Raw genomic sequence first — 69586 nt, 5'->3', positions numbered from 1 at the left:
CAATTGTTATTATATTCTTAGGGGGCATGAATACAGGTAACCAGACATCACAGGAAGGGGCTGTACAATAGGCATACAAGCAATAGGAGGGAGACAAACAATGGGTACAGGCGTAACAGGAAGGAGATGAGCTAGGGATGTACACATGATAGGAAGGGGAGGGACTAGAGGTATACATGTGACAAGAAGGGCGGACCCTAGATTCATGATGGCGGCCTAACCTTGGCCACCCTTGGTCGGGCTTGACCTCTCTGGAGTCTCCTACAAGGAAACAGAGAACTACTATCCTTATCAGAAGGGAGTGGGCCCTACTTGTTGTTGGATAAACAGTGGTGACTGCTTGCTCTGGATGGCTGATAGCTCTTAGGGAGAATGCCCCTGACCTACTTCTGTTGACCTCCAAGTATATAGTCATTTGTCATGTGTAGTCAGCAGCTAAGTTTGGGATACATTTGGAGGAAACAACCTGGGAGAAATCTTTCTGTTTCCCACAAATTTAAATATGCAAATTAATGGTATGTTACCAATAAACTTTTTATATACTTTTAAAAATGTACTCAAGATTTTATATATGTCATCATCCATCTCAGGAATATAACTTAAAGACATTTTATTGTATTTTTCTTTTCCAGAATTCAATTAGAGCAAGCATAATTGTACAATTGCTACCACAATCAGTTTCAAAACATTTTCTTTCTTCTTGAGCTCTTTGATATCAGCTCCCCTTTATCCCCTACCCCCCCACCCTACCCCCTAGGAACCCTTTTTATTCTTATTATATAGTATTATTATTGGTTTGTGGGTTGTTTTTCTGCCCCATCCAATATATCCACTCACCTACAATTCTGTGATTCGCTCCCATTGAGTGGGGTTACACAGTCATCCTTGCTATCAGCTCCCCGCTTTTCCCCCTTCCCACCCCCCTCTCTTCCTGTATCCTCAGGGAATCATTACTCCTGTTACTGTTCTGAAGGGTTATCTATCTTGGTTTCGTGCATTGAACAATCTTAATTATATAAACAAACATACACAGGTCTAACAAGATTAATGAGGTAAACCAAAGACCATACCGTGAGGGGAGGAAATACTAAGGAACTGGAGGATAGTTATGTATTTCATCAGTGCTATGTCACACCCTGGATTTATCATCCCTTCCGTGTGGCCCTTCTGAGAGGGACTGCCCAATTATTTTACAGGTGGGTTTTGGGTCTCCACTTTGTCTATGCTCCTTCTCATCAATTTGATTGCTTGTTTTTGAACTTCTGATACCTGTTCCTTTGACATCTCATGATCACACAGGTTGATGTGCTTCTTCCAGGTGGGCTTTGTTGCATCCCTGTTAGATGGCTGCTTGTTTAACCCTATTGCTTGCATTCTTTTTATTGCTTGATCAGCATATTGCACTTCTCTGCAACAATATAAACACAAGTTTAAATTTCCTGTGACCATAAAGTTCTAAGATTGAACGTTTTTCTTTTGTTTGCTTTATGGCTGTACTTAGGGGTAGAGCACAATAGATCAAAACAGTATAGATTAATCCATTTTTGTAGATTATTATTAACCATACATGTAAAATAACATTGGCAATAATTCTATTCTTAATATAGATGAGGCTTTTTCTTCTATTAGTTTGATGCATAAATAATATTTATCTCTAGAATGAGATAGAGTTTAGTATCTATTTTATTTTGAATTTTCCTTTATATATGTAACCTTTTGGAAACTTTATGCACATAGATAAAGTGGAAGGGCAGATAGAGTTTTGTTGTAGCAATTTAACTTAATTATTTGAGTGTCTCTTAATAATATTTCCCAAATCACATAGAAATTATTTAACTCATAAAAATTATTTAAATGAACCTCATAAAATTATTTAAATGTTGCAATAACTGACAACTTGATTAGGTCGTCTTTCTACTTAACTGGATGTGAAAAACTGGAAATGATTTGATTTTTTACAGAGGGTTTGTTCCTCTGTGGGGGAAGGACCAGCCCCTCACCACTAATCATGGGTTCGATTGGCACAATTGTACAGTTGAGATATTATAAATATTATATTAAAGTCATAGAGAGCATGAGGGATAAAATATATTGAAGTAATGGAGTCAGACACAGTCCATGGTAGCAGTGCTCACCTCAGCCCTGCTTGGTGGTCCACGTGGAGATAGGGGGAGGGTAAGGAGGACAAGGGAACAGGGGAGGAGAATGGGGAAGGAGAGGGGGAACCGATGAGAGGCCAAGAGGGGAAGCCGAGAGAGAGTTCTTTATTGCTAACCCAGGCCTATATACCTTTGGGGGGAGCGCAAGCCCACTAACTAATTCCAGCTAAAGACATAAGTCACAGGAAGGAGGTGCACTATAGGTTATACAACAAGGAGAGGGAGACAATCCAGGGACATACACACAATAGGAAGAGGAGGGATTGAGGGTATACATGTGACAAGGGCAGATCCTAGATTCAGGATGGCAGCCTAACTTTGGATGTCACTGAGCAGGTTTGACCTGTTCTTTGGATCTCCATAGAAACCATTATCAGTAGGGTGCAAACCCTACCCACAGGGACCAAGCTAATGGTCCCAAGCCTTTAGGGAGAAGTAGCCCATTGTCCTTAACAGCAGGGAGCAGGGCCTACCATAGTCTGGCAGCTGACTGCCCTCAGGGAGGATGTCTCTAAGCATCTGACCTCCCCCCATATGTTGGCAAAAAGCCCTTAATGTTTGGCATGTCTTTGGGAGAGACAATGCTGGGGAAAAGTGTCTTTATCACCCCACATTCCTCTACCATTAGACTCATTCATTGTTTCAATTTCTGGGAAGCAGAATATAAACATATGTACTAAATGTAATTGGCTTATCATAGGCTATGATTTCCTTTTGGAAACTATTAGCTGTTGTGATTTTTAGATAATACTGCAAATCATTTGACGTACTCTTTGTACTTTTTGTAAAATATTTAACATTTTATTTCTTTGAAAACCTTCTAATATCAGTAGCGATTATGTTGCTCTATACAGTGTCAAGCTAAATTATTTTCTGAGTTGACACTAGTATTGAGTGAGTTAACAAATGATGCTTGATTGCCTGCAAGATTGCAAAAGAAATAGCAATAATTCATGGAAACAAATAGGAAAAACTGTTCACCAATCATAGTTCTTTCTTGTATAAACTTTTGTTCTTAATTTTTGCAAAACTTAAATTAAGGTGGTAACTTTCATTAGCCTATTATGTTAAGAAGATTAAAACTAAAGTTGAAAGCTTTAACTAGTAATAATGACTATATGTATTTGAATCACACACAACATGGTGTATTAAAATGAATAAGCCAACGTCTTCTGGCAACTCTGTTCCATTTGTGGTTATACGGTCATCCTCCCTCAGTCCGCATGTCTATTCATGCGTCTCCCTATGTTGTTGTTAGGTGCCATCAGTTGGTTCTGACTTGCAGTGACTCAGTTTACATGTGTCAGGTACATAATATTTTTAAAAAATATTTTTATTTGGGGCTCTTACATCTCTTACCACAATCCATACTTTCACATCCAGTGTGTCAAGTACATTTGCACATATGCTGACATGTGTCTTGTCAGTAGAGCGTCTCTCAGGGAGTGAGCAGAGAGCAGAGAGGTGTCTCCTGCCTCCACCGAGGAAAAATCAGATGGTACTGACATAATTTCACGTCAACTTGAAGATGTATACAAGTGTAGGGGTGGTATTCAAACTGTCAATCAGGTCACAGCCTGATGGTGCCTCCTTGTGGGCATGGCCTTCTCATACGGAGGTTCCTGGGCTTCTCTCCTCTCTCCGCTTTCATCTTCCCTATGGCCAGCTACTCTGAGACCTGCCAGAGCCCCGTGATGCTTCCACCATCATTGGATTCACATGACCTTGCACCCACCAGCCTGTGATCCTCCTGCAGTCTGCAACATTGCATGTGGCTGCATGAGTCTGAAGAGGGACTTAGGGACTTGTATCAGACTTATGGACTTGAGTTGGATTGGGATGTTTTCTTGACATATAACTATTTCATGATATAAAGCTCTTTCTTACAACTATATGAGAGTTACTGGATTTGTTTCTCTAGTCAACCCGGCCCAACACAGCCCAACAGAATGAAACACTGCCTGGCCATTCGCTATCCTCATAATTGTTCTTACAGTTGAGCCCATTGTTGCAGCCACTGTGTCAATCATCTTGTCAAGGACCTTCCCCTTTTTTTTGTGGCCCTTCAACTTTTCCAAGCGTGACGATGTCCTCTAGGGACTGGTCTCTCCTAACAACATGTCCAAAGCACATGAGTGAAAGTTTCATAAGCCTTGCTTCTAAGGAGTATTCTGTCTGTGTTTATAGACTACCGTTGCCGCAGTTTGTATCACAGTATTTCGCTTTATTACCTTGCACTCTTTCACTCTCCCTTGTGCCTTCCCCTACTTCCACCATTTTTGGCCAAACTCTTTCTTACTGTATATTTCCTTTCCCTTCTCACAAATGAACACCTGTCTCCCTTCTAGCCAATAATTTCCGCATGGTTTAAATCTGGAAAGGTGTGTGTCAGGGTTTTATCCTCTCGTTCTTATTCAATCAGCATACAGAGTGAATCATCAGAGAAGCCGATTGTCTGAAGAAGAATGCATTCTCAGGATCGGAGGGAAGCTTGGTAACAACCTTCGATATGCAGATGGCACAGCCTCGCTTGCTAAAAGTGAGGCGGACTCGCAGCACTTGCTGATGAGGGTCAAGGATTGGAGCCTTCAGTGCGTAAAGAAGACCAGAATCCTCACCACTGGACGAATACGTAACATCACGAGAAATGGAGACAAGGTTGGAGTTCTTAAGATTTCTTGGATCCACAAGCAATGCTCATGGAAGCAGCAGTCAAGAGCTCAAAGGACACATTGCGTTAGATAAATCTGCTGTACGTGACCTCTTTAAAAATGATGAAAAGCAAAGATATCACTTTGAGGACTCAGGGACACCTGACCTAAGCCATGGTATTTTCAGTGGCCTCATATGCCTGTGGAAATTGGGCACTGAACAGGGAAGACTAAAGACGAATCGAATGCCTTTAGATGATGGTATTGTTGAATAATACTGAAAGTACCAGGGAATGCTCAAAGAACAAACAAATTGGTCTCGGAAGAAGTACAGCCAGAATGCCCTTACAGGCAAGGATGAGGAGACGTCGTCTCATGAGCTTTGGACATGGTATTTACGAGAGACCAGTCTCTGGTGCAGGACAGCATGCCTGATGAAGGGGAGGGGCAGTTAGAAAGAGGAAGGCCTGTAGCTTGATGGATTGATACAGTGGTTACAGCAATGGGCTCAAACATAAGAGCATGCGTGTGAGAATGGCCCAGGAACAGATGGTGCCGCCTTCTATTGTGCACAGGGTCCTTATAAGTCAGAACCGACTCGCAGGCACCTAACAACCCTCTAGCCCAGGGGTTCTCCACCTTCCTAACGCCGTGACCCTCTAACACAGTTCCTCATGTGGTGGCGACCCCCAACCCTAAAATTATTTTCGTCATTACTTCATAACTGTAATTTTGTTACTGTTATGAATCATCATGTAAATATCTAATACGCAGGATGTATTTTCATTGTTACAAATTGAACATAATTAAACCATAGTGATTAATCACAAAATAATATGTAATTATATATTGTGAAATATTTATTTCTAATAAAAAATAAGTGAAATTTTGTCTTGAAGCATGGTATAACATTGGTAACAGCATTAATATAACAACAGAAAACTACATTGTTACATTTTGCCACAGTATTTGCGAAGGTTGAGAGAGCTTCTTTCTCATCAGATCAGAAATTCTTGGGGCAGTCTTTGCAAGAGCACAACAAAGTTCTCCACAACAAGTCTGCTTCTGTATTTAGACTGGATAACCAACGAGCTGGAAAACCCTGTGTCACAAAGATATGTTGTTGGAAATGGAAGAAGAAGGTGCAACACAGTCTCAGACAGAACAGGATATGACTGCAACCACTTGACCGAGAATTTTGTGACTGGCATTGTAGAGAAATCCGTTCTCGCGGCATTGCTGTTAATAAGTTCAATGAACTCTCTTGTGCTGTCTCAGGAACGTCTTCAACTCTGACTGTGAATGGGCTCCTGGCAAGTGCAAATGGGGTGTCAGGGAGATTTGGAAAGTACAATGAACTTTTATCTCCAAGCATGCACAAATGTTCTTTCACAGAAATTATCATTGTAACCCTTTTGTCTGGTTCAATGTCATGTCCCTCCAAGGAAGCTGATAAGGGAAGCAACATGTGAATTTTATTTTCATCCAATTTTTTTGCTAAAGCCGAAGTTTCATTTGGAATGATTAGATCTTTTCAGACAAATCGAGACATGTTGCATTTGGTCCTCGCAGTGATAAATTTTTTTTTTTAATTTTAACAATTTATTGGGGCTCATACAATTCTTTTCACAGTTCATATATATACATACATCAATTGTATAAAGCACATCTGTACAGTCTTTGCCCTAATCATTTTTTTCTCTTTTCTTCTTTTACATTTTATTAGGGACTCATACAACTCTTACCACAATCCATACATATACATACATCAATTGTATAAAGCACATCCATACATTCCCTGCCCCAATCATTCTCAAGGCATTTGCTCTCCACTTAAGCCCCTTGCATCAGGTCCTCTTTTTTTTCCCCTCCTCCTTCCCCATTCCCCCCTCCCTCATATGCCCTTGGTAATTTATACATCATTGTTTTGTCATATCTTGCCCTATCCGGAGTCTCCCTTCCCCCCTTCTCTGCTGTCCCTCTCCCAGGGAAGAGGTCACATGTGGATCCTTGTAATCAGTTCCCCCTTTCCAACCCACTCACCCTCCACTCTCCCAGCATCGTCCCTCACACCCTTGGTCCTGAAGGTATCATCCACCCTGGATTCCCTGTACCTCCAACCCTCATATGCACCAGTGTACAGCCTCTGTCCTATCCAGGCCTGCAAGGTAGAATTCGGATCATGGTAGTTGGGGGGAGGAAGCATCCAGGATCCTGGGGAAAGCTGTGTTCTTCATCGATACTACCTCACACCCTAATTAACCCATCTCCTCTCCTAAACCCCTCTATGAGGGGATCTCCATTGGTCGACACTTGGGCCTTGGGTCTCCACTCTGCACTTCCCCCTTCATTTAATATGATATATATATACATATACACATATATACACATACATACACACACTTATATCTTTTTTTTTTTTTTTTTGCATGATGCCTTATACCTGGTCCCTTGGGCACCTCGTGATCGCCCTGGCCGGTGTGCTTCTTCCATGTGGGCTTATTTGCTTCTGAGCTAGATGGCCGCTTGTTTACCTTCAAGCCTTTAAGACCCCAGACACTATCTCTTTTGATAGCCGGGCACCATCAGCTTTCTTCACCACATTTGCTTATGCACCCATTTGTCTTCAGCGATCCTATCATGGAGGTGTGCAGTCAATGATATGATTTTTTGTTCTTTGATGCCTGGTAACTGATCCCTTTGGGACCACTCGCTCACTCAGGCTGGTGTGTTCTTCCATGTGGACTTTGTTGCTTCTGAGCTAGATGGCCGCTTGTTTATCTTCAAGCCTTTAAGACCCCAGTCACTATCTCTTTTGATAGCCGGGCACCATCAGCTTTCTTCACCACATTTACTTGTTCACACACTTTGGCTCCAGCCGTTGTGTCGGGAGAGTGAGCATCATAGAGTTCCAATTTAATAAAAGAAGGTATTCATGCATTGAGGGAGTGTTTGAGTAGAGGCCCAAGGTCCTTCTGCCACCTTAATACTTGACCTATAAGTATAGACACATAGATCTATTTCCCCATCCTCCTATATATATTTGCATGTACATGTCTTTGTCTAGACCTCCATGAATGCCCTTTGACTCCTAGCTCTTTCCTCCATCTCCCTTGACTTTCCTCCTGCCCTACTACCATGCTTCATCGCCACCTGGGCTAGAGTATACCTCTTCTCTAAGCAACCTTACCCTTGATCATTTCCCACCAGGCCTGCCACTCCCACTTCTCTACCATTTGGGGTCCCATGTTTTTCCCTTGTCCCTGGGTTTGTTAACACCACTTCCTTACCCCCCCTACCCCCCCACCCCAAGTCCCCCCAAAACTGTCGGTCCCATTGTTTTTCCTCCAGATAGTTCATCCAGCCTGTCCTATTCAGACAGACCTGTGGAGTCACTAACATGCACGAAAACTAGACAGAGGAAAACAAAGCAACAGTATACAACCAGACAACAAAACAACCAAAACAAACCACTGACAAAGAACAGAATAAAACAGTTCACAAGAGAAAAGCTTGTAGTTAGTTCAGGGATCGTTTGCTGGCCCTTAGGAGCGTTTTCCAGTCCAGTCTGTTGGGGCACCACGCCCTGGCCCCGAAGTCCACTTTCAGCATTCCCTGGGGACCTTGCCACTCCATTCCCTTGCTGTTCCGCTGCACTCCCCCAGTGATTTGCCTCGGTGTGGTGGGATCAGGTCAGGTGCAATTCCCACACTGTGTCTCCGGTGCTGTCCCCTGTATCGCCCTTAGTCACTGAGGGGCATCATGTCTCATAGTGGGGCCAGCCATGTTGTTCTCTCTGTGGACTGGCTGCTCTACTCAGGAACATCATCATCACGGCCTGGTGGGCCAGGCTGTGCTCCACTCTCTCCTCCTGCCCCTTCATCTGCTCCCGTGTGCTCTGATCAAATATGTCCATCTCCCAGAGCTGCAGAGTCAATGTCGTCCTTTGGAAAAAATTCTTTTCGGGGCAGGGGCAGGAATCCACTTAATTTATGGTGCTGGGGCCAGCCTCCCAGACCTCTCCACCGGTTCCCTCCTCCACACCGGGATATTGCGTTCACACCTTGCGACACTGGGTTGAAGTCTGGTCCCACTTTCCCTGTGGAGATATAAACAATACCCTCCCCTTGGGTGGATTAATGCCCCATGACCCCACTACCCTTTTCTTCCTTGTATTCATCCTTTTGTTTTCCTTTCCCCACCTCCTCCACCCTTGTCTACCATGTGCATCCCTGGTTTTGGTCTGGTCTCTTCCATACTACCCCGTCTTCACCCCTAAAATGTTTGTATACAGTAGCTTTTTTCCCTGTGCCACTTTTGCTTTTTAAAAAAAAAATTTTTTTTTAAATTCTTACCTCAGCGGACTCATGTTGTACTTGTCCTTTTGTGCCTGACTTACTTCGCTTAGCATGATTTCCTCCAGTTCTTCCCATGCCGCTATGTGCCTCATACGTTCATCACTGCTCTTTAGTGATGCGTAGTATTCCATTGTATGTATATACCACAGTTTTTTAATCCAATCGTCAGTTGATGGAAATTTGGGTTGCTTCCAACTCCTTGCAATTGTGAACTGTGCCGCAATGAACATTGGAGCACAGATGTCTGGTCTTGGTTTGTTTCTTGCCTCTTCTGGGTATATGCCCAGTAGGGGGATTGCTGGGTCATATGGTAACTCTATTTCCATCTGTTTTAGGTATCGCCAGATTGATTTCCATAGTGGCTGTACGTACTTACAGTCCCACCAGCAGTGGATGAGAGTTCCTGTCTCCCCACAGCCCCTCCAACACTTGTTGCTTTCTGATTTTTTGAATTGGGCTACCTTTGAGGGTGTCAGGTGGTACCTCAATGTTGTTTTAATTTGCATTTCTCTTATGGCTAAAGATCGGGAACATTTTCTCATATGTTTGTTGGCCATTCGGATTTCTGCCCCTGTGAAACTTCTGTTTAAGTCCTTTGCCCACCTTTCAAGTGGGCTATTGGTTTTTTTCTTTTTGGAAGCTAGCAGAGTACTGTAGATTTTAGTAATAAGGCCTTTGTCTGATGTGTCATTGCTAAAGATGTTTTCCCAGTCTGTGGACTCCCCAAGAGATCTTATGCTCTTTCAGAAATGAACCAATGGTGTTAAATACATCACATGCAGGAGTTGTCGTTTCAAGAGTTTTGTAAAACAGAAACTCATCTTGAAAGTCGCCATCATTAACATACCTCACGCAAATCAGTAACTGTGAACAGTTTGCAGCGTCTGTAGGTTCATCAAGCTGGATGCCGAATATTGGAAGTGGAGCAGATGATTTAATTTCCTGGATTACCTGATCAAGAATATAGTAGACATGTCATCTAGTCTTCTGCAGACAGTGTCATTAGATATAGAAATTGCACTCAATTTCATAATAAATTTGTCTCTAATCATAACTCGAACGATGTCTTTGGCCACTGGCAACAGTAAATCCTTAGCAATGGAGTGAGGTTTCATAGCTCTGGTGATTCTGAGTGCCACCAAATATGAAGCTTCAACGGCTGCTACGTTTTGTTTGTGGTACTTGCCACCAGGGTCACGTCTGGCTTTCTTGAGTCCATCAGCTTTGCTTCTAAAGAGTTGGTATCCTTGCCGGCAAAGCTCGGATGCTTGCTATCAAAATGGCATTTTGGTTTGTTCAGCTTCATAGATTTGGCTGCTAGAACTTCACAACAAATAACACATTGTGGTTTCTCAATTCCTGCTTTAATTATTGAGGTAGAACCATACTGTAAAAAATCCTCACTATATTTTCTTTTCTTAACGTTCTTCTCTACACGATCCATTGTCGTGGATGGTTTGCTAATGAAAATAATATATAAACAATAGCTTTAATAATACAAAAGATGATACATGGCATAGTTCAGTCAATACAGTTCATTAAAATTTATGATTTACCAGTCTGTTTTGTTTTTTACATACCTGTTGCTATCACAAGGGGGCAGTATTCACATCAACCACAGCCGAATATAAAAAGACACATCAGCATCCAGATCAAGTTCCCATGGTACCAATTTTTTTGTAGTAGTTGATGATTTTACATTTACCCAGTAATTATAATTCATGAAGTGTCTTTTTACCTCCAATACTGAGGCTTTCAACAAAGAAGCTGCTTTCAACATAGTAGCTGCTCTCTACACATGTGTGACTGGTCCGCATAAGTACATGATGGCACCAACCCTGTCACATACACCTGTATTGGTATGGGGTGTATGTGATGGGGTTGGTGCAATGATGTTATCATGCCAGGTACTCGTATGTGGGTGTATCTGCATGTGGGCAGACCCACCTCGAGATGGATAGAGGAGTGGTGTCTCAGTTCCTAAAACCACCGGAAATATGTGCTTTCTGATGGTCTTAGTAGACCTCTGTGAAAGGGTCATTTGACGCCCCCCCCCCCAAAGGGGTCATGACCCACAGGTTGAGAACTGCTGCTCTAGCCAATCATTTCTCCCCCTCTCACTTCTGGTAACCCTCCAAGAATCTTTCTTAGTTTTGAGAATGATGAGGGCAACAAATGTACATATGTGCTTGAAACAATGGATGGATGTATGGATTGTGATAAGAATTGTACGAGCCCCCAATAAAATTATTTTTTTAAAGGATCTTTCTTAGTGGAAAAACTTTTTTTTTTTACAATAGTGATCTCATACAATATTTGTCTTTTTGTGATTTGGTTAATTTCACTTGGCACAACGTCCTCCTGGTTCTTCAGTGTTCTGGGGTGTTTTACAGATTCATCACTGCTCTTTAACAGCCCGTATTGTTTATACTTGGTTTGTTTATCTCTTCTGCTACTGATGAGCTTTTAGCATCTTGTTGCTATTGTTAATGGTGCTGCTGTAAACACGAGTGTGCTCTCTCTGTCACCAGTCTTATTCTCTAGGATCTATACCAAGTAGAGGGGTGGCTGGGTCATACGGTGTTTCTATTTCCAACCTTTTGAGGACACTCCATGCCGGTTTTCATAGCTGATCGTTTTACAGTGGCACCTGCAGTGTATGAGGGTTCCACTCTCTCCACAGCCTCACAAGCCTTTGTTGCTTTAGAACTTTGTTGTTAATGCTGGGCTGAGATGCTCTCTCAGTGTTGTTTTGATTTACATCTCTCCAATTGCCAGGGGCTGTTAGTGACCGTTCAGGTTCTAGAAATAAACTCACCGTGGCTCAATTTTCAGGAAAAAATGAGATAATCTTATAAGGGTGAGTAATGACACTAGGGAGATATGGACATTTTAGAATAATCTAACCAACCACTTAAGATAAAAAATGGCAGCATTCCCACCTTCCCGATATGATTGCTGAAGACAAATGTGTGTATAAGCAAATGTGGTGAAGAAAGTTGATGGTGCCTGGCTATCAAAAGATATAGTGTCTGGGGTCTTAAAGGCTTGAAGATAAACAAGCAGTCATCTAGCTTGGAAGCAACAAAGTCCACGTGGAAGAAGCACACCAGCCTGTGTGACCACAAGGTGTCCAAGGGATCAGTTATCAGGAATCAAAGAACAAAAAATCATATCATTGTCAATTAGGGGGAGTGCACAGTGGAAACCCAAAGCCCATCTGTAGGCAACTGGACACCTCTTTATTGCAGGATTGTGGTGAGGAGACAAGTCAGTCAGGGTGCAGTGTAGAAATGATGAAACATATAACTTTCCTCTAGTTTTTAAATGCTTCCTCCCCCACTCTCATGATCCCAATTCTACCTTACAAATCTGGCTGGACCAGAGGATGAAAACTGGTAAAGATAGGAATTGGAAACACAGGGAATCCAGGACAGATGACCCCTTCAGGACCAGTGGTGAGAGTGGCGATACCTGGAGGGTGGAGGGAAGATAGGGGAGAAAGGAGGAACCAATTATAAGGATCTACATATAACCTCCTCCCTGGGGGATGGACAACAGAAAAGTGGGTGAAGGGAGACGTTGGACAATGTAAAATATGACAAAATTATAATAATTTATAAATCATCAAGAGTTCATGAGGGAGGGGGGAGCTGGGAGGGAGGCGGGAAATGAGGAGCTATTATCAAGGGCTCAAGTAGAGAGCAAATGTTTTGAGAATGATGATGGCAACAAATGTACAAATGTGCTTGACACAATGAATGTATGTGTGGATTGTGATTAGAGTTGTATGAGCCCCCAATAAAATGATTAAAAAAACTGGCAGCATTTGCCCAAGTACAAAATATAGGAAAGTTTGGAAAGAAGCGTGAATGGAAACAGGAAACACAGGGAGGAAATGGGATACAGGCTGTTGGTTGAATGGAAAACCAATCTGCTTAGTGAACCTTCACTCAATTTAAAATCTTAAATAAAATAAATAAGCCACAAAGGACAAGACTTATAGTTTGAATTTGATATTGGAACATTCACTCTACTCTAATAAAGAGGAAATAAAAAGGTTCCCCCCACCACCCCTTTGTATAATCTTCTCAACTAGCGGAGATTTTTTAAAACCCCAACTCTCACTCAATAACCTGATACTTTTTAATGACTTTGTGCTGACTCTGTTATGTTCGTCAACCAAATATAAAAGAATTCCTTCTGAGACCTAATTGACAGGAGCATGGTGGTGTCGTGGCTTACGCATTGGGTCTCTAAGTGAGAGGCTAGTAGTTCGAAACTACAGGGAAACGATGAGGTCTGCTACTCTGGAAAGAGAAACCCATACAGGCAGTTCCACTCTGTCCTCTAGCGTGGCCATCAGACAGAGGTGACACCATGGCAGTGAGTTTCAGGGTTTTTAAAAAATATCATTTTATTGGGGATTCATACAACTCTTATCACAATCCATCCACCCATCCATCCATCCATTGTATAAAGCGCATTGGTACATTCGCTACCCTCATCATTCAAGTTCCAGGTTTTTGGGTTTTATTTGAGAAATAATCTTATAATTATGCTACCCTCTGTTATGTTCTACTCCCGTGAAGAGTGACAGTCTTGGAAACTCACAGGAGCAGTTCTACCCTGTCCTACAGGGTCGCTATGAGTCAGCTTCGAATTGATGGCAGTGAGTAGTTTAGTGTCCCTCTTGTTAGCGAGGCAGCAAAAGCTACAACTGTTGCCTAATTTTAGGTATTTGTGCATGTGTCTTACTCAACAGAGCAGTGTTCTGGAAAAATTGCCTTTAAAAAAACCAAACAAACAAGACACCAAAGTTGACCAATGGTCACCACGGGTGAAAGAGGAAGATTCTTTTCCTCTTGGGACGCTGAGCTTATATTAACGGCAGTGGAATCATTTGGGAAAGGAGATCAATCATGGCTGCGCAACACAAAGACTAAAATCAATGACATTGAATTATACGTGTCGAAACTGCGGCATTTGAGAGTGTTTTGTTGTCTATATTTTTGTCACAATTAAATAAATTACACTAATAACAATGAGTCTAAGGAAGAAAATATATTCTAAAACGGATTGTGGAAACGATTGTACAAGTCTTCTTGATATGACTGGACTATTGAATTGTATGATATGTGGATGAAGTGCCAATAAAACTGTTAAAAGTGGAGAAACCATCGTGCTGCCCTCCTCAAGTTCAGACTTTGACTTCGATATTTTGCACTGTTATTTTTCATATCCCTCCCGTCCTTCAGTCTTTTTTTCCCTCCCTCCAGGTGGCCACTAGGTAGCACCAAAGGTTCACTCTTTATTTTATAAAATGAAGGATGCCAAAAATCATCAAGGAGCTTTGAGATGCCCTTATGTGGTAGTGGTTACCCGTTGGTTCAAATCCACCAGGCAGCCTCTCCGTGGGAGAAAGACGAGGCTCCATCGTTTAAAGAGTTACAGTATCAGAAACTCACAGGGGCAGTTGTCCGGTCCTTTAGGGTGACTTTGAGTTGAGAGCAACTCTATGGCAATGCGTTTGATTTTTGGTTGGTTGGTGCTGAGGTAATTAGGTGTGCTTGGCATGAAAACAAAATGATTTGCAATTTTTATTTATTTTATTGTTTGGCATTTAAAAACCAGTTTATACATATTTAAAATCAATGTAGAGATTTATCAATTTTATTTATCTTTTTTTAAAAACTTTTTTTGTTTTATTGCTTTTTTCCCCTATTAGTGGCCCATTATGTTTATTCCCACTTATATTTGTTCTTTTTATTTCCTTTGGGTTTCATTTCTTTTTCTTCCTCTGGTTTCATCTCCTTCTTTCAACATTTATTGTGCTTGGGGTCCTGGGGGGTAGTGGTTAAGCGTTGGGCTGCTAACCGAAAGGTTGGCGGGTTGGAATCACCAGTCACTCATACTTCTACTTCCACAGCGTTAGTTAGGCTCTGTTCCGTAGGGTCCCTGTGGATTAGAGTTGACTCAGTGGCAGGGAGTTTGCATTTTAGGTGAAAGTTTACATAGAAAATTATTTTTCCAGCCAGCAGTTGACACCCAAGTTGTTCTGTGACATTGGGTGTAATCCTTGCAATGTTAGTATTCTCCCTACTTCTCTTCTGGGCTCCCTGTTTCCACTCCTCCCGCTTCCCTTTCCTTCCCTGTTTTCTTTCATTAAAAGAAATCATTTTATTAGGAGCTCATACAACTCTTATCACAATCCATACACACATCAATTGTGTAAAGCACATTTGTACATTCCTTCCCGGTTTTCTTATTGTTGATTTTGGACAAATGTTGTCATTTGGTCTTGTAGAGTTGCTTGTGCTAAGGAACACAGTCTTCATGGGCTTCTTGTTGGTCTTCCAGCCCCATTTAGTGTTTGGCTGAAAGGTGACCTCCAACCGTAAGCTAGAAGGTTGTCCTAGGGCAATTGTCTTGGGAGTTCCTCTAGTCTTCTTCAGATCAATAAGTCTGATCTTTTTTTCTTTCATTGAATTTTATTCTTCATCTTTTACTTGTTTTACACTGAGCTTCTATTGTGGCAGAGAGGTCAGCTGTGGTAGCCAGGCACTACCTGGCTTATCTAGTTTCAGGTTAGAGGAGGCTGTGGTTCATTTGGACCATCAGTCCTTTGGACTAATTGCTTCCTTGAATCTTTGTTTTTCTACTTTTTTTATTAAATGGGATATATACATTGTATCATCACATAGTTCAATCACATCAAGCAGAACTGTACAATTGTTACCACAATCAGTTTCCAAATATTTATTTCCCCTGGACTCCTTGACATCATCCCCCCCACCCCCTGCTACTTACCGAACTAGGATGGAGAACATTATCCTTATGAAATGTGTTTTGCCAATCAACTTAGATCTTTCCTGAGACTCCAGTCATTAGACTTCAAGTTCAGTGGCTCGGTAGCTATTTTATATATAATATATATAAACAAAACCATTTCACATTTCAATAATAGATTTTTAATTAGTTTTATACTATCATTACTTGTGTACCAAACCCACAATGTGAAAAAACTGACAAATACAAACAGGAGCTCAACTTTTCCTAGTTAATTGTGTCCAGATAAAACAATATTAACATGAGTATATTTTAGTGATTTTATTCTTTCAGGAGCATAAAAGTGTACTCTTTTTCATATTCACAAACTTATATGATAATTGCTAGTACCTTGATTTTTAATAAGATTTTGCCTCTGGGTTTAAAATATCCTGTCAATTGGTGGGAATCCCAATAGACACTTTACAGGATGGTTTAAAAGACTGTAGAAGGTTGTCAGGGCTCATGCTGTCTATACTATATTCTTAGGTTTACAGTGATGATTGATACATCCTTATCAAATAGTTTTATTTGTTTAAAAAATGATCTAAGAATAAGACAGTGCCAGAACACAAAAGGGCCATTCTAAAAGAGAAAATCAAATAAAAAAATGCCTCACTGATTCTGACTCACAGTGACTCTATAGGACAGGGTAGAACTGTTCCTGTGAACAGAAAGACACTTTTTTCCTGATTTTGTTGGTTAATAAATAAAACATAGTCTTCTGGTCTTGTCATCCGCATAAAATGTTTCCTGCTTTTCTCTTGTGCTTGTATGAAGGTCTCTGCTGTAAGTTATTCATCAAAAGGCTGTATCTTCTGAGAGAAGCTACAGAAAAGGACCGTCTCAGCGCTTCAGTGGTAGAGAATAAAAGTATGAGAATTTACCAGTTTCACACTGTGTTCATCCAGGTTGACTTAGACCAGTGGTTCTCAATCTTCCTAATGCCGCGACCCTTTCACACACTTCCTCATGGTGTGGTGACGCCCAACCGTAAAAGTATTTTCGTTGCTATTTCGTTACTGTCATTTTGTGACTGTTATGAATCGGGCGACCCCTGTGAAAGGGTCCTTCGACCCCCAAAGGGGTCACGACCCACAGCTTGAGAACCGCTGATTTAGAGAACCACATCCAGAGACCCTTATGTGTGTGTATGAGAGAGCTTTATATCAAAGAGCGATTGTATATTGATAAAACATCCCAGCCCAATTCAGATGAAGTCCATAATTCTGATAGTAGCCCATATGTCTGATACTAGTTCATAAATTCCTCTTTAGACTCACGCAACACAATGATGTCAAATGCAGGAAGATCACAGGCCGGTGGGTGGAAAGTCCTGTGGATCCAACGGCAGTGGATGCATCTCCAGGGATCTGGCTGCCATCACCGTGGCGTGGCTCCATGTGGCTTGGTAACGGGAATGTGAAGCAGAGAGAGAGCATGTAGCCCACTTCCAGGGAGAAAGAGAGGACGTTCCCAGAATCTTCATGATTAGGCCACGCCCACAAGGAGGCTTCATCAGGCTGTGACCTGATTGACAGGCTCGACTCCACCCCTTCAGTCTGCTATCAAGTTGACATGAAATTGTGTAACTGTTAGAGACTTCGTCACCTATAGGCACCTCTCACTACATTTAAACTCCCTGCCACCAGTCCATTCTGATTCAACCTGTAGGGCAGCCCCATAGGACAGAAGAGAAAGATCCCTGCGCGTTGCTGAGGTCGTACATCTTTCCGGGGGCAAAAAGTCTCATCTTTTGCATGCAGAGTCCCTGGTGTGATCAAACTGCTAACTTTTCAGTTTGCACCCCAACTTGTGGCCACTCCTCCTCCAGGGCCCCTCCAGACTATGGAGCGTACAACAGGGAATTCACAGGACTGTTTCAGGACAGTGGGAAATTAATCGGTTAATGTAATCTCCTAGCCTGAGATCAATGGACCATCAAGACTGGATGACATTGTTAATCAATATTTAATTATGGTCATTTGTTTTAGAGTATTATAGATGTTCTTTTCAGTGTTTTATTTTTAAATGAGCATAGTAAAAACATTGGAGTGCCTTCTTGATTTACCTATCAATACTCTTCCAATTTTTGAAAACTGAAACCAAACATTCTTTTGAATGCTATTTTGCCTGAATAGGACCTCAGAGTTTAGGAAGAGATATTTTGTAGATTATCTTAATATAGAGTACAAAGTTATAAGTATTTAAAAAAAACTCCCCAAACCCCAAATCCAAACTCACTACTCTTGAGTTGATTCGGGTTCATAGCGACCCTGTAAGACAGAGTATAACCTCCCTGGAGGTTTCTGAGCCCATAATCCTTTATGGGAGTAGAAAGCCTCACCTTTGTCCTGAACAGCAGCTGGTGGTTTCGAACTGCTGACATTTTGGTTAGCAGCCCAGATGATGGTGACATTATTTTTTGTTTTTGATGGTGACATTATTAATGGGAATTTTGACAAAGGCCTTTATAATATTTTAAATTTAGAAAATCTCAGCTAGTCTTTCTTAAAGGACAACGAGTAATGTTTTGCTTTTTACAATTACCGGGCATCTAAATACTTTTTGTAGATTTTCCCACCGGTGATTCTCTATAAAATATACACAATGTTTGCTCTGATCTGTAAACACTGTACAATGTGCCTTTATTTTATTTTTTGCCTTTAATAGGTTATCTTATTCTTCATGGCAGTGAGGTAATTCGCAGTAGTTCAATAGTCCGACCTACAAATCTGAAACCATACCTATGCCAGAAATGTCACATGTGGAGGGGGAATATCATTGAATTCAATAGGACAAGCCAAAGAGCAAGGGTTATCATGCACGTGTGGAAATGAGGCCTCAACCCCCCCCCCCCCCCCAGGACACTGCTGTTAGATACCATCCAGTCGGCTCCGGCCCACAGCGAACACAGAACGAAACCCGGCCTGCTCCTGGGCCACCGTCACCATTGTTCCTGCGCCCGAGCCCATGGGTGCAGTGGCTGCGTCACGGCCTTCCCCTTTTCCACCGTCCCTCCACTTTACTGCACATGACACTAGTCCATAACTTGTTGCCAGTGGGAAAGGTTGTTATGTGTAACAAACCAGGCTAACTGGTGAACAGCAAGCATCTCAGAGAAAAAGGGAATTTCATCCACAGGTGCTGTAAGCAAAATTCTGAGGACATAAGTTGGAGGGAGGAAGGTTTTACGAATAAGTGCATTGATAGTGGCAATAAAGATAACTCTGGTTATGATAGATGTGATTAAACATGACCTATGGGCTTCTTTCAGACAGATGGCAACTCTGAAGGCTTAGTATTACAGAGCTTTGCTGTGTTGACTACACTGCAAAGAGGCCTTCATGTCTTAATGCTGAAACAGACCTTAGAGCAAAGACCATCACGTTCTTGACACTGAACTAGAATATTTCTGAAAAATCTCAACACAAAGTTCAGTTCTGTGCCTTCGGCGTAGACAGGGGCCAAAAGGCGGAAGTGCATAGGAAAATGTTCCAAAAATGAGAAATAAGGAAAAGTTGTGCTTGCTTGGTCATTTAATAGTACACTTGAGCAGATTTTTCTCATACTCCTGCTTCATCAAAGTCTGCGTGCTTTAGGGATTGCAACTTGACTGAGCACAGCACCCCGTGCAATTAAGGGTTCAAACACCGATAAGGTTTGGCTGCAATGGCTTTTCTTCTGTTGGAGGCGATAACAGCACGGCTCTTCTTTTATTGCTCTGTCATACATTAACTATTTTGAATCTAGCATAGCACCCTTCCTGGTTTGCTGCAGAAGCGCAAAATGAAACCCACTGAAGTTGAGTGATTTCAACTCCTCATGTCACTACAGGGCAGCATAGACCTGCCCCATAGTGCTTTCATGGCGGAGACTCTGGACCGAAGCAGACTGGCCATTTTTCTTCCAGGTAGCAGCAACTGGTGGGTTCAAAATGTCAACCTTTGGGTTAGCAGCCAAAGCACTTAACCACTGTGTCATGAGAACGCTTTTCTTTTTGAGAACTCTTTTCTGTTGACTACCTACATAGCTGTTGAGTTAGTTGATTGTGCCAACCTGGCCAATAAACACATGTGGGGTTAGTTGAAGGGCGGAGGGATAAATGGCTCAGTGAGCCTTGCCTTTCTAGTTCTAGTAGGGTCTCTTGCTTTGTGATGGTCACACCAGGGTGCAGCTGCCTTAGCAGTTTCCTGCTTCAGCTGGCAAGGCTCACTTCCTGTAAGACATCCCCAAGGAGAAGCCGCATGGACCTACCCCGATGTAGCCCTGGGTGCTGGAGCAGCCGTGTGGAGACCCCAGCCAGTGCTGAGATGCTTACACGTTCACTGACTTGGCTGTCCTCCTGCAGTCAGTGTCACTGCATGTGTTTTGTGAGATGGAGGAGGACTTTGTGGATTGGTGCTGGACATATGGGTTAATGTTGGACTCGTGGGCTTGGGCAGCACTGGTTTGGGTTTTTTTCTTGACGTTCACTTACCCTTTCTACAAAACCCTCTCTTATACATGAGTTTCTGCGTATTTGTTTCTCTCAAGTATCCAGACTAACACAGCTGTTTTCCAAATACTCTTTGAATGAAGTTTCTTGTTCTCTCTGTGTTGAACTTGCTAACATTTTGACAAGTCTAACAAGCACATTTTTCTCAGAAGTGAGATTTGCTGGCACAACTGACAGGAGGCCCATTCGTGTAGAGGAAAAGGCCCAAACCACCCACAAGACAGCCACCACCTCTACTAGGCGGCGCTGTTGGCACTGCTTTGAGGAACTGGGTTTTATTGGAACCACTTCTGATGGCTGTGCCTGAGCCACTTCTCTACCAGGAATTTTGCGTTGGCTTTGCTTTTGAACCACTGCTTCCCAAATTCAGTTGCTGCTTCTCTCACGGTCCATTCCCATTTCCTCCTCCTGGTTGATTTTTGAATGGTCGTCTCAGGTGGATGCATCGGATTGGTGGGACATGGACGTAGGGCCCGGATTTGTGTCCTCTTTTCAAAGAGCGTTCAGGGAAGTGAGTTTCCTGGGTTCTGCTGTGGGACGGCAAGACTCTGCGGGTAGTGGGAAAGTTCGAAGTCTTGTCAATTCTGATGAGCAGCCAGAAGACATAATCAATATCCATGCAAGAATGCGAGGGGTTGTCTTCAGTGGCTGCTAGAAAGTAGTGCTTTGGTTTCTACGCCGAGTCAACCCCTTCCCCCCAATCTCAAAACCTATGGCCCACTCAGAGGCCCTATAGGATAGAACAGAACTGTCTCTTTGGGTTTCCGAGCCTAAATCTTCACATGAGCAGAAAGCCTTATCTTTCCTGGTGCACCAGGTGAGTTTAAACTGCTGACCTTGCACTTAGCAGTCTAATTCGTATCCCACTATCATATCCTTATATATCACCATGGCGCCCTCAGACACACATGATATCATAAAATTGTAGTCTTTTTTTTTTTCAAGCTGCGAAATTTAAGGGAGTTTGGAGCCCTGGTGGTGGAGTGGTTACAAGTTGGGCCACTAACAGCAAGGTCGGCAGTTCACAACCACCAGCCGCTTCTCAGAGTGAAAGATGAGGCTCTTCACTGCTGTCAGCACTTCCAGTCTTGGAAACCCACAAGGGCAGTTCTACCCTGTCCTATAAGGTTGCTATGAGTTGGAATCGACTCGACAGCACATAACAACAGCAATATCATCTTTTAAATTTTCTGATGGTTCCTTATGGCCCAATGCATATATTCTTTCAATATTCAGTGCGGCTTAAAAATATATGCAGTTATATATATATATATTTTGTTTGGATGGCTTAAATTATTATTATGAAACTTTTGCATCTCCTAGGACATTAGGTTTTGCAAGCGGTTTGTTCTTGTCTACCAACTTAAAGGTTGATGGTTCTTGCTCACCTGGCAGAACAGCGGTCCTCTTCGGCACAGTCAGCCATTGAAAGTGTGTGAGCACGGTTCTACTCTGACACGTGTGGGGTTGCCTTCAAGTTTATTTCCATGTCATCTCATTTTGTTACAAGGCTTCTATCGGACACATTTCTTTCTTTACTTCCACTATCTTGTGGTAGTTAGCAAATAGTTTTTCATCCATCCGGAGCTGGCAGAGGAATTGATGTGCTGTTTAGAACAGTTCCTGGAAGGAGGAGGGGGATCCCTAAAAGCTGTAATTGGTCGTCTGGTTGATTTTTGCACCATTGAAATCTTCCACGCTGGTTGATATCAAACTACCGATGGTTACCAACGGGCGGGAGAGTTGTTGAGTCGTTTACAGCACACCATTCCACCTTTTCATTTGAAAAGAGATGCCTATGGTATTGTAGTTTTACCTTTGGCTTCTTTTCTTTCTTTTTTGGCAGGCTCTGTTGATGCCCGGGGTTAAAACATATTAAAGAGTTGTGCGATCAGCACCACGACTTTAGAGCCGTTTCTTCATTCTTGTACCATTATTATTAACTCCCTATTTGCCCTCGCCTCCCCTGCCATAGCCCAAGAACGATTAATCCAGTTACTGTCTCCCTTTTCCCCCCTCTTGAAGGAGTGACCCCATCCAAGGTGGCTCTTGTGAAGTGCACATAAGGAAGGTTCCTGGCTGGTAGGTAGCCTCCTCCCCTTTGGTTCAAGAATTGGTTCCTAAGATTAGTTTAATTGGTGTTTTCCCTTGTAGTAGTGGACTCATGCAATACTTGTCCTCCTGTGATTGACGTACTGCACTCAGCAGAATGGTTTCCAGGCCCTTCCGTGTCATGCAGTGTTTCATGCTTTCATCAGTGTTTTTCAGGGATGCATAGTATTCCATTGTGTGTGCTGTAGCGCAGTTACTTGATCCATTCTTCCACTGTTGGGCATTTGGGCTGCTTCCAGCTTCTCGCTAGTGTGAACTGAGCTTCTATGAATGTGGGAGCGCACACCTCCACTTGTGTTGTGGCTCTTGTTTCCTCAGGGGATATGCCTAACAGTGGTATTGCTGGGTCATATGGATTTCAATCCCAGTTGCTTTAAGTATCGCCATATCATTTTCCACAGTGGCTGTATGTGTTTAAGTGCCCACCAACAGTGGATACAAGTTCCAATCTCTCCACATCCTCTCCAGTATTTGTTATTTTCTAATTAAAAAAATTTTTGGCTGGCATTGTGGGTGTAAAGTGGCATCTCATTGTGGTTTTAATTGGTGTCTCCCTGATGACTAGTGACTGTGAACGTTTTTTCATGTTTTTAATTTTTTAAATAAATCCTTTTATTGGGGGCTCTTACAGCTCTTATAACAAACCATACATGAATTGTACCAAACACATTTGTAAATATGTTGCCATCATCATTTCTTTCTACTTGAGCCTTTAATATCAGCTCCTCTTTCTTTCCCCTTCTTTCCCACCCTCCCATCCTTGTGAACCCTTGATAAATTAGAAATTATTATTGCTTTAATATCTTACACAGTCTACTGTCTCCCTTTATCCATGTTTCTGTTGTTCATCCCCCTGGTTGTGTGTGTGTGTGTGGGGGGTGTTATATGTTGATCCTTGCAATTGGTTTCCCCTTTTTCCTCCCCACCCCCACTGCTTCCTCCTACTTTCATGGTATTACTACTCCCATTATTGTTCCTGGGGGTGTGTGTGTTATCTGTCTTGGACTCTGCATGTTGAGAGTTGTTATCTGTACCAGTGTACATACTCCAGCCTAGCATGACATGTAAGGTAGAACTGGGATCATGATAGTGGATGCGGATCGGGGGAGGAAGCATTAAGGAACTCAAGGGATGTTGTGTGTTTCATCTGGGTTATGCTGCACTCTGGCTGACTTATCCCTTCCTTGTGACCCTTCTGTGAGGGGGTGTCCTATTGTCTACAGATGGGCTTTGAGTTTCTACTCTGACCCCCCTCATTCGCATTGGTGTGATTGTTTTGGGTCTTCTGATGCCTGATATCTGACCCTGTTGACACCATGTGGTCACACAGGCTGGCGTGCTTCTTCCATGTGGACTTCCCTGCTAGATGGCCGCTTGTTTAACTTCAAGCCTTTAAGACCCCAGACACTATATCATTAGATAACCAGGCATCATCAGCTTTCTTCACCACATTTGCTAATGCACCCGCTTTGTCTTCAGTGATCATGTTGGGAAGATGAGCCAGGTTATTAGAACAAAATGTTCTTGCGTTGAGGGAGTACTTGAGTAGAGGCTCAATGTGCATCTGCTTCTTTAATACTTAACATATCAATCTATGTACATAGGCCTGTATCCCTATTGTTATATATTAATACATTTACATATATACATGCCTATATTTATACCTCTATAAATGTCTTTGCCTCTTAGTTACTTCCTCTATTTCCTTTTATTTTCCTCCTGTCCCACTATCATGTTTGACCTTCATTCGGCTTTCAGTAATTCGTCTTGGCTACACTGCCCTTTATTGAACCCCACCAGGTATTCTACATCCTCCTCACCATCGAGTTTAGGTCTCTTGTTGTTCCCATGTTCCTGGGTTTGTTGGTTCCCTTCTCCCTTTTACCACCCTCCACCTCTCCCTGTCCTCCCGGAACTGTAGGTCCCATTGTCTTCTCCCAGGATTGTTATATCTTGCCTCTCTTATATAGATAGACATGAAAAAATATGAAGAAAGAAAAAAATGGTCTATAAATAGTTCCAGTTCTGTCTGCTGACTGTTATGTATGTTTTCTGATCGAGTCTGATGAGGTGCCAACCCCTGCCCTCCGAGTCAGAAGCCTATTTTCAGGATTCATTGGGTACTTAGTAGCTTTGCTTCCCTGGCTGCTTGTTTGCACTCCCTTCATGTTTCACCCCTGTGGTGTGTGTGTGTGTGTGTTTTGGGGTGGTCAGACCAGGCACAATTCCTGCACTGTCTCTCCAGGGTTATCCCCTGCAGCACTGTGGATCAGTAAGGGGACATCATGTCTCATGATGGGACCAGCCCTACAGTCTTCTCTGTGTCTTGGATTCTCTGAGGATTCTCCCCAGGGCCTGTTGGACCAGGATGCTGTTCTCTCTCTCTCTCTCTCTCTCTCTCTCTCTCTCTCTCTCTCTCTTCCTCTCTCTCTCTCTTTCTCTCCCTCTCCCTCTCCCCTTCCCTCCTAGTTTGCTCTCATGTGGTCTGGGCAGACCTGCCCTTCTCCCTGGGATGTATCTTCAGTGTTTTCCTCTATAGTGCAATCTTGTGGGAAGGGGGTCAAGGTAGCTGGGATTGGGGCAGCCCTGAAAACCACTGCATCATGCTTTTTCATGCATTTGTTAGCCATTTGTACTTCATTCTTGGTGTACTATCTGTTCATATATATTCCCCCATATCGCGGTTGGGTCTCTTGTTTTTTTTTTTTTGAGCTGTTGTAGAGTTCTGTATATATTTGGTAATTAGCCCTTTGTTTGATGTGTCATTGGTAAAAAAAAAATTTCCCAATTGGTGGGCTCTTGTTTCGCTCTCCTGATGAAATCCTTTGATATGCATAAGTGATGTAATTTCAGCATGTCCCAATCACCTATCTTGTCTTCTGCAGTGTGTTCCTCTTTCATTAGACTTGGTCTAATGGGGCCCTTAAGCTTGTTCGAGCCTTCTCACTGATGATCCTGAGAGCTTTGGGGTTTACATTTAGGTCTTTAATTCACCTTGAGTCTGTTTTCATGCATGGGGAAAGGTCTGGGTCTTGTTTCATTCTGGTGCATATGGAAATCAGTTTGTCCAACATCATTTGTTGAAAAGGCTGACTTTTCCCCATTGGCTCTTTCTAGGCGGTCCTTTGTCGAAGACTGGATGCCTGTAGGCTGATGCATTTATGTCTGGGTGTTCTGTTCTGACCCATTGCTCTCTATAGCTCTCCTTGTACCAGTCACAGGTTGTTTGGACTACAGTGGCTATGTTGTAGGTTTAAGCGCAGGCAGTGCTGGGCCTCCTACTCAGTTCTCTTTAAGAAGTTCTTTGCTTATCTGGGATCTTTTGCCTGCCCATATGAAATTGGTAATTAGACTTTCCATTTCTTTACAGAATTTACGTGGGATTTGAATCGGTTTTGCATTGTATCTGTAGATTGTTTTAGGTCATGTTGTGTTTTCACAGCATCGAGTCTGCCTATTCGATGCTGTCAGTCTTTATGGGAGCAGAAAGCCCTGGAGGCTCTGAACTGCTGATCTTTCAGTTAGCAGCCCACTGTGTTACCCACAATGCACCAGGGCTCCTCACAAGAGCATGAGAAATAGAGGAACAGAACCCCCACTTTTTAAAATACGACTGCTCAAGTACATGGGAACAATTTCCCAAGTACCAAGGACCATGCTGGGCATCATGGGAGTTTACACACACACACACACACACAATTTGGCTAGGAGTCAAGACATGACACACACGAAAGGGTAAGGAGTGAGATAGGGCTGGGTGTTTCATGGGCCTGGATGATGTGCTGAACTGGTTCCCATCCCGTCAGAGAAAGTTGGTATTGGAGAAAGCTGGGTTAACCAGTGCAGATTTCAAGGGGGAGATGATCTATAGAGCTTGAGGGATGGAAAGATCTCTATTGTGGTCCAGCCTGAACAGAACTCCCAAGGTAGTGCAAATAGTTAAATACTAGAACACCAGCTGAAAGGCTGGCAATTTGAACCCACTTCGAGGTGGGAGACAAGCCTGGTGATTTGTTTCTGAAAGACAATAGTCTTGAAAACCCTCTGGGGCAATTCAGCTCTGACAGTAATGGAGTCACCATGAGTAGGAATCAATTTGATGGCAACTAAAGACAGCAATGGAGGAGGGCATGTGACAAAACTAGATCTAGTTTCTGAACTTGCTCTGTGATCTTGGTCACTTATTTATGACCAGTTGATGCCTTATTTTTTCTAAGTCTCGATTTGTCCTTAAGTACAAGCAATAACACTCTCCAATAGGATTGTTTTTCTTTGGGCTCAAAGAGATAATATTTTTGGCCATTGTTATTATTTGAAATTCCTAAGTGTTGTCCCCCAAATATTTAAGCATTTATCATGTACCGGCCTTCAATGTGAATGAATGCATAGTGGAAGGAATTATCTTAAATGTGAGTTTGATAGTGCTCGTCATTAATTCTCATGTGAGTCATTGTCTTATCTACGCATTGTCTGAGCAGTAAAGGAGTGGGGCCCACTCCTCACTCCCCTGAGGGATCAGAACAAGCCTTTTCATTGCAACTAGCATTTTGACTTGCTCAGTGCATAAAACCCGCCCTGCATAGGGTCCTGTGTGTTTCTAGTGTCATCCCCACTCCATCCTTCCTCTGGGAAAGATACTTTAGACTGGGGGGGCCAAAGAATAAAAAAAATGGGCTGGTTTCTGAGAAGGAAGTAGCCACCCTTCCCCTCTGCTTCATTTCCCTGAGCACCCATTTCCAGTTGACCATAAGTTCTGGTTCCGGAGTTTATTACAAAACAAGTCTGAGGGAGAGTCACTCATCATAGAAGCTCGGCAGCTCGTTGCCCAGGATCACTCGATGATCCACACCAGCAGCAGTGATCGTGACCAGGTAGATGACGCCCCCACTTGAGCCATCCCGATTCATGGCCAGAGTGATCGCTGCAGAGGGTTTGGAGGAGACGGAAAGAGAACGGTTTAGTGTCAAAAGTCTTTTCCTCCCCGCCTGACCACATCAAATCTCTGAGCACTGTCAGCAATCAACCTCCCCCTCCCCCACAGAGGCGCATTTATTCCTGTGCTGGCAAACTAGCCGATGAAGAATGCCATGATTCGAGGCATCTTCCAGTGCCCATGCACACATGCTCGGTGACAAACTCTCAACAGTTTAATAAGCAGCTCAAGAAACTCCTTCAGATTTACCAGTTGGCTCTTGCGAGCTGGCCCAAGCCAGTTTTGGCACACGACTTGTGCTTGCAGTGAGCAGACATCTTAATTTGGTTTACCGAGACCGGTCCTTCGTCAGGCCTCTTTTCCTGAAGTCCCATCTAGTTAAGCATTTGCCCTGCCCACTTCTCCTCTCAGAGGTGTCCCAGGTGGGATCGTAAGACAAGGCTCAACCACATATTTCTCTTTGGATCATCATGATTCATCTCCCTTCTGTGTTAGAAAAAAAAAAAACCCACCCCAAACCCACCCAGGTTCCCTTCCATTTGGCCAATTACCATCTATGGTGAAGCGCCGGCACTCCTCAGGGGACATGCGTGACTTATATGCCGCGTCCACGTAACCGTAGATATAGGTGCTGCCAGAGCCCCCAATTGCAAAAGGCTGCCGAGTCAGCATTCCTTCCAGGGTTCCATATACCTAAGGGGGATATTATTAGTTCAAGCTAAAGAAGCGCTATTCTCTTCTCCCTGAGGCTGAGATGCGACCATGAAGGCGGTGTCTTTGCTAGTCATTGCTAGAATGACATATGACCCCCCTGTTGCCCTCCAGAGACGTGGGGAACCAACCCCAAGAGAAGAGAGTGGGCTGGGAAGGACTCACTTGGCCCCCTTCACGTTGGTCCCAACCAGCTACCATGAGATGTGCAGACAGGTCTTCTCGATATTTGTAGGTGATATTCTTCACCACGTGGGCCGCAGCCATAACCAGAGGAGGTTCTTCAACTTCCATCCTGTAGGAATTGTTAGGAACAGGAGTTGGCATGATTGCCCCCAGTCCAAGCTCCTGCGCCATCGGTACCATCCCTGCCGAGTGGCACTTGGACCCTACAGCTTAACAGTTCTAACTCCAGCGTAGGTCTCATGCCACCCATTGGTAAACACTTTCAGCTGTCCGTTCGCATCCTCCAAGCGCATACTTCTCTGTGTCTGCGAGGGCTCTGCTCTATGTGGGTAGAGCTTCTGTCCCAACAACCTCGATCTCTCACAGAGTCACTGTGCTTGCAGCAGCTCTGGTGGGATAGTGGTTAGGCACTGGGTTGCTAACAGCAAGGTCTCACCCGCTGTGCAGAAGAAAGACGGGGCTCTCTACTCCCGTGAAGAGTTAAAGGCTCAGGAACTCACAGGACCCGTTCTACCCTGGCCTATCGAGTTGCTATGAGTCTGCATCAACTTGATGGCCGTGAGTGTGGCGTTGGGGTTAACGTTGCCTGGTAGGGAAGATGATGACGTGCTCAACTATGACTTGAGTGGTTTTGGGTTGGAATCCATGCTGAGGTGCCTCAGAATAGAGTCCTGGTGATCCACTTCTGAAAAGTCACAACCTTGCCAACTTCAGGAAGCACGGTTCTCCTCTGGCATACAAGGGTCGTCGTACATTGGCATTCACCTGCAGGCACCTCACAGCAACCACTTTACCTGAGTGGTGCAGTCTATGCGCTCCACTGCTTACTGAAAGCTTGCGGTTTGAGCCCACCCAGAGGCACCAGGGGAGAAGATCCTAGTGGTCACCATGAATTGGAGCTGCCTCCACAGCAACTAGAACTGTGCCTGATATTATTTATGAGGGAACCTCACTACCATTCACCCCCCCTCCCCCGTTATTTATGGGGAATACATCGTTTCAAACTGCTTTCATACACAGAATTTGATTCTCAAAATAATCATGTTTGCCTACTACAATTACGTGAGAGCAACTTCCTAAATGCCAAGGGATGCGCTGGGCCTTATGGGAGCCTACACGCCCACAATCTGGCTGTGAGACAAGACACACACATGAGAAGGTAGAGTGCTTTGAGATTGACTATTCCAAGGGCCAGTGAATGGAGTCCCACCCCTTCCCCATGCCCATCAGAGGGCGCCCATGTCCTCCAGGTAAACCTTTGCACTGGGACACTAGCCTGTGTGTGGGGGGACCTGCCTGGAGACAGGTGACAGCAGAGCCCAGCCCTGAAGGGAAGGGTCACAGTCCTACCTATGGCCATGGAACTGAAGCTGACTCATTGCGACTCTGTAGGACACAGAGCTATAAACCTTTATGGAGGCAGACGGTCTCAATTCTCCTTTATGGTGTGACGGCGGGGGTGGGGGAAAGAGGAGGCTCCGACCACTCCCTTTGTCTTTTGCTGTCCAATGCTTAACTTATTGTGCCACCAGGGCCCCTTGAAGGGTAGGGTGGGTCGTTAGCCCTACTATATAGATACAGAAACTGGCTTCGAGAGATTCAAGTTGAGTTCAAAGTTGGAACAACAACAACAAATATCCCCCCCCCGGCCCACTTCCCAATGTAGGGTTCCCCAGGCACTTGGGCTCTGCCCGTTGGGAGAGGTCTAGCAGGTGCAGTCAGGGCACCAGTGCCCGTGGAGAGGCATACCCGTGGAGCTCCAGCTGGTAGGCGGCCATGTCTGCTATGGCCTGGGCATCCGCAGCCGATCCGGAGAGTGCACAGTAGATGCGTTGGTGTAGGGGGGCCAGTTTGTCAAACACTCGGTTCACCACCGCCTGTCTGCCAAGAAGCAGTAAACGATCATCAACGTGGGAGTTAGCAGGCATTTTGAGGTTAATCACCCAGTGCCTGTCGAATTTATTTCATAAGTGAACAGCCCTAGAGTGTGTGAAATGGAATGCTTGCATTGAAGCAGCAGGAGAAAAAAAAAACCCAACTCAGCTAGGCACATGGCTGTATATGCCAATTGAAAGGACAATTCGTTTCAGGGTGCAGTTTGTATAACAAAAAAAATGGTTAAGAACTAAGAAAGATATGCCTCTTATCAGTTTTTCTTTGCTATTTAACCAGGTGGAGGGCATTTAGTGTTCTATGGACTGCAGCATAAGTGATACTGATCTAATCCCAATTTGGACTCATTTTGCATGTAAAGAAACTGTGACCAGGTGCGGGGCAGAGGTAAAATTAGTTCGACATGTGGTCGGTGAGAAACCCGATTTATCCGTTTGGCAGTACCACCAGCTTGGCAGGGGTCTCCAGTCCCCTTCTTGGACCTCACGTAGTCCTTATGTGAATCCCTGTTAACTGCCAGCCCAGGCCCATTCAGAACCAAAATCCTGCTCCTAGAATCAAGAAGCATTCAGACCAGGATCCTGCTCCATGAATCAAGAGGCCCAAGCATCCACCCAGTATCTTTTTATTATGGCCTCTTCTTTTGGGAAGGGCAACTTTCGTTGCTACTCACCCTGCAGATACCCGGGAATCGGAACCCACCACAACGCCCCCATCAAACTCCACTGCCATGATGGTTGTCTGTGGACACAAGGAGCAGGGTGTCAGAGCCTTGATCAGCATGGGAAGAAGAGGCATGCCCGGAGAAGGAAAGTGACCGGCTCATGGCCATAAAGCAACCCAAGCCAGAGCTGACGCCCACCAAGAAACCAAACCCGCCGCAGCCAGCTCGTTTCTGAGACTCTGCGTCCTTCCGGGAGCCTCATCCTTATGCCGCGGAGCGGCTGGTGGGTCTCCCCATCATTTCCACTTTCTTCTTTACCTCACCTGGCTGCAGGGGAATGTCCAGCCTGGCTACGGGGTAACAGTGAAAGAATCACATCCCTAAGCCCCAACTTCCCCCAGTGGAACGCTTCTCTCTCTAGAGGATGAGGTTTTTAGAGGCGGAAGTGCTCCCTTGCGGAAAGAACTCATAGAGGTGCGAGGAGTAGCCCGAGTGAATGCCCTCCACCGCAGTCTCTCGTCCAGTGCGCCAGTGTGTGTGGACACAGAGCAAGTTACTACGACTTTAGAAACCAGGTCATGTTCCCCCACCCTTTTTGCGTGTGTGTGGAAGGGGCCAGATCATTTAGCCTCTAGCCTCCTTAGTCGGGAAAAAGACCTTTATATTTTCTGAACAATGGAAAACACTGGCCAAAGATGAGAAGAAGTTCCATGCCAGGAATAGAAGGAAGGAAAGCGAAGATCACGCGAGACCATTTACAATGGAAGTTTCGTTTAAAGCGGGGGTTCCCCACCTTCCTAGTGCCTCGACCCTTTCATACAGTTCCTCACGTGGTGGTGACCCCCAACTATAAAATCATTTCGTTGGTACTACATAACTGTAATTTTGCTACTGTTATGAATCATCATGTAACTATCTGACAGGCAGGATGTATTTTCATTGTTACAAATTGAACATAATGAATGCATAGTGATTAATCGCAAAAAACAATATGTAATTATGTATTGTGAAATATTTATTTCTAATGACAAATAAATGAAATTTTGTCTTGAAGCATGTGTAGCATGGGTAACAGCCTTAATATAATAACAGTAAACTACATTGCTACATTTTGAGACAGTATGCAAAAAAGCCAATGTCAGTATGAAGGTTGAGATAGAGGAGCGGTGTCTCGGTTCCTAAGACCATCGGAAATATGTGTGATGGTCTTAGGTGACCCTTGTGAAAGGGTCATTTGACCCCCAAGGGCGTCGCGACCCACAGGTTGAGAACCACTGGCTTAACGTGTTTTTTTGCTCAGAAAGTAGTAGATTTCTGAAGCGGATTTCAGAAAGCTTGTGCCTGGGGACTTTGAGCTGACATTTCCAGGTCCAGAAAAGCAGAAGCAGGATTACGTTTTCTTTGCTCCCCTCCTGTGCTGTTGGAAGAAACCTTAAGGACCATTTGTTTTCAATGAGGACACTGAGTCACAGAGAGAGCAAGAGACGTAAGCAAGGTTATGGAGCGTTAAGAGCAGCGCTGTGACAAAAACTCAGGCTTCACTACTATGGATTATTCTGATTTCTCCCCTTTGGCTGCTCTCTTGGCACTGCAGGGAGGTTTTCTAACTTGCAAATGGCTTATCTCCTACTGCCTTCACCTCCTGCCCCAGAATCCATCAGGCTTTCAGGGATGCTGACTACAGAGGTATGGCGAACAGAGAGAGGTGCCAGAGGACCGGGGCAACCCCTTTCTAGAAGTTTTTACTCCCCAACAGATCTGCTTCGAAACCAAGAGTGGTGGCAATAGTCAGGGAGCAGAAGCTATCCAGCCTTGCTACTGCCATTTGCCCTGGGTACGAAGCCTGAGCAAAGTCCCCCAGCAGGCCTGTAAGAGCGAGCCCGGGAGACGCGGCCGCCAGCCTGGCAGTGCCGGGGGAGGCACCCCTGGCCGACACGGAAGCCCGTGGCCGGTGCTCAGACGGAGTTACTGTGGAGCCTGTTATCAAAAGGTCCGTGTAATGGGGTGCCTATCCCCAATCAGTGCCCTTCTCCCAAATGCGGCACTTCACTCGCGGCATCATTTCTCCATCTCCACACTCTCCCTCCATTTGACCAGCCCCCTGAGCGGATAAACCAACCCACTGCCTGCCAGGTGGTTCTTCCTCGGACACCGTAGGTCGCAGGATTGCCCCCTAGGATTTATGAGGCTGTAAGCCTCCCCAGAAGCAGGTGGTCACATCCTTTTCCCACTAAGCAGCTGGGGGGTCCCACACCGAGCTACCGAGGCTCCCTTCACCAGACAAGAATGAAAGCGAAAGTGCTTTAGAACCGCTTCCCCTCTCCAGAGCTGTCCTGCGCGGCCCTCCCGACGACCTACTTGCATTGCGGGGGGCCACCAGCGCAGCTGCGGCTGCAGCTACAGGCCGTCTCCCCACACCTCGGCCCCTCTTCACAAGCGCTCCTCGGAGCTTTCAGGGAGCCCCCGCTGACCCACTTTCTCTATCCCCCTGCCCGCCCCCAACCCCGGCCCGTTACCCCGGTGTGGACTTCTCCAGCCCAGGGGAGCTCCCCGGCCGACATTCCCAAGCGCAGCATCCCGGCGGGCGCCCGCTGCACGCTGCCCGGAGCCCGCTTTCTGACCTGGGACAGCGCTCCGGGCCCCGCCTATCGCCCCGCCCCGTCCTGGGCGCCGTCCAGAGGCGCCTCCCCCGCGCCCCCCCCCCGCGCCGCTAACCTGTGCGCAGCCGATCTGCCTGGCGACTGGTGACGCGGGAAGCCCGGGGCGGGGACCCGGTACTGCAGACGGAGGGGTAGGTGGGCTGGGGACCCGGGAAGACGCGCACGGGGCGCTGGATCGGCTCCCCAGAACCTCACGACTCGAGCTGCGCCCCCCGACGCCCCAGGGTCCCGCTTCCCGTGCCCCCAGCGCCCGGAGTCCGGGCGGGCGGGGTGCCCAAGAGGGCGGACCGCGAGAGCCCGCCGCCGCTTTCGATTTCTCTTTCCTCTAAAAGGCTGTGCTTCTGCTCAGCGCGTCCCAGCTCCCCCGGGGCTTTCCGCGGTCCCCGCCCCGACGCCGGCCCCCGCGCCCTGGGCACACACTGGGACCAGGCTCAGCATTCCACCCGACCGGACATCCCAGAGTCCAGGCCGGGCCGGCGCTCACTTGCCTATGGCTGACCCAGGGCGCCTCGCTCCCGGCAGGTACCTCTGCCTCCTCGGAGCTGGCGGCGCGTGGCTGGGGGCGACCCTGCTGCTGCTGCTGCTCCTGGACTGGGTGCTGGTCACCAGCGCGCTGCCCGGGCTAGTCTTTCGCCTGGTGCCCCAGGCACTGCCGCTGCTCCGGCTCTGGGTGTTGGGCCTGGGCCGCTGGGCAGTGCTGTGGCTGGCGGTCCGCGGGGTCGTTGGGGTCTCAGCCGGCTCCAGGGGTGAAAGCGCACCAGGCCAGCGCTGGCTGACCATTTTGGAGCCGCTGGTGGCGACGCTGGGCTTGGCTCTGCCGGGACTTGCCTTGTTCCGAGAGCTGGGCTCCTGGGCCGTCTCTAGGGACAGTGCCAGCACCAGACTGCTGTATTGGGCAAGTTGCCCCGACGCCTTCATCCTCAGCTATGCAGCCGCCCTGCCTGCCGCTGTCCTGTGGCACAACCTTGGGAGATCGGGGACACCTGGCGACCAGGAAAGCTTTGGCTCCTTGCTGAAACTACTGCTGCGCTGCGTGGGCCCCGACATTCGCCTCTACCCGTTCGTTCTGGTCCTGCTGATCTTGTCCTGTGTCGGTAAGCAGGTGGCAGTGGGGGTAGAGGGCCAGGGGACTGAGTAGGAAGCAATGACAATGGTCAGGGAGGCAAGGCAAGGTCAGCGGTTTGAGGTGGACGGCGACTCAGCTTGGGTCTTGGGAAGTACACTGGGCTGGGTGGGGGCGAGGAGTATGGGCCTCAGGCCTGCCGCAGAGCAGACTTGACCTCCTCTGGGCCTTGTCCTCTTCTCGGCTTTCCTCCTCATCTCTAACCAGAGGGTATACCAGTCATGCCCCCCATGATCTGGAGCATTCCCAACGGCAACCTCTGAAAGGTCTTGCTTGTGTTGTGAGTTCCAGGGTAGAAGCCTGACCCCACTGTCTTCTTTCTGGCCCTGGTCTGAAGAATAATGGGGGTGGGGAGTCTGGTGGGGAGTGACCTGCTTAGATGCAATACTTGTGATTGATGGAGTTCTTCTCCCGCCTCCCCAGGGGAAATGGCTATTCCATTCTTCACTGGCCGCATCACTGACTGGATTCTACAGGATGGGACCACTGCTGGCTTCACCCAAAACATGACCATCATGTCTCTTCTCACCATAGCCAGGTCTGGGGGCTGGGGAGCGAAGGCTGACCTCGCTCCAAAGTTTACTTTTGTGGGGACATCGATGGCCTCCCTCCAGCCCCCTGACCTTTTTTCTCCCCCCCTCTCCCCCCACCCCAGTGCCGTACTGGAGTTCTTGGGCGATGAGACCTACAACCAGACCATGGGCCACATGCACAGCCGCTTGCAGGGAGATGTGTTTCAGGCTGTCCTTCGCCAAGAGACAGCATTTTTCCAACAGAACCAAACAGGTGTCTTGCCGATTTTCATTACAGATCCACTTACTCTTTACATCCCCACATACAATTTTACCTGTAATTTTGATCTCTTTTTTTGGTATAAACAAACCTCATGGCTATTCAGTCGATTCTGATGCATCGTGACTTCCTAGGACAGAGTAGTAACACTCCTGTGAGCTTCCAAGACTGTAACTTGTTATAGAAGTAGAAAGCCTCGTTTTCCTTTTTTCTCTCCCACGGATAGGTGGTTGGTGGTTTTCAAATGCTGACTTTGTAATTCGCAGCCCAATGCGTGACTGCTCCGCCACCAGCCCTCCTTTCTTTTTTATACACACACTGTTGCTTCAGAGTCTTGGTATACTTCCAGCCTCAACAAAAATGGTCCTTTTTACCTACCACAAAATGTACTTTTTCCCTTAAGAGCTTCCCCATAAATCGACCGCCCCATCCTTTAATAAAAACTATGGAATCTCAAACCTGAAAATTCTGAGAGCATGGAGTCCTCATGCCTACTTTTTTCCCCAGACAATGAAACTGAGGCCTAGACACTAATGCTGAGAATTGCCAGCTCACCTGAGAGATGCTTGGGCGAATGAACCTATTTCTAGATTCCCAGTGCACTGCTGGGTACAGACACTATCTCTCCCCTCCCATCTCCACGACACCCATGCAATCAGCTTAAACTCTTCTGCCTCTGTGCAGATATCAGGGGGCTTCAAAAAGTTTGTGGGAAAATGCCATTATCTTTTAAATTCAGTTTTCCCCCTCTGGGACTCCCCCCCCCCCTGGACTTTTCGAAGTTCTTTGTACGCGTTCTTTATGGCATGGAAAGATATCAGAGATGAAAATACACATTGGCATCAGATTTCTCATAGTTCAAATAAAGGTCTTCATTCATGCGTCTCAGCTCCAAGACTCATTTCTAGATTGATTCCCACTTGTCCCCACACCTCCATATGCCCTTGTTGGCCCCAGCCCCCTTAAAACACCATGTTGACACCCCCACTTCTGGCACTCTGGATTATTCTTCTCCTCACTCTGAATCCCATCTCATTCATTCTTCTCCCCAACTTTCGGCAGGTTCCATCACATCTCGGGTAACCAAGGACACATCTACCCTGAGTGAGTCTCTGAGTGAGGAGCTGAACCTGTTGATGTGGTACCTGGTTCGGGGGCTGTGTCTCCTGGGGCTCATGCTCTGGGGGTCACAGTCCCTCACCATGGTCACCCTGGTCACCCTGCCTCTGCTTTTCTTTCTGCCGAAGAAGCTGGGAAAATGGCAGGAGGTATGTTCTGGGCACTGGCTTAACCTCCATCAACCCTCTGTCTCTCAGACTTGGAAGATTCCGTTTCCCTCAACTCTCTTTCGGGACAATTCTCCTAGTATCCACCTTGACTCCGTTTGCATAATCCAATGCCTGGTTTCGGAAGCCTGTGCACCCAGATGGCTCATGGTGAAGCTGCACAGTCTCTGTGTCTCCTTGTCCAACTTCTGTCCACATTACTTTTTAAGAATATGGCATCCGGCCCCTTGTGAGATATTACCTCCCTGTTGTCTCTGTCTACTATCAAGTGGGTGGGCCTGTGTCCTGTTCTTTTCTCAATTGGATCTCTGCCTTTTCTTCTGTCTAGAGTCTGGACAGGTAACCCAGGTACTTGTGTCTCCTTGTGGCTTCCTAACCCAGGTGTCCCCTTGTGGCTTCCTAACCCTCTTGTTCATGTCTCTACAGTCGCTGACAGTCAGTGTGCAGAAATCTCTGGCAGACGCGAGCCAGGTCGCCATTGAAGTCCTGTCAGCTATGCCTACGGTCCGGAGCTTTGCCAACGAGGAGGGGGAGAGCCGGAGATTTCGACAAAAGCTGCAGGAAATGAAGACATTGAGCCAGCAAGAAGCACTGGCCTATACAGTCAATACATGGACCACCAATGTGAGCACCTGGAGCCTCAATGCTACACCCTTTCTCCCTTGACCTTGTTCCCAACTCCTCCTCCACTGTGCATGCTTGGCTCCTGGTTCCCACTCCAGCAACCCGAGGCTCGATTTCCACATTCAATGGAATTAATCGCTCCCCTCATTTTAGGGTTTTTAGATGACTTTTCCCAAATTCTGGGACCTGCCTTTGCCTCTCAGGGGAAGCCCAGTGACTGCCCTCCAGGCTCACGATGAATCAGACAGTGAGCGTGCTTTGGGCTCTCACAGCTTGCTCCTGCAATCCTCTTCTCTGTGTTCTCTCCACAGATCTCAGGGATGTTGCTGAAGGTGGGAATCTTATACATTGGCGGGAAGCTAGTAATGAGCGGGGCTGTGAGCAGTGGGAACCTCGTTTCATTCATTCTCTACCAGATCCAGTTCAGCACAGCTTTTCAGGTGAGGCCCCCTCAGTTTTACCCCCCAATGCTTTGCCTTCCCCTTCCCCTCCATCATCAACATTCCTTTCCTCCCATTAAAAAACACACAAATCATTTTATTGGGGGCTCTTACAGCTCTTATAACAATCCATACAGCAATCGTATCAAGCACATTTGTACATGCGTTGTTATCATTTTCAAAACATTTTCTACTTGAACCCTTGGTGTCAGCTCTTCCCCCTCCCCTCACTGCCCCACCTTCCCAACTTCTTGACTCTTTGATAAATTATAAATTATTGCTATTTTCACATCATACACCATCCACTGTCTCCCTTCATCCACATTTCTGTTGTTCATCCCCCTTGGGTGGTGGTGGTGGTGATATTATATATAGCTATCATTGTGATTGGTTCCCCTATTTCCCCCTTACCCACCCAACTTCCTCCTACCCTCCTGGTATCACTACTTCCATTATTATTCTGAGGGATTATCTGCCCTGGATTCTGTGTGTCTAGAACTCTTATCTGTAGCAGTGGACATGCTTCAGTCTAGCCGGATTTGTTAGGTAGAACTGGGGTCATGATAATGGGGGGGGCATTAAAGAACTAGAGGAATGTTGTATGTTTCATCGGTGCTATACTGCACCTCTGGCTGGATTGTCCCTTTCTTGTGACTCTTCTGGGAGATGTCCAATTGTCTACAGATGGGCTTTGGATCTCCACTTTGACCTCCCTCGTTTGCATCAATGATTGTTTTGAGTCTTCTGATGCCTGATATCTGATCTCGTTGACACCTCATGATCACACAGGCTGGTGTGCTTCTTCCATGTGGGCTTTGTTGCTTCCCTGCTGGAAGGCTGCTTGTTTAACTTCAAGCCTTTAAGACATCAGATGCTATATCTTTTGATAGCCAGGCACCATCAGCTTTTGTCACCAAATTTGTCTATGCGCCCGTTTTGTCTTCAGCAATCGGGAAGGTGAGCATCACAGAAAACCAGGTCATTAGAACAAAGTGTTCTTGCTCAATGTCCATCTGCTTCCTTAATACTTAACATATCAATATATGTGCATAGGCCTCTGTCCCTATCGTTATATACTAATATATTTACAGACGTACATGCCTATTTATACCTCTACAGATGTCTTTTGCCTCCTAGTTCTTTCCTCTATTTCCTTTTATGTTCTTCCTGTCCCACTATCATGTTTGACCTCCATTCAGCTCTCAGTAACTCCTCTTGACTACATTGCCCTTGATCAAACCCTACCAGGCATTCTACACCGCCCCCCCCACCCCATCATCGATTTTAGATCTCTTATTGTTCCCTTGTCTCTGTGTTTGTTGGCTTCCCCTCCCTTTCTTCCACTCCCCCCTCCCCTGCCCCCATCAGTCCCATTGTTTTCTCTTGGGATTGTTTATCTTGCCTATCTTATATAGATAGGCACGGACAAAAAAGGGGGCATTATAAATAGTTCCAGGTCTGTCTGCTGACCCTAATGTATGTTTTCCAGTCAGGTCTGATGACTTGCCTCTCCGAATCTGAAGTCTATTTTTGGGATTCCTCCGGGACTTGGTTGATTTGCATCCCTTGCTTTTCTGTTGCGCTCCCTTCGTGGTGTGCCTTGGTGTGGGAGGGTCAGAACAGGCACAATCCTGCACTGTGTCTCCAGTGCTGTCCCCTGCAGAGATCTGGGTCGGTGTGGGAACCTCGTGTCCCATGGTGGGGCCAGCCCTATGGTCCTTCTGTGCCTTGGCTGCTCAGAGCAGGGGTGCTGTCCTCAGGACTTGGTGGGCCAGGATGTAGCCCACCCCCCCACCCCCCCCTTCTCTCTCTTAGTTTGCTCCTGTGTGGTCTGGGCAGACCTGCCACTCTCCTCAGGTTGTATCTTCAGTGCGGTGCTCTGTATGCAATTTTCTGGGGAGAGGGGTCAACGAAGCTGGGATTGGGGCTTGCCTCACAGACCTCTGTTGGTTTGCTGCTTTATGCTGGCATGTTGCCTTCAATGCTTGACGTACCAGGTTGAGGTCTGGCCCTTCTCTCCCTTTCCTGTGAGACATAAACAATACCCTCCCTGCAGGTGGGTTAGTGCCCTGTTCCCCCACTATCCACTCTTCATCCTTTTCATATCACGTAACCTCAATAACCAGATGAAGTCTCCCCCATCCTTCTCACTATTCCCATCTCCCCTGCAGGTTGTCCTCATGCACTACTCCAGTATACAGAAGGCCGTGGGCTCCTCAAAGAAAATATTTGAATACCTGGACAGGATTCCTTGCTGTCCAGCCAGTGGTCCTTTGACTTCCTCAAACTTGCAAGGCCGTGTCCATTTCCACGATGTCACCTTTGCCTACCCAACGCAGCCGGATGTCCCAGTGCTACAGGTACAACTCCTCCATGCTTGTGTCCCACATGCTCACTGTCAACTCTACCAGCCTAGTTTTTCTTCCCGTCTTCAGTCTAATGAACACCCAAGACAAATCCTTCCAGTCCCCCTCCCCCCCAAGGCAAACATAAGCAACCTCTGCTCCACAAAGCATCCCCACCTCGAGAGCCACCTTGGGCCTTTAAGTATCCAGAAGAGGAGGCTCTCAGCGAGAAGGCTCTTGAATCCCAAGGAGTTTCTGCAGCAGAATTTGTGTCCCCATTTTTCCATCTTTCCTGTTTATTTTCAGAGTCGACTGGGTTGTTTTCATCTGTTCTCTGGCATCAGGTGTGTGGCATAGACGGAATCAGTCTTTGCCTCATATTCTATTCTTTGACGGGTTGTTAGAGTTTCCCCATTTTCGCCTCCTCTCTCTGGGAGAAGCCATCATACGGTGTAACAAGTCTGTGCTGCTCCCCAGGTTAGGGACTTCAGTCAAGTTCTTATGGTATGACTCTCTGGTCTTCAGGGGCTGACGTTTACCATTGGTCCTGGTGAGGTGATTGCGCTGATTGGGCCCAATGGGTCTGGGAAGAGCACAGTGGCCGCCCTGCTGCAGAACCTGTACCAGCCCAGCGGGGGCCAGGTGCTGCTGGATGGGGAGCCCCTCTCCCAGTATGAGCACCACTACCTGCACAGAGAGGTGAGTAAGAAGGTGTCAGGAAGAATGGTGAGCCTCACTCAGAAGAGGATTCTCACTGAGCATTGGAAAGGAGGGCTAGTGGGTGGCCGAAGACCTTGGGTGGTGACAGGAGGGCCGCCGGGGTGTCCTGTTGTCACAGGATATTGATAGAGGTTTTGAGTTTTCACCACCCATGTAAGCATCTCTCACATTCTTCGTTCCGACGATCACATTTCATTCCAGGTTGCTGCAGTGGGACAAGAGCCACAGCTCTTTGGAAGAAGCATTCGAGAGAACATCGCCTATGGCATGACCCAGGAGCCAGACACGGAGGAAATAACAGCAGCTGCAAAGGAGTCGGGGGCCCATCAGTTCATCTCCGGCCTCCCGCAGGGCTACAACACAGGTGCTCTCAACACTCATTTTGTTACCCGGATGCCATTGCCGTCACTAAAACCCCCGAGTTTCAATTTTGTTCTTCAATTGCTCCTGCCCCAGTGACATCAATGTCAAGTTGAAGGATCCTATCCCTATGCCGTCTTCATTCTAAAAATGCCCTTTGCCTTTCCCATAGCTCCCCGATTTAGATGCATCTGCTACTCCCTGGTGTGTGTGCGTGTGCATGTGCGCTTGCATGTGTACATACATGTGGGGGTTCAGCTCTCTCCTTGGCTCTTGTCTTTGCAGAGGTAGGCGAGGGCGGGGGCCAGCTGTCAGGGGGTCAGCGACAGGCAGTGGCATTGGCCCGAGCACTGATCCGGAAGCCACATGTCCTCATCCTGGATGATGCCACCAGTGCCCTGGATGCAGACAGTCAGTCACGGGTAAGTGTCACGTTCTTTTTAAAAATGTTTTATTATTCACTCTATTTTATTTCAGTTATCATTTTATTAGGGGCTCATCCAACTCTTATCACAATCCATAAACACATCAGTTGTGTCAAGCACATTCGTACATATGTTGCCATCATCATTCTCAAAACAGCTGCTTTCTACTTGAGCCCTTGGTATCAGCTCCTCTTTTTTTTCCCCTCCATCCTCCCTCCCCCACACCCAAGTTTCACTTTCTTTCTTTAAAAAAAAAACCAAAACATTTTATTAGGGACTCATACAGCTCTTATCACAATCCATAAATACATCAATTGTATAAAGCACATCCGTACATTCTTTGCCCTCATCATTTTCAAAGCATTTGCTCTCCACTTAAGCCCTTTGCATCAAGTCCTCTTTTTCCCCTCCCTCCACACCCCCCCTCCCTCATGAGCCCTTGATAATTTATAAATTATTATTTTGTCATATCTTGCCTGTCCGGTGTCTCCCTTCACCCCCTTTTCTGTTGTCCGTCCCCCATGGAGGGGTCACATGTAGCTCCTTGTAATTGGTTCCCTCTTTCCAACCCACCCTCCCTCTACCCTCCCAATATTGCCCCTCACACCCCTGGTCCTGAAGGTATCATCCGCCCTGGATTCCCTGTGCCTCCAGCTCCCATATGCACCAGTGTACAACCTCTGCCCTATCCAGACTTGCAAGGTAGAATTCGGATCATGGTAGTTGGGGGGAGGAAGCATCCAGGATCTGGGGGAAAGCTGTGTTCTTCATCGGTGCTGCATCACACCCTGAGGTGTCACTTTCTTAATGCCTATATGCCATTCACATTGTCTTCCTTTAATGATTCTCGATTAGTCCTACTAACATTATCCAAGTGAGTCTTTACAAAAATTCATAGTCCTCTTAACTCCTTCAGGTCACCCAGCTCCAATTAGCTTCTCCTTAGGACACCTAATGGAGCCAAGATGGCTTAGTGGTTACGAGTTGAGCAATTGGAAACCACCAGTCACTCGGGGTCGGGGGTGGACTCCCTACTCCGGTAGAAAGTGGACAGTCTCAGAAACTCAGAGAGGGCAGTTCTACCCTGTCCCATAGGGTTGTTATGAGTTGGCATTGACTTGATAGCAATGAAGTTTTTGTTTCTTTGTTATGCCGCCTAGAGCCGTTAGGAGAGACTATCTATCGACGATGCTGAGTCCCTGACGCCAAGCACAAGAACAGGACATGCTAGTAACGAACCAAAATTCATTCTGCTTTGAATAGGTGTCAGACATGGACACCACTTTACTTATCTATTCGTCTGAAATCTTTGTGATCTGGCTGTTGTTATCCTTAAGATACAGATAACAAAGTGGAGGCTGAGGCAGGTGGAAAAGTCTCCTCCAGGACACGCCGAAGCTGAGCAGCAGACCACTGACCCAAATTGCATCTGCTCGACTCAAATGGTCGTGCTCTTTGCCACTCAATTGTATTCTCTTAAAACAGTCCCAGTTCATGGTTAGATGAGAGACGACCCAGGATCTTTCACCCTCCTAGGAATTTCACTGTAGGGCTCTCTAACATTTATCCCACTTCTCTCTCTCTCTTTCTCCATCTCCTGGAGATGTCTCCTACCCAAACAAAGGTCTGACAGAGGAGCACTCACAACGGGAACCATCAGTCCCTCTGGGTTACTGGCAGAGGCCCTCATGATCCTGCACAGGTCTTTCCCAGCCCTGGAAACACTCCTGTCTTCCTTGGGGGCGGCCCCCAGCTCTCACGGCATCTGTCTTTTCTCAGGTGGAGAAGCTCCTGTACAAAAACCCCCAACGACGCTCTAGGGCTGTGCTTCTTATTACTCAGTGTCTACACTTGGTAAAGCAGGCCGACCAAATCCTCTTTCTGGAAGGGGGCACCGTCTGTGAGGCGGGAACCCACCAGCAGCTCCTGGACAACAAAGGATGCTACTGGGCCATGTTGGAGGGAGCAGGTGCCCCGGAATGAGAGACACCCTGGACAGGTACGATCCATCCTCCTCCTGCCCTGCTCTCTTCCTCATCCTGGCAGAGAATCCCCGGACAGAGAAGATGTTACCTGCTGCTTTCAGAAGGGGGCTATGTTTGGTGATGCTTGACATTCTGTCATGAGTGCTACTGGACTGTTCTCTCCAGGAATCTCCGGGTGGTTCTGATGATTTCCTGCTCCAGAGGCAGAGTTTATAAGTCCTCCGTGTCACTGGGCTTAGTGCTGGGGCTGGGGCTTTGCTGTGCACAGCTCTCTGAAATTGAGGGGAAATACCCAGAATGTCCAGAAAGGGAAACCAGTTCCTTCTTAATTTGACCAAAGGCATTAGGTTGGTCTGTACGTGATGTATGGGTTCTGGTTATGTATAATAAAAGGTGCTTTTGTACTGTGGTTTTCTGCTGTACCTAATGACTCAATGGTTTTTGCAACGGACTTTTCAGGGGCTTCACATCGTCCGCCTTGAGCATCTCAGTGTTTCACAGCCCTTCGTGTGCCATCTTCTCCTTACAGTTTTTATTTCTATGGCTCCTCACTTAGGGGAGCCCTGGTGGTCTAGTGGGGGCATGTTGGGCTGCTAACCACAAGGGCAGCAGTTGGAAACCACTGGTTGCTCCTTGGGAGAAAAAGGAGGCTTTCTACTCCCATAAAGATCTTGGAAACCAAACAGGGGCAGTTCTGCTCTGTCCTAAAGGGCCCAAAGTCTGAGACACCCACGGGACTATTCCACGTGGTCTGGTAGTGACACTCTGAGACAGGACTGACTCCATGGCATTGAGTTCTGGGGGTTATTTATTTCTGGGAGGAGGGGACTGGGAGGGATAAAAATAAAGTGCATTTTATTTAGAAGATAAAGGATGTGGCATAAATTTTGGTTAATAAAGTTGGGCTCATAAGAGAAATTCAAATTAAAACAACCATGAGATCCCACCTAACACCCACAAAGATAGCCCAATTCAAGAAATCAGAAAGTAACAAGTGTTGGAGGGGATGAAGAGAGCCAGTAACTCTCATCCACTGATGATGGACCTGTAGGGATGTACAGCCACTATGGAAATCGATTTGGTGATATCTAAAACATATGGACATTGAGCTACCATACGACCCAGCAAACCCCCTAGTGGGCATATACCTAGAAGAGACAAGAAACAAACCACGGCCAGACATCTGTGCCCCAATGTTCATCACGGCAGAGTTCACAATTGCAAGGAGCTGGAAACAAACCCAAATTTCCATCAACAGACGAGTGGATTAAAAAACTGTGGTACATATATACAATGGAGTATTACGCATCCCTAAAAAGCAGTGATGAATGCATGAAGCACACCGCTACATGGGAAGAACTGGAGGAAATCATGCTAAGCAAAGTAAGCCAAGCACAAAAGGACAAGTACAACATGAGTCCCCTGAGGTAAGCTCAAAAAAACCCAAAAGGGGCAGAGGGAAGAAGCTACCGTATACACACGTCCCTGGGGTGAGGTCCAGGTAATATGGCAGGGGCCAGACTTAACTCAGGGATACATATGGTAGCTCACTAAAAAGGAGGGGAACAAAAAAACAGAAAACAACAGACATGGGTAGCCGGGAGAACAGGGCACTAACCCACCCAAGGGGAGGGTATTGTTTATATTGTCACAGGGAAAGAGGGACCAGATTTCAATCCGGAGCTCCAAGACGAGAACGCAACACACTGACATGAAGCAGGAAACCGATAGAGAGGCCTGAGGGGCCGGCCCCATTACCAACTAAGTGGACAGCACCACCCTCCCCTACAGAAGAATTCACTTCAGAGGACAGCGCTGAAGCTACAGCTCAAGGAGAGGGACATGTGATCAGAGCACACAGGAGCCAACAAGGGGGAGGGGAAAAAAGAGTGGCCCACCAAGCCCTGAGGTCAATATTTCTGCTCAGAGCAGCCAATGCACAGAGATGACCACAGGGCCGGCCCCACCACGAGGCACAATGTTCCTCACTGACCCATAGCACCGCAGGGGACAACACTAGAGACACATGGCAGGAATTGTGTCCAGCCTGAGCCCACTACACCGAAGCGAGACATTGGGGGTATGTAGCTGAGCAGTGGGGGAGCAGAACAATGAAGTCCCCAGAGGATGCCAGGGTTAGATGTGGGACCAGGGCATAGCACCCCATCAGACTCAACTGGAAAGCACTAGTAAAGGACAATACATAGACCTTGAACTATTTATAGGTTTTGTTGTTGTTGTTGATGTTGCCTTTGGTTGTTGTTGTTGAAGCTGTTGTTTTATTTTCTTTTGTTGCTTTGTTGTGCTCGGCCTAGTATTGGTGCATATTGTTGCTGCATGTCTATCTGGAAGGGATAGGCAGGATAAACAAGCCGGAAGAGAGAACAATGAGATGATAGTTGGGGGGGGGGGAGGAGGGTATGGGAGAGGGGGAGGCAGGGGAAAGGAAGTTGGTGTTAATAAACCCAGGAACAAGGGGACAAGTGATCCAAAATCAGTGGCAAGGAGGGTGTAGGAGGTCTGGCAGGGCTGGATCAAGGGCGATGTAACAGAGGAATTCCTGAAATCCAAATGAAGGCCGAACATGATAGCGGGACCAGAGGAAAGTAAAAGAAATAGAGGAAAGAACTAGGAGGCAAAGGGCATTTATAGAGATCTAAATACAACCATATACAGATGTAAATATATTTATATTTAATGATAGGGAATAGATCTATGTACATATATTTATAGGTTTCATGTTAAGGAAACAGATGGACAGTGGGCCCCTACTCAAGTACTCCCTCAACACAAGAACACTTTGTTCTAACAATTTGGCAGTCTGAGATGCTAACCTTGATGACACGATCACTGAAGACAAGCGGATGCATAAGCAAATGTGGTGAAGAAAGCTGATGGTGCCCGGCTGTCAAAAGGTATCGCGTCTGGGGCTTAAAGGCTTGAAGGTAAACAAGCGGCCATCTAACTGAAAAACAACAAATCCCACATGGAAGAAGCACATCAGCCTGTGAGCTCACAAGGTGTCGAAGGGCTCAGTATCAGGCATCAAAGAACAACAACAACAAAAAATCATAGCATTGTGAATGAGGAAGAGTGCAGAGTGGGGACCCAGGGCCCATCTGTGGGCAATTGGACATCCCTTTGCAGAAGGGTCATGGGGAGGAGACGAGTCAGTCAAGGTGCAGGGTAGCAACGATAAAACATACAATTTTCCTCTAGTTCTTGAATGCTTTCTTCCCCCTACTCTTATGATCCCAATTCTACCTTACAAATCCGGCTGGACTGGAGGATGTACACTGTTACAGATAGGAACTGGAAGCACAGGGAATCCAGGACAGGTGAGTCCCTCAGGACCAGTGGTGAGAGTGGCGATACTGGGAGGATGAAGGGAAGGTGAGGGAGAAAAGGGGAACAGATTACAAGGATCTACATATAACCTCCTCCCTGGGGGATGGACAGTGGAGAAGTGGGTGGAGGGAGACATCGGACAGTGTAAGATATGACAAAACAATAATAATTTATAAATTATCAAAGGTTTATGGGGGAGGGAGAGCAGAGAGGGAGGGGAAAATGCGTGAATACCAGGGGCTCAAGTAGAAAGCAAATGTTTTGAGACTGATGAGAGAAACAAATGTACAAAAGTGCTTGACACAATAGATGTATGTGTGGATTGTGATAAGAGTTGTACAAGCCCCCAATAAAATGATTTAATTGAATGTCCACGGTGGTGTGGTGGTTACATGATGGGCTGCTAATGAAAATGATTCAAGTTTAAAAAAAAGTTGAGCTAAATGTTTTAATAGGTCTTTTTTATGGCTGTGTTTTTTTCTTTAGTTGGGATCTAATATGTATATCACATCGTTCCTTATTTCAATCACGTCAGGCAGGATTGTACAATTGCTGCCACAATCAGTTTTCAAGCATTCCTTTTCTTCATGGACTCCTTGACATCATCTCCCTATTATCCCCCAGCACCCCCCCACTGTACACCCTCCCCCAAACCCCTAATTCTACTTGCTGCCCCTATAGGTCCATTAATCCTGGGTTTCATATACCAAAATAATGGGGAAGCACATAACCCAGCTTCAAGAGGGTGACCTCCATCGACATAACACTTCTGAGATACATTCTAACATGATATGCAGAAACAAAAGGCAAACAAAACAATACAAACCAAAGCCGCAGAAAATTTTGGAAAAGATCAGGTCCAGCCTGCATCTGCCGACAAAGCTTTAACTTTAGCAGGTCTTTCATACCATCACAGACTGGCATGCCAAAGGGCCTCCTGAAGCCCAACTGCTGATTGAAGTTCTATCAAAAACCAGGATGCTCTCAGAAGCTGATGGAGTGTGGATTTCCCTGAGAGTCAGACTAACGCTTTCATGTAAGAGCGACCAGCTGGCTTTGTTTAGAAAGTTAAAGCAGCACACTGGGCAGTTCCCCCGCACCTCCCCCACTTCCCCACAAGTCCCTATGGTAACATTACAGCCAACATTTCAACAGAGGGGAGTTGAGGGGAACTGGAAGAACGATAAGCAAAATTCATAAAGATCACTGTAATTGATACAGGCAGCAGTCACTTGTGACAAACCAAAATCTAGTCCCATGCTCATATTCCTCACGTTTACCCAGTATTCCTGCCTGTCTGTAGGCCTTAGCACATCCCTCCCAAATATCAGGCATGGTTAGTGTATCACCCGATCCTTTCAAACAGCTAGCGTGAAAACAAGGCACTGGAAGGCCGGGCCTCCTTCAACAGGGCTTAGGAGCTGGTGCAGAGCTTTGACTCTTGCTGCTCCTTCATGACATGATGCACCTTCGAGCCTCCCTTCCCTACTACCCCTGGCCTGTGAGCCGGCTTCCAGTTTTCTGATTGAGCGTAGGGTCCCTATGGTTTCCAGAAGATGTCCATCAAAGACGGGCAGCACCCCAGACAGCGCCCCCAAGGGTGCCAGCAGCCCCGAACCGTGAACTTTCGGAGATGGAGTCCAGCTGTCTTTCTTCTTCACTGCCTAGCTTTCTCCGGTCTTTCCCGCGATCACCTTGCTGCAAAGCGGCACCACATCTGCTCAGGGAATTGTAGGAGGCGTGGCTGGTTCCACTCACCTTCCATTCAGGGAGGAGCAGAGTGTGATGTTCACAGTTGCTGGGCAGATTAGGCCGCAACAGCTTGCGAGGAGAGGCGGAGTTTAAGAGTTACTCACCCGGGCTCAGCCAGGACGAATTATCTCTCCAGAACCAAGTAGAAAAATCTAGAGACTGTATCCTCTCCTTAGGGCTCCTTTCCCCTTTCATTCTTGGACATAATGTGTGATCGGCTGTCCCTAATCCCCCCTTCCGCCCCCCACCTATTCCCACCCTTCCCCAACTTCTGCGAAGGATGCTCTAGCCTCCGGAGCCGCATGCCCCTTTCCCTACGTGAAACTGCTCTCCGGCGGCCAGCTGGCTTCCAGTTTTCGGCAGCAGGCTCTGCAGGGTGCGATCCCCCTGCCCCCTCCTTAACTTGTCCCCAGAGAGGTCTCTTGCTTTCGTCGACAGCCCACTCCCCATCGTTTCCCCCAGCTGGCGCACTGACGCCCGTCTCGAACGCGCAGTCTCCCGCCCCTTGGCATCCACCAGCCTCTTCTCATCAAGGCCAGGGGGATGTGGAGGTGTACAAACAACAGCCATAAAACCCCGGTTCCCTCCCCTCCAGACACGGGCTTTCGCTTTCACTTCCTCCTGTGCCAGAGCCAACAGAGTTCGGGCGCCGGCGGCCATGGCGCTCCTGGAGCTATGCGGAGCCCCCCGGAGGCAAGGCGAAGACTGGGCTCTCCCCGGCGTGGGAGGCAGCCGCCACTCGGACCCGGGACACTACAGTTTCTCTACGCGATGTCTGGAGCTCGCTCTCCCCCGGGGAATGCAGGTCGGGACTGTTTGGGAACCCAGCGAGGACGTGGGCAGGCGGGCACGGAAGAATGGAGGGGCTGCTTAGGGGTTACTCTGTGGCGGGGCTGGTGCCCTGGAGGGGAGGGGGGCGTCCACTAGGCCCGGCGGGCAACGTCCAGGCTGCCTGGAAGAACCAAGGGCCCCTGGAAAAGCCACGTGGGTCTGGGGCACCGATCGCCGAGGGTTCAGAAGTGCAGACGAGGGGATGGACAAAGGCTTAGAGATGGGGTGGGGGCTCCCACGGAAGAAGAGGCTCGAAGTCCCTTTTTCCACCGCACACAAATCACGTAGCCTTTTTCGCGGACTTATCACAGGGCTTGAAAAACCTATGAACTTTTGGCAGCCCGCCTGGCCTCGCCTCAGCAAGTCATTGTGATGTGAGTTGATCAAGTCGCTTATTCAGTGGGGTTCTGAGAACCCTCTCTAGTTAATGGGGATGCCAGCGGTAGTTAAAATAAGCTATCATTGAGAAAACACGACCGCTCTTGAATTCTTCCTTAGGATGACGTTGCCTTCCTTTCATTTCGACTGTACTGGAAAATGAAACACTGGTGTTTCCTGCCTTTTCCGTCCCCTTCTTCCAAGCCAGCGGTTCTCAACTTGTGGGTCGCGACCCCCCTTGGGGGTTGGTGTGTTTGTGTTGAACGACCCTTTCACAGGGGTCGCCCGGTTCATAACAGTAGCAAAATTACAGTGAAGAAGTAACAACGAGAATAATTTTATGGTGTGTGGGGGGGTGTCACCACAACATGAAGAACTGTATTAGAGGGTCACAGCATTAGGACGGTTGAGAACCACTGTTCCAAGCCAGTTCCTCCCGGAGACTGGTTCTGAACTGCATTGATCATTGATGGTGGGGGGACTTCTCCACGGCCCCTCACCCCATAGTCTCGAATACTCCTTCCTTGGAGCCTCCTGCCACAAACGTTATCAGTGTTCCTTTGTCTCCTCTTTTCTTTCACCAGCCCACCGAATTCTTCCGGTCCCTAGGTGGGGACAGAGAAAAGAAGGTTCCGATTGAGATGGCCCACGGCACCACCACACTGGCCTTCAAGTTCCAGCAAGGCGTGATTGTGGCAGTGGATTCCAGGGCGTCGTCTGGGAGCTATATTAGTGAGTGTGTGCGCCCACTATGCCTTATTCCCGAGAGCGGGGCGCGACCCTCCCAGTAGGAGCCCAGCATCTGTCAGAGATTAGGCAATGATATTGATTTAGGGGTCTCAGGGAGAGCAGGGGACCATATCCCATCTCTCTCAAACCCCATCTTCTTCCAGGCAGTCTGCACGTCAACAAGGTGATCGAGATTAATCCATACCTGCTGGGCACCATGTCTGGCTGTGCAGCCGACTGTCAGTATTGGGAGCGCCTGCTGGCTAAAGAGTGCAGGTGAGCAGGCCCCCCCCCCCCCCCCGCCCTTTCTATCCCAGTGTTCAGTGCCTGCCCGCCCACGTGGCTGCTCCTCACTCGTCCCCTGTTTTTCTGCTTAGCGCTAAAACCGTATTTCACATAAAAGCCTTTGGGGGTTAACCCCCCCCTAAATCTCGGTCTGGGCTCCAGCTAACTTAGCCAATTATGTATCACCGCCACCATCAACTCTGGTGGGTAGTGCCATTTGTTAGGAATGGTGTGTGTGTGTGTGTGTGTGTGTGTGTGTGTGTACCTCGCACCCCATCCTCTACTGCCAAGGGGCTGCCCAAGCAGGGCCCCTGGGCTGTAAAGGCTGGCATTCCGCCACTGCCACTGAGCAGTCCAGCCTGGCCCAGCTCTCTCGCCCTCCCACCCGTAGCTCCCACCTGCTCCGGCCGCGAGCTGCTGGGCGCCCGGTTCGCGCAACTGCCCACTGGCAGGAGCCAGGGCAGGCGCAGGCCGAAGTGTGCGGTGCGCTCAAGTGAGAGGAGACATTGACGTTGTGCGACATTCGCGCGCTCCTCGAGGGCCATGCAGTGCACAGCACGCTGCTGCCCGAGGGGTGGTTCTGAGTGCGGCTGAGGCTACCAAAGTGAACGTAGACGCCATGCGCTCCGCGCCCAGGGCACCATCTGTAGTCCAGGTCCACTGAGCTGGCGGCCCTGCAAGGCACCAAGGACTCCCTGGAGCGGCAGCGCTCTGAGCTGGAGGGCCGGCCCCAGGCGGTCATTGTGCCCCATGAGGAAGCCATTCAACAGCTGGATGGAGCGCAGGCACACCAATGGGAGACGGCCAACCAGCTTCGAGAGGAGAGTACCAGACCCGTTCAGCGTCCAGATGCGGCTGGATATCCAGATCGCCGCTTCCCAGAAACTCTTGGAGGGAGAAGAGTGTCTGTGGGATTGGCTTTGGACCCAGTCCTTACTTTCTGAAGGACTCCCCAAAGTTCCCCCCTTAGTTAACCGCACAGAAGTAACAAGAAAATCAAGGTGATAGAGAAGTCTGAGAAGGAACAGTGATTGTAGAAGAAAAGATGGAAGAGATCCAAGTAATCCAAGAAGTGACAGAAGAAGAAGCCAAAAAGGAGGAAGGCAAGGAGGAAGAAGAAGGAGAAGAGGAGGAAAAAGGAGAAGAAGAGGAAGAAGTAGAAGGGTAGAAGCAGCAGAAGAAGCTGCATCTCTGGCAAAGGAGATCAAGTCCCCTGGGAAGGAAGACAGAAAACCTCCAGGTGAAGACAAATCCCCAGAGAAGGAAGAGGGCAGATGAAATCTCCAGAGAAGGCCAAATCTCCTGGGAAGGACGACGCAACAGTGCCAGCTGAGGTCATGTTCCCAGAGGAGGCCAAGTCCCCAGAGAAGGCTATGCCCCCCATGAAGGAAGATGCAAAGTCCCCCAAGAAGATCAAGACCCTTGATGTGAAATCCCCAGAAGTGAAGACCTCAATAAAGGAGGTAGTTAGGTCTCCTGCAGATGTCAGGCCCCCTGAGAAGGCCAAAACGCTTATTAAGGAGGAGGTCCAGTCCCCAGAAAAGGTCAGAGCTCCTGAGAAGGGGGTCTCAAACAAGGAAGAGGTGCAGCCCCCCAGGAAAGGAGAGGAGACACCCCAGGAGATTAACGTCAAAGAGCACCCCAGAGAAGTTGGAGGAAGAGAAAGCTCCAGCTGCCCCCAAACTGAGGAGAAAGCTGGGGTTGAGGAGAAGAGGAACCTGCTGCGGAGACCAAAGAACCCAAAGTTAAAGTCAAGAAGGAAGAGATTGAAGAAAAGAAAGAAGTTGAGATCCAAGAGAAGGAAGCTCCTTCCAAGGTGTTGGTGAGGAAGCGGCTCAACCCAAAGAGAAGCGTGACATGGCCAAAAAGAGCCAGGTGATGCCAAGGCCCCCCGAGCCCAGCAAACCCAACATGGAAAAGGTCGAAAAGTCCTCCAGTACAGACAAAAAGACAGCAGGCCTCGGGGGATAAGGCTGCCAAGGGGGAGAAGTAAGTCAGAAAAAGGAACATTCTACAGCAGCCAAAGAAACTCAGGAAGGGCAGGTGGGAATGTAGGGGCCAGTGTAATGCATTTTCATTTGTCCTTCTGCGTTAGGCTCTCTTGACTAGAGAAACAAATCCAGAGACACCCATAGATGTATAAGAAAGAACTTTATATCAAGAAAACATCCCAGTCCAACTCAAGTACATAGGTCCATATTAGTCCATAAGTCCAATACTATTCCACAAGTCCCTCGGCAGACTCACATAGCCACAAGCAATGATGCGGAATGCAGGAGCATCACTCGCCAGGAGGTGCAAAGTCCCATGAATCCAATTACGGCAGACACATCTCCAGGGCTCCTGCAGGTCCCAGCGTAATTCCACAGCAGGAAGCGGGCAGAGAGAAAGGCAGAGGTTCTCAGGGTCCGACTCATGAGGAGGTCATGCCTCCAAGAGGCACCATCAGGCTTTGACCTGGCTGACGGGCTAGACTTGACCTTGGCACTTCAAGTTGACCCGAAATTATGTAACGACCACACCTTCCTTTTCTTGACCTTAAAAGACCCTCTGCTTAGATGCTGGGCCCTCTTTACCCAACAGGAATTTCTGTTAGCTATATGTTCCCCAAGAGAGGGGACCCTCAGCCTCCTGCCCCCAGCCCCGAAAGCCTCCCCAGGCGACAGACAATTATGATAGCATGTAGCATAATGTGATGCTCTACCCTGTCCTATAGGGTTGCTATGAGTCAGAATCCATTGGGTGGCAGTGAGAGAGTCTATGTAGGTAGTTTAAATTTCAACAGCAATCCAGTGTAGGGTTTTGGAGACTGTAAATCTTTAGTGGGGGCAGAGAGCCTCATCTTTCCCGAGGAGCAGCTGGTAGATTTGAACCACACACCTTGCAGGTAGCCGTCCAAGGCCTCCCCTGATTCATAGACCCTACAAATTCATTCCCTGTCACATGCTTCTGTCCCCCATCTTTCCCTGCCTCATCAAGTGGGCCACTCGGCTAACCCCCTTCCCTGCTCACCAGGCTGTACTACCTTCGCAACGGGGAGCGAATCTCCGTGTCAGCAGCCTCTAAACTGCTCTCCAACATGATGTGCCAGTACCGGGGCATGGGCCTCTCCATGGGCAGCATGATCTGCGGCTGGGACAAGAAGGTGGGTGCTCTCCCTTCCGCATGCTTCCCCACCCACGGCTGAAAGAGCTTTCCCCACTTCCTACACCCCGTTCCTTCCTCCGCACGGCCCACAGCGTATAAAACGCTTGGTTACAGAACTGTTCTGGTGCATTCTTGAGCCACTTCTTGGTCCACCTCAACTTTGTGTGTGTTTCATAAGCTTGTCTCTTTGGATAAACCAAATGATTCTTAGTTCGTCTCTGCTTTTCTCAGTTAGTTTGCTTTTTAAAATCATTTTATTGGGGACTAGTACAACTCTTACCACAATCCATCCATCCATCCATCCATTGTGTCAAGCACATTTGTACACGTGTTGCCATCATCATTTTCAAAACATTTGCTTTCTACTTGAGCCCTTGGTCTCAGCTTCTCATCCCCCCCCTCCCTCTCCCACCCTCCTTACCTCACGAACCCTTGATAATTTATAAATGATTATTTTTTCATGTCTTACACTGACCGACGACTCCCTTCACCCACTTTTCTGTTGTCCATCCCCATGGGAGGGGTTTATAGGTAGAGCCTAGTGATTGGTTTCCACTTTTCCCCCCTACCTTTCCTTTATCATCCTGGTATGGCTACTCTCAATATTGATCCTGAGGGATTCCTGTCCTGGATTCCCTGTGTTTCCAGCTCTTATCTGTACCTGTGCACATGCTCTGGTCTAACTGGATTTGAAAGGCAGAATTGAGGTCATGGTAGTGGTGGAGGGGGTGGGGGGGGAAGGGAGGAAGCATTAAAGAACTAGAGGAAAGTTGTATGTTTCTTAACACTATACTGCACCCTGACTGGCTTGTCTCTTACTTGTGACCCCTCTGAAAGGGGATGTCCAGCTGCCTACAGATGGGCTTTGAGTCTCCACTCTGCACTCCCCCTCATTCACGATGTCTTTGCTTTTTAATCTCCAAAGTCCTGTAGTGCTAATCCCCACACCAATGTTTCTGTGGTGAGTTCCATTCCTTTGCACACTGTTGGATGCTTCGCGCCAGGACCTCTTGGTGAGCGGCCCTCTTCTTTTCCAATGCCAACCTGGACCTTCCTTCTTTCTCCCACAGGGTCCTGGACTCTACTATGTGGATGAAGATGGGACTCGGCTCTCGGGAAACATGTTCTCCACTGGGAGTGGGAACACGTATGCCTATGGGGTCATGGATAGTGGCTATCGGCATAATCTTACCCCCGAAGAGGCCTATGACCTGGGCCGCAGGGCTATTGTTCATGCCACCCACAGAGACTGCTATTCCGGAGGCGTGGTCAATAGTAAGTGGCCAGTGCTATCACCGTCACATCCCCTATCCCACCCCGTGTGTGTGTTTGTGTGTACTAAGACTGAGACATTAAGCGTGAGGGATCAGTCAGGAGAGGTACTCTGAAGTCCCAGTAATAAGGGCTTGGAGTGCGTGTGTATGCACTCTTGTCACTTTCAGCACAGCATCCTGAATAGGGACATCCTGAGGTGAAAGATGATGCCGTGTGTTTTTCCCATGTACTTCCAGTGTACCACATGCAGAAAGAAGGCTGGAGAAAAGTGGAGAGCACAGATGTCAGTGACCTGATGCACCAGTACCGGGAGGCCCATCAGTAACAGCGGTCATGGCTGAAAACCTCCTTGCCCAACGCAGGGAACTGGACCAGGAGAAGGAGGCCCTGACTTCAGTCAGGGCCAGTGGGAGCTGGCGGGGTTCATCCGTTTGTTCTTGACTTTATGGATCTCTCTCTCTCTTGGCACCTCTGGGTGCCCCGTGAAGCACAATAAAGGAAAACCATTGTAAATGGCTTTGTGTTGTGGTTGGGTGGGCTTGGGTTGTGTGTTTGTGTGTGTGTGTGTGTAGAGCCAGGAATAAACTCCTGTGGTCTGTTGTTATTGATTTGGGTGTTTGGGAGTCGGGCATCCGCCAACAACGTTTTTTTGATTTTGTAGAATGGGAGGATAAAGTTTCCACCTCAATGTGTGTGTGGTGATTGAAACAGCTTCCTGCGTACCTTAAGTAGCGCTTAGAGATACTGGGTATTGAATATAGATATGGACAGGAAGTCTCATTTCACTGCAAGATGACAGGACTGACTGTGACTGCCGAGAAAGAAGTGACGAGGAGGACTCTCTGAAGTGGGGCCTAGGAGGAAAAAGTAAAAAAACCAGAGGGAAAGAAAGAAGAAGAGGATTCTCTGAATTATGTTGGAGCTAGAGGGTTGAAGCAATTTTCATAATTTCCCACCCTCTTAAACTTGAAGTCACCCCAATCACCTTAGAACAGGGTGTAGAGCCCAAGCGATCCTCTCTTGGAGGTCTGTTGGAGTTTGGAGGGTAGTTTTAACTCACAGAGTTATTTTAGGAATAAATCAAGGTGCATATTCCACAGACAGGCTCTGGGTCTGTCTCTTCTCATCGGTGCTATGATAGACCGATTCTCAAAGCCCAGCTCCCGACCTTGTGCTCACATGCCAACCATGCTCCCAACATGACTTGGGGTACGGATTTAGGAGCTCTAGTGGCACGGTGGGTTAGAAGCTGGGTTGCTCTCAACAAGGTCAGCACTTCAACTCCCTCGGTCATTCAGAGGGAGAGAGGTAAGGCTTTCTGGGTAGTGGTTAAGCATTAGGCAGCTAACCACAAGGTCAGCAGCTCAAAACCACTAGCTGCTCCTTGGGAGAAAGAGGAGGCTTTCCTCTCCCATAAAGAGTTGTAGTTTCAGAAACCCACAGAGGCAGTTCTACCCTGTCCTATAGGGTCACTAGGAGTTGAACTTGACTCAATTTTTTTTTGAGTGAGGGTTTTTTTTTTTTTTTGTGAAGGTAGATAGGTCTTAATGTGAATGAAGGGGAAGACAATAGTCTATAAAGGGGAGAGAGGGATGGGGAGAAAGAAGCGGGAGAGAAGGGCAAGCTATGGGGAGTGTTGAATGTCAAGATGATGATCTGCTACGCAGACCCTACCTACTAATTCCCAATAAAAATGTTTTTAAAAATTACAGACTTGGAAATCAACCCAAAGGGACTGTTCTCCTCTGTCCTACAGGGTCACTATGATTCGGCCCTACGGCAGTGAGTTTGGCTTTGGGGTATTGAATGTTTGGGGTCTGTTCCCTACTTGATAAGGTACACTATTGAGAAGGAGAATGCAGACAAGTCAGGGCAACCTACGCTCAGAAGTGGTGTGTGGGAATCCCAGGCGGGCCCCCTGAGAGGGACCAGCATTTTTTACTTAGGAGAAGGTCCTTCCTCTTTCTGGCTCAGGAGCTGTTGTTCTTACTGTGCCTTATGAAGTGGAATGTTGATTGAATGGTTCTTCTTTTTTAAAAAAAGTTTTATTGGCACTGCTTCCAAATATCATATAATCCAATACTTTAGACATATCAAGGAGACCTAAATAGTCATTACCACAATCAAGTTAGCACATTTCTTCTTCCTTGTGCTCATTATTAGTGTACTTATTAATTTTCACCTGTAGGAAAAATATACACAGCAAAACTTTCTCTAATTCAACACCTTCTACGTGTATAATTCAGTGCCATTGACTATACTCGGTATGCAGGTACTACTGACATCCTTTTCCAAAGTATTCCACCACCATTCCCACAAACTCAATGCCCTAAGCCGAAACTCTTTCTCCTTCACCCATGGTAGCTGTTGATCGATGTGGGTTTCTTTTTCTTAGTAGTTTTCTTGATATGAAATTCACACTCCCATGGTAAGTTGTGTAGCCCTCACCACAACCAGTTTGAGCGCTCCCTTCCCCTCCTGCATACATTGTTTGCTCCTCTGTCCTCTTCCCCCACTTCCTAATAAACCCTTGCACTGAGGTCTCTATTCATCCATCAGTGTTTCTTACACTGGGAAATGGAGCAGAAACAATCAAAAAGCAAAAAGAAAACAAAGCAGAAAGAAGCAAGTTATGGATAGCCCCTGGGAGACAGGAACAAGAGAGGTTCTTCCGTGAGGGCATGGGAGGAGGGGCACAGGGGAGCTGATAGCATTGATGATATTGCATAACCCCACCCAATGGGACAGAACGACAGACTTGTATGTGAATGGATATAGTGGAATGCCAATAAAACTATTATAAAAGGGGGGGGGAAGCAAGTAATCATAGTAATAAGATAAAGATAAATGTAAAGAGTAAAAACCACCAACAATATTTTCAAAGCCAGAGAAGAAAATTTCTGTCATGGAGCAACTGGGAACTATTTAAACTTAGAGCAAATGTAGGTTGGGTCAAGAGGGAGGTCGACTGGCCTAGTATCATCCGACACCGTGCTTGGACCCACCATAGTGAACTCAAAGATCATCTCTAGCTGATAGGAAGGCTGTAGGGAGTCCCTTGCCTGTGGCTAGAGCGGTCTGCCAGCGGCTCTGTCTGGGCAGAAACGGCAGTGATTCCCACGGGTTCTCTACAGAGGGCAATTCTTCACATGGGTGTTCACAATGTTAGCTCTGATACTTCGCTCTGCGTCCTATTCCACTCTTATGATTGTCATCATTGGATCACACAGGCTTCTTCGACAGGGACGTCGGCGCCGGCTCCCTTCCACGGCTGCTTGTTGGCATACAAGGAACCAGACCGTTTTTTTGCAATAGGTCCAGATCTTGAAATCTGACGAAACCCAGGGGCTCTTCCATTTAGTCAAAGAGCGACAGTTGTAGCAACACACGAATTTACCTAATGATCATGCGCGCACAGCGCGGTCGTTTTCTATTGCAAAGGAGCTGCTGCTGCTTGTGGGTGAGACTCTCCAGCGCCCAGGCGGCGGGCCCGGCTCTGCGCTCGGCCGGCGGGTGTCGCGCGCCCCCTCTGGGCCCCCGCGCGCAGCAGGGGAACCGGGCGTGGAGAGGAAAGTGAAAGCGAAAGCGGCCGATCCCGGTGGCAGCCGGGGAAGGACAGCCGCTGCGGAGTTCAGGGCTCAGACCCCGACCCAAGACTACTGGAGCCGCAGTCCCCAAGCCGTCCCGGTGAGTCCGTGGAGCGCCGCAGGGGACGCCTCCCAACCCCTCACCCCCTCCACCCGCTCCCTTCCCGACGCTGGGAACCTCCGCGCAGGGGCCGCCCGACTGGGTGCCACTCGGTGGTGCAGGTCCAGGTTGGGGTGGGGCAGGGGGATCAGGGGAAAGTTTGTTCTGTCTTTTTTTAAATTAATCATTTTATTGGGAGCTCTTACAGATGTGATAACAATCCATCATCCAATTAGATCACGCATAATTGTATCCCCGCCCCCCCTCCCCGCACCCCACCCCCCTATCTGCTCTCCATCTCCCATGAGCAGGCAGCATGACCTGGGGAGGGATGTACTGTGATACTGTGATAGGAGGGATGTAGTGATGGGCACCTGGAGCCCAGGGGGTCTTGCCACCAATGGGTTGAGTGTGGTGGGGGTCTATGAATAGGGCTAAGAGGGACAAAGACTGGGACTCTACTTCCCTAGTTACATACCCTTTCTTGGACTGTACACAATTTGACAGTTCGAACTTACTCTGCTGACTCAGATCCCAAGCCAAGAAACCTTACAGAGTTAAACTCCAGTCTGTAACACAGTTTACCAGGAGGCTGATGTAATTTTTTTTTTTTTAACCCACCAGATAACACCATGCCACTCTTTGACCTGAGACCCTGGACCAGTCTGCTGCTGCTGGACTTGGCCTTGCTCTGGCTCCTTCAGGGGACCCTGGGGGCTCTGCTCCCTGGAGGGCTTCCTGGCCTATGGCTGGAGGCAGCCCTGCGCCTTGGTGGCCTCTGGTGCTTGCTGAAGCTGGGAGGGCTGCGGGAGTTTGGGGGAACACTGCTGCCCATGCTCTGCCTGGTGCTGCCCCTCTTTCTCTTACTGAGGGCTCTGGTCCCGGGGGCCTTGAGTGCACCCCCAGCCAGGGTAGCTTCAGCCCCTTGGAGCTGGCTGCTGGTGGGCTATGGGGCTACAGCCCTAAGCTGGGCACTGTGGGCTGTCCTGAGCCCTCCAGGAGCCCCTGCCCAGGAGAGGGAGCAGGGCCAGGAGAACAAAGCCTTGCTGTGGAGGCTGCTGAAGCTCTCCAGGCCAGACCTGCCTTTCCTCCTGGCTGCCTTCTTCTTCCTGGTCTTGGCTGTTTGGGGTGAGTAGGGAGAGGGCAGGGAGGGCTGGGGGTGCAAAAAGGCCCCCGGCACCTGTAGGTGCATCTGTTCCTTTTTCATATCTTTTTTCCAGGTGAGACTCTCATTCCTTACTATTCTGGTCGTGTGATTGACATCCTGGGAGGAGACTTTGACCCTGAAGCCTTTGCCAGCGCCATGTTTTTCATGTGCCTCTGCTCCTTTGGCAGGTAGGTGATGGGCACTTGGGTCCATTTACTAGCCCCAATCTTTGTGTTGTCCTTAGCTGCTCTTGTGTTGGCCTCTGACCCATGGTGACCCTACACGGTGACCCCACACACAATGGGAGGAAACCAGACCAGCAGGAGTCTTAGGGTTCTCACTGGCTGATTTTTGGAAGTAGGTTGCTGGGCCTTTCTTCCTCGTCTTCCTTAGTGTGTAACCGCCCCCCACCCTGAAACCTGTTCAGCACCATAGCAACATGAAGGCATCCCCAGACAGGCAGGTGGTAGTTTTTATAAGGTGTGTTGAGTGGGAATTAAAGTGCAGTCTTCTACAGAGAAGGTGAGCATTCTATTCCTGAGTTCATCCAATTTAAAATTCAAGTTTTATTGTCCAACATTGGTTGAGAAAAGACAGGGAAGCGTGAGTGGGCTGAGGAGAGTGGGAGAGCAGGTAGCTCTGCGGATGCGGTTCCCGTGACGAAGCATCTGGGACTCGGCAGAAGGACTGTCAGGACAGGGAGGACAGACGTCTGGGCAAAGGAGAAGCCTGGGACATAATACTGAGGCCCGGCGAAAAGCAAGCCCTGGGCCATTTTCCCCTGCAGTATCTTTTCATTTCTGCTACATTCTGCTCCTCTGTAAATGTCCGTCCGTTTGAATGTGCTGTGATTTTGTTCTCCATCTAGCTCACCATGTCTCCCTTCTTCGCTCTCCATGTCTTCTTTTGCCTCTCTTGGTACCCTTTCCCCAACTTTGTATTTCTTCGCATTGTGGACTTCTCCGCATTTCTCACCCGGTCCTTCCCTCTCTGCATCTCTCTCACCCCTTCATCCTTCTGCTTTCTCCCCCGTGTCCCCCAGCTCACTGTCTGCAGGCTGCCGCGGGGGCTCCTTCATGGTGACCATGTCCAGAATCAACTTGCGCATCCGGGACCTGCTCTTTGCCTCCCTGCTTCGCCAAGACCTCGGCTTCTTCCAGGAGACTAAGACAGGTGGGGCCTGGACTCCAAGGCTGGCATTCCCTGGGTCACTCCTTGCTCCTCAGTCGGCTGCTCCCAGCAGCCTCTCCTCCTGCCTTCATAGTTGATGCCAAGCCAGGAGAGGGTCGGGAGGCAGCTTCCCTGCCGTCTCTCTGTAAGTCACGGCGGGGCGTACAAGAGGACGCTGTGTTAGAGGCGAGTTAGAATGGAATTTCTGGGAGCTGCGTCCTACACTTGGTTTTCTCACCTGCTTTCTCTTCCTCAGGCGAGTTGGATTCAAGGCTGAGCTCAGATACCACTTTCATGAGTCGCTGGCTTCCTTTGAATGCCAACATCCTCCTGCGGAGCCTGGTGAAAGTGGTGGGACTCTATAGCTTCATGCTCAGCACGTCACCTCGACTCACCCTCCTCTCTCTGCTCAACTTTCCCTTCTCATTAGCAGCTGACAAGGTGTACAATGCGCGCCATCAGGTATGTGTGGGTGGGAGGGCCGCCCAGGAGGAGGGGAAAGCTTTGAGAGACCATCATCCCTCATTCCCAGGTAGACGCTCTTCTAGAGAAGCTTCTCCGCCCTTACAGCAGGAGTTCTTGGTCGGTGTTGGGGTCAGGGTGCATGAGGCGGGACTCCATAGATGCGCTCCAGGTGGTCCACGACCCCTGGAACTCTATGAAAACATTTGGATGCCCGTGTGTGCATTTTCCTGGGAAGTAGATAGCTTTGATGGAACATTTCCAAGAGCCTATACTCAGCTTGCCCCAATGCATCCACTGGGTAGAGAGCCTGCCCACTTGTACTCAATAGCAGGAATTGGAATGAGGGTCGGGAAAGGAGAGTGGGCAATCTGGAGGTCCTGAGAGTGATGTCAGTGCCACCAGCCCTTAATCCGCTGTGGTCCCTTTGGCAAATTACTCCTCCATTTCTCATCAGGCACTGGAGGGGGTCAGAGTGACCTCATGTAAACGTACAAAGATATAGTGGGCATCTCCAACCCTCCCTAGCACTGTGAGCTCAATTGTGCTTCCTCCTCTGTCACACTCATTATGCCTCGTGGAAGGACATGCAAGGAAGAGGGATAGATTCCTGTGGATTGGGGAGCATCCCCAGGGCTGCAAGGAGACAGGGACCTGCTGTCCTCCACCTCATGGGCCCTGCCTCCCCTGCCCCACTCTTTCAGGCGTTGCTCCTGGAGATCCAGGATGCTGTGGCGAAATCAGGGCAGATCGTGCGGGAGGCGGTCGGAGGGCTACAGACCGTGCGGAGTTTGGGGGCTGAGGAGCATGAGGTCCGTCGCTACAAGGAGGCCCTTGAACGTTGTCGGAAGCTGAGGTGGCAACGAGATTCAGAACGAGCCCTGTACCTGCTTTTGCGGAGGGTGAGCCATCCAATGGGACGAGCCCAGGGAGGGGGCTGCGGAAGGCACGGGGAGCCGACTGTGGGTTCTGCTGTCCTGCTCGCTGTTCCAGGGTAGCGAGTGAGCAAGAGCGGGCAGACTCCGTCTGAGCTCCATCTCGGTCTTCTCCCCTCACAGCTGCTGCAGCTGGCTGTGCAGCTGCTGATGCTGAACTGTGGCCTGCAGCAGATCCTGGCCGGAGAGCTCACGCAGGGCGGGCTGCTCTCCTTCCTGCTGTACCAGGAGAATGTGGGGGATCACGTGTTTGTGAGTGATGGGCCTGAGCAGGCCGCCCTTGTCTTCCCTCTGCTTGCCTCTCTAGCCTCTGGGCCTCGGGCTTTATTCCTTCTCTTAAAAAAAAACAAACCAACACCTGTGCTATGGAGAATTTTAAATATATGCCTGGAAAGATAGAGAACGATGTGACAAATTCCTACCTAATGTACCTGTGACCGGCTCTACCAGTGATCTGCCATGGCCAGTCTTGTTTCATTCATTTTCCCTGCCCGGGTAATTTTGGAGCAAACCCCACAGAGCATATTATTTCGGTATGTAGGTCTGAATTATAACACCTTTCAAAATATAAGCGCCATGTCATCATCATCTTTAAAACCTACGAGTAGTTCTTGGCATGCAGCCAGTGGTCAGATTGGTACTGGGCTCAAACGAGGGCAAGACAGCAGACTTGCCACTGTGGTACCAGTTGGCACAGGCATGGGCTTATTTCTCATGAAACCTCTTTCAATGTGTGTCTACTGAGGAGATGGCTGCAGACCTGTCCTCTTTGTCACGTTCTTGTCCCCCCCCCCTTTCCTTACTTTTATTGGGGGCTCTTACAGCTCTTATCACGATCTCACATTCTTGTCTTGGTCTCATTAAAGCCGCGGTGTCTGAGGGGATTGGCTGGCTCATTCAACGCAAGGCAGAGACCAGCCGCAGTTATGGTGGCAGGTGTTTAGGGTAATCATCCAAAGGGAGAATCTTAAGGATGCAGGATGGCAATGGGGGCTTATGATGAAGAAGCTGAAGGAAAATGGAAGGCCAGGAATGTTGGGCTGAGGGAATAATTTTCCCCCGTCATTGACAGTACACCGCTCATTCTTCAAGCGTAGCAAGGGCGAGGCTAGGAAAATGTCTCTGAGAAACAGGAGCTCATTCACCCGACAGTCCTAAACATGTTCCCCTCAGACTTCTTATTTTCCAAACTCAAAGAGTAATTAAAAGGAATGCAATTGAGGCTCTCAAGCAAGACAGGACTGCCATTGTGATGTGGCACCAGTAGAAAGACATCGGGGCCGGGGTCAGGGTTTGAGACTCGGCCTTCAGGGGGAGGGTAGGTGGAGAGGCAGGAGCTTCATATTTATAGTTTTGCTTGATTAAGGTTTCTGTAATTGCACAGCCACCTTTTAAAACTTACCTGTAAAAGTGCGTGTGTATGCATATGTGCGTATGCACACATCAAGGAACTTCAAAAAAGCTTGTGGGAAAAGGAATTGAAAGTAGTGGAATTTCTCCCACAAACTCTTTGGAGTCGCTGTAGGTAATAATAGGCTGCTTGCACGGGGATCCAAATCAAGTTCCCAGCTCTATAGGCTCATCGACATGGGTTTCTTTTAGGGCTTTCACAATGTTCACGAGAAAATCAAATGAAAATATCATCATGGGTTTCCCCCACGAGTTGTTGAAATCCCCTTGTGTGTGTCTGCAGACCCTAGAGGCTACAAGAAGTTGGAGGGCGCACTTTGTGATCTTTGGGCTCAGTGTTCCTGTGAGCTTTGGCAAGCCCCCTTGTCTGTAGTTTGGCTTTCTTCAACAATTTATTTTGTTGAAGAAACCACATGGTTTGTACGGTAGAGTTTTGTTATTGTTTGGCTCTTGTTTAGTATTTTAATTTGGGCCTGTATTTACAGGCAGTTGTTAGATAAATATAGAGGCTTGTTAAATTAAGGCCTTTCAGTACTTTCAAAAAATATTTTCCAAAACAGCATATATCTTAGGTGGTAGTACACTCTTCAGCCAGGAGCACACAATGCCTGCTCCTCACATTGTGATGTCCCCAGACTTTGATGCCCAATACTGCAAAGCCATGGGATGACATCATCTCTCCATTACCCGTGGGACCATATCTGTTCAGCAAGCTTGCCGTTATCTACGATTGGGAAAACTAGGGGTATAGGTTAACAAGGAGAGGCAAATAAACCCTAATTCTTTCCCAAATTTACCAATTTTCAAAAATAATTACTTTATTTGGACATTCTTTGGTAATCCCCTGCACAATTGTTGACCATGATTCTGAACCAGGAGGTCCAGTGGTGCAACAGTGAGCTGGACACAGGGCCTGTTTGTAAGCAGCTGTCTGTCTGGTCTGACCGGGTAGAGCTGGGCAAGAATACAGGGCAGTGATTGACATGACCTAGGGACAGAAACGTGGTGGTGGGATGAACATGAGACAACCCCCCCTTTCCCCTGTCACCTGGAAGCTGGCGATATTGCTGCCACTGATCAGTTCCATCCCGAGTGTCTCTTGAAGGGGAGCACGTCTTTTCTGGAGAAGGGGAGGTGGGGGTGGGGAGGCAGCATGGCTGTGGGTGGAGCATGGCAGGGGGGGTGGGAAATTGGCTCATTAGATTGATCCTTGATTTCTGGTGAGGTGTGTTTGATAGCTCACCCTCCATTCCTGTTTCCCAGAGCCTGGTGTACATGTGGGGCGATATGCTGAGCAACGTGGGAGCTGCTGAGAAGGTGTTTGCCTACTTGGACCGACAACCAAACATGCCCCCGTCCGGGACACGGGCCCCTTCCCATCTGGAGGGGCGTGTGGAATTCCAGGATGTCTCCTTTGCTTATCCCAATCGACCGGACCAGCCTGTGCTCAAGGTGCCCGAAAGAGGCCACGGGAGAGACCTGGCGCTGCTGCCTTGTAGCATCTAGATGACTTTCCTCAGAGCTCACCTTGCCTCTGGTGGGAAAGGGAAGGGGCTGGGAGGAAGAAGAGCTAGGCCCTAACCCGCCCCTGGCTTCTCTAGGGGCTGACGTTCACTCTTCGTCCTGGCGAGGTGACTGCGCTGGTTGGGCCCAATGGGTCTGGGAAGAGCACAGTGGCCGCCCTGCTGCAGAACCTGTACCAGCCCAGCGGGGGCCAGGTGCTGCTGGATGGGGAGCCCCTCTCGCAGTATGAGCACCACTACCTGCACAGAAAGGTGGGCGGGGGCGGGGCGGAGGGATGGGCGGAAGAGAACAGGAGCATGCGCACAGGCAATGGGGTGGGGTGGGTGGGCCCTGAGAAGCAACACAGAGGGCTTCTTCAGGCGGAGGTGGGAGGGCCTCTGTCCCAGAGACCTCCCACACAGCCCTCTGGGCGTGTCCACCTTGTGCAGGTGGTGTTGGTTGGGCAGGAGCCAGTCCTCTTCTCCGGCTCGGTGAGAGACAACATTGCTTATGGCCTGGAGAACTGCAGGGACGAGGAGGTGCTGGCAGCTGCCAGGGACGCCAACGCAGACCAATTCATAGCGAAGATGGAGCACGGGATGCACACAGGTAGCTCTTGCAGATTTTCTCAGTCACATGACAATAGGGCACCTACTCCGTGGGCGAGTGTGGTAACTCCCGAGCCATCCTTTCCGTAACTCCATCCTTGTCCTCCTGCTCCCTCCTCCCCAACACCATGGCTTCTTCAGCCTCTTTCTTCTATGGGAGTCTTTCTTCCCAGAGAGCGGCGCACAGCCGTGCTCTCTCCATCTGCGCAGCCCCATTAGCTCCCTGCCCGGCCGCCCTCCTTTAGCTCACCTCTCCTTGCTGGTTCTTGTGGAAACACCCGTTGTGCGTTGGCCATCCTTGTGGTGAGGCATGTCATGGTGGCCACGTGTGTCTAACGAAGGGTGTCTCTCTGATCTCCCCAGAAGTAGGGGAGAAAGGGAGCCAGTTGGCTGTGGGGCAGAAGCAGTGTCTGGCCATTGCCCGGGCCCTTGTGCGAGACCCCCAGGTCCTGATCCTGGATGAGGCCACCAGTGCCTTGGATGCTGACTGTGAGCAGGCGGTGAGTGCTGCGGCCACCTGACTCTGCAGTCAAGGGGGGAGGGGTGATGGGGGGGCTGAGACCTGAAGGGTCACTGTGTTAGCACTTGGGCAGCAGGAGGAGGAAGGAGCCACTAGTGGACAGATCAGGCCTTATGAGGACTGTGGCCTGAGGATGGGGGTTGAATTGAGAAGCCAGTGGGCACGGGGGCATCTCTGGTGTCTCCAGTTGCAGGGGTCCAGGGCAGACAGAATGGCAGGGCAGACCTTGATGTACTGCTCGTTCCTCCCGTCACACATTCCTACCTCCCTGACCCTAAGCTGGAGTCTCTGGAGAGTACATGCACTCAGTTGCTCCCCAAAGCCTTTGTGTTTCCTGACGACCCAGACACCCCTGCTAAGACAGGCCGGGTGACCTCCTTCCCCAAACCAGCCACTGAAAGCACTGGGGGCCCAGTTCTGCTCTCACACACAGGGGGTCGCCTCGAGTTGGAATGGACTTGCAGGCAACCGAGAGCGAGGGCCTTTGCCTGCGTGGTGCAAATGTTCACGCCCTTGGCTCCTAGCTGGCAGGGTGAGGAGGCAAGTCCATCTAGCAGCACCTTGGCATTACATTCTGGTGGTCTACTGCTAAAGACCAGCCTTCAAAACCCCCATGGAGCACAATTCTCCTCGCCCAGACATGGAGCTCCTGAGTCGGGGTGAGCTGTAAGGGTGCTGGTTACCCTGAGGCACAAGAGACAGTGCTCAGTGCCCCGTGGTGTCCGTTTCCTGTCCTTCTGACCCATCATAGTTTCCCCTCTTCAGCTGCAGGACTGGAAATCCCGCGGGAACCGGACGGTGTTGGTGATTGCTCACAGGCTGAAGACAGTTCAGGGTGCAGACCAGATCCTGGTGCTCAAGAAGGGCGAGCTGCAGGACCACGCCCAGCTCATAAAGGAGCAGGACACCTACGCCAGTCTGCTGGGCCTGGACTGAGACTCCAAGGACACTGGGCATGTTTCCCGGTCGTCTGCACACCCCGGGATAGCACCTGCTTTGAGTTTCCCTGGGGCGAGCATGATGGAGGCAGGTGTGCTTTCTGAAGATATGCAGTTGGGGAGGTGGGAGACCGCCTTATTTTCTTGTTGAACAGAATGCTGCCTGTTGCTGAGTATTGTGGCAAAATAAATATGTTAAATGCTTTTTAAAAAAGCATTCCATCCACCATACACGGTCATACAGTAAATTTAGAAAATACAGGAAAGTCCAAAGAAGAGCATTCTTCTATCTCTTCCCCGAGACTTACTGCAAAATAAGTCTCTTCCCTGAGACTCACTGCAAACATAATTTGTTTTAGAAAGATTAGGACAAGACTGATCCCAATGCGGTAAAAGTTAAAGTTAGCCGAAATGTGTGACATCAGAAATGCTATCCCATGCCCTTATCCCTGGTCCCATCATCACGCCTCCCCTGCATTCCCCCTAATGCATTAGGATTTCTGCATTCGCTGCCACGTCACTCCAAACCAATAATCGAACTCGCTGCCGTCAAGCTGATGCTGACTCCTACAGGACCAAGTCGACCTGCCCTTGTGGGTTTTCTTAGACGAACTGTCAGAGTAGAAGGGCCCTGTCTTTTTTCCTCATAGCTGTTACTAGTTTCAAGCTGCCGACCTTGCCAGTAGCAGCCTAATCAATGCATAACCACTATGCCACCAGGGCTTGGTGACAGCTTTGAACAGAACTTACAAAAACTCAAGGAGATAAGTCATTGTGGAGGTTGAGGAGTATCAAATCCTAAATTGAGTTCACCGTCTGGAGGAATCTCATCCACACCGAATTCCACAAGGCTAGAGGAGCTGCTGAATCGGGTGCGATGATCAACGGGCAGCTCCGATCCCAAGGACGGGAGGTCAGGCAGAGGCAAACCGGATGCAGGGTCCAGAGCAAGAGAGCAAACGTTTCCAGCACTGCTCTGTGCAGGTTAACCTGATAGGTGAGCATGGCTACCGACTCCAGGGCTGGGAGTTTTCTTAGGGTGGGAACTGGCATCTGACTGATGCTCTCACTGGGTGCACTGGAAGACCCACTAGTCTTCCGGGGAGTGTGTCACCAAGATGTCATCTTGTCCATGTTCCAGGGTTTGATAAAGGTATGGTTTTTGCCTTCTGGTGTCAAAAGCTTAGAACGAGGGCACACTGATCACTTTTAGCGGCTATGCTTTGGAGCTTCATGGTCGGCAGTTCAAATCCACCAGCAGATCCACGTGGGAAAGATGGGGCTTGTACTCCCGTTCATAGAGACAGTCTCAGAAACCCACGGGGGTCGCTGTGAGTCAGCGTTGACTCAATGGCAGTGAGTTTGGGTTTTGAGTTTGGTACCTCTTAGCGCTCCAGGGCCAGTTTTAGCCAGTTTGTGACCCCGGCCTCCTGCTCTTCTCTAGGTGTCATGAGCTGGCAGTGTGTCTAGGAAAGGAACAGGTTAAAACTAACGGGAAGTTAGTTCTTTTTTTAACTTGGGGAAGTTGATAGCTAATTTGAAGACCATACGTCCGAGGGAACACAAAGGGTAGGGACTTGAGTCACACCTTCTGATAAAGTGACACGAGGACTCAAAAGATATCCCACCTATCCGTGCCTCACTAGCACAGAGATAACTCACTCCAAAATGGGAGTCTAACCAGGAAGTTAGCATGTGCAGTGCACCA

The 69586-nt window shown here is 48.1% G+C and overlaps 4 protein-coding genes across 5 annotated transcripts; 3 read left to right on the top strand and 1 right to left on the bottom strand.

The window, feature by feature from the left end:
• Positions 1–27353: 27353 nt before the first annotated feature.
• Positions 27354–34302, bottom strand: PSMB9 (proteasome 20S subunit beta 9). Of its 2 annotated transcripts, none has more exons than XM_075555437.1 (6): positions 34180–34302; positions 31003–31070; positions 30186–30317; positions 28416–28545; positions 28091–28232; positions 27354–27527 (listed from the first exon to the last, which is right to left on the bottom strand). In XM_075555437.1, the coding sequence occupies exons 2-6, from the start codon at positions 31059–31061 to the stop codon at positions 27400–27402; spliced, it is 591 nt and encodes a 196-aa protein (XP_075411552.1). In that variant the 5' UTR covers positions 31062–31070; positions 34180–34302; the 3' UTR covers positions 27354–27399. The 2 variants fall into 2 exon arrangements, with proteins under 2 accessions (XP_075411552.1, XP_075411551.1); XM_075555436.1 differs by lacking the exon at positions 34180–34302 and adding an exon at positions 33510–33635.
• TAP1 (transporter 1, ATP binding cassette subfamily B member) lies at positions 33765–44162 on the top strand. The gene is made up of 11 exons (XM_075555435.1): positions 33765–34747; positions 35200–35314; positions 35432–35562; positions 36631–36836; positions 37281–37478; positions 37790–37918; positions 40090–40278; positions 40789–40962; positions 41185–41347; positions 41629–41765; positions 43548–44162. Exons 1-11 carry the CDS (start codon positions 34144–34146, stop codon positions 43749–43751), a joined length of 2250 nt encoding a protein of 749 aa, XP_075411550.1. The 5' UTR covers positions 33765–34143; the 3' UTR covers positions 43752–44162.
• Positions 44163–49316: 5154 nt separating this feature from the next.
• On the top strand, positions 49317–56021 carry PSMB8 (proteasome 20S subunit beta 8). Its single transcript, XM_075555434.1, has 6 exons — positions 49317–49658; positions 50647–50794; positions 50956–51067; positions 54092–54221; positions 55294–55498; positions 55735–56021. The coding sequence occupies exons 1-6, from the start codon at positions 49512–49514 to the stop codon at positions 55821–55823; spliced, it is 831 nt and encodes a 276-aa protein (XP_075411549.1). The 5' UTR covers positions 49317–49511; the 3' UTR covers positions 55824–56021.
• A 3007-nt stretch (positions 56022–59028) lies between these two features.
• On the top strand, positions 59029–68092 carry LOC142453780 (antigen peptide transporter 2-like). The gene is made up of 12 exons (XM_075555433.1): positions 59029–59185; positions 59810–60313; positions 60406–60520; positions 61375–61505; positions 61759–61964; positions 62669–62866; positions 63023–63151; positions 65573–65761; positions 65911–66084; positions 66262–66421; positions 66784–66920; positions 67706–68092. Exons 2-12 carry the CDS (start codon positions 59818–59820, stop codon positions 67874–67876), a joined length of 2106 nt encoding a protein of 701 aa, XP_075411548.1. The 5' UTR covers positions 59029–59185; positions 59810–59817; the 3' UTR covers positions 67877–68092.
• Positions 68093–69586: the final 1494 nt, after the last annotated feature.

The sequence above is a fragment of the Tenrec ecaudatus genome, chromosome 7 (assembly GCF_050624435.1).
Source record: "Tenrec ecaudatus isolate mTenEca1 chromosome 7, mTenEca1.hap1, whole genome shotgun sequence".
NCBI lineage: Eukaryota > Metazoa > Chordata > Mammalia > Afrosoricida > Tenrecidae > Tenrec > Tenrec ecaudatus.
The sequence above is the reverse complement of the archived record's forward strand: the minus strand, read 5'-3'. Positions and strand labels throughout refer to the sequence as shown.

Excerpts from the sequence above, each read along its gene's own strand:
- PSMB9 (XM_075555436.1), bottom strand. The coding sequence starts at position 33,569 with ATGCTGCGCTTGGGAATGTCGGCCGGGGAGCTCCCCTGGGCTGGAGAA. Across the intron at positions 30,318-31,002 it reads GATTCCCGGGTATCTGCAGG|ACAGGCGGTGGTGAACCGAG; the intron begins GTGAGTAGCAAC and ends GCTTCTTGGCAG. Across the intron at positions 28,233-28,415 it reads ACCAACGTGAAGGGGGCCAA|GTATATGGAACCCTGGAAGG; the intron begins GTGAGTCCTTCC and ends TATCCCCCTTAG.
- TAP1 (XM_075555435.1), top strand. The coding sequence starts at position 34,144 with ATGGCTGACCCAGGGCGCCTCGCTCCCGGCAGGTACCTCTGCCTCCTC. Across the intron at positions 35,563-36,630 it reads TTTCCAACAGAACCAAACAG|GTTCCATCACATCTCGGGTA; the intron begins GTGTCTTGCCGA and ends AACTTTCGGCAG. Across the intron at positions 36,837-37,280 it reads AGCTGGGAAAATGGCAGGAG|TCGCTGACAGTCAGTGTGCA; the intron begins GTATGTTCTGGG and ends ATGTCTCTACAG.
- PSMB8 (XM_075555434.1), top strand. The coding sequence starts at position 49,512 with ATGGCGCTCCTGGAGCTATGCGGAGCCCCCCGGAGGCAAGGCGAAGAC. Across the intron at positions 49,659-50,646 it reads CTCTCCCCCGGGGAATGCAG|CCCACCGAATTCTTCCGGTC; the intron begins GTCGGGACTGTT and ends TTCTTTCACCAG. Across the intron at positions 54,222-55,293 it reads TCTGCGGCTGGGACAAGAAG|GGTCCTGGACTCTACTATGT; the intron begins GTGGGTGCTCTC and ends TTTCTCCCACAG.
- LOC142453780 (XM_075555433.1), top strand. The coding sequence starts at position 59,818 with ATGCCACTCTTTGACCTGAGACCCTGGACCAGTCTGCTGCTGCTGGAC. Across the intron at positions 60,521-61,374 it reads TGCCTCTGCTCCTTTGGCAG|CTCACTGTCTGCAGGCTGCC; the intron begins GTAGGTGATGGG and ends CGTGTCCCCCAG. Across the intron at positions 62,867-63,022 it reads TGTACCTGCTTTTGCGGAGG|CTGCTGCAGCTGGCTGTGCA; the intron begins GTGAGCCATCCA and ends CTCCCCTCACAG.